Raw genomic sequence first — 72,089 nt, 5'->3', positions numbered from 1 at the left:
TATGTTCTTTCTTCTTAAAGGACTGAATCTCTCCCATATGCCCAAATGAATGTAGCTGTCCCAGAAGTCTAGAACTTTCTAGCACATATCCTTTAAATTATAAAATTTACAGCTTTGAGCAAATGCCTGTAATGAAAGAGCAAATTCCTGTGGAGAAGGTAAGAGTTCTAGAAACAACATCAGATAAAAATGATGAACATGATTACTTGCAACCACTGAAACAATTTCTATGGAAAGGACTCCAAGTGGCTAGAAAATCTGATAGTGCAAAGGAAAAATATGGCAAATTATTTTTAGTAGATATATTAATCATTTAGAGCTTTGAAATCAATGAAACAAGTCTGCAGAGAAAAAACCTAGTTCCACTGAAATTTAAAGCAATATTGCCACTGACTTTAATAAAGTCAGTGGGTGTCTAACATGATTCTGCTGTGTTGGGTTTATTATTTTGTCTAGACAAAAGGCAAGATCGTATCTGTAAGTCACATAACAGTTTTGTATCTGTTAGGGAACAATAGTGCTAAGCAAAAAGATTAGAGATAGATTGCAGCAGAGATTTGGTTTCTTTTGAAGGTACATAACTATGCAAGAAAGATACACATCTATCACCTTGGAGGAGGCTTCCTGTGACTCCATGAACAGAAATATTTCTCATGAGTTACACTTTAGCTGGCTTTAATGAACAACAAAGTTTCATTTTAAGCAGTTGGGAAATTCAGAATTTGCACATTGGATTGCGCTGCCTTTTTAAGCGTTCTAAGCAATCAGAAATTCATTAGCAACTTTCTTTTTCTCTGGGACCCAAAAGTTCTGAGGCAGGTATTAAATATTCCCATTTTCAAGCATTCAAGACAAATTCACAATGTGTTCCATATTTACTAATTCACCAAAGTTTGGTGGTCACTGGAAAGCAGACGTTTACATTACCAGGAAAGCCCTAACATCTGTGTTAGCTATGAATAACTAGAGCTCTTCTAATACAAAAATCATTATGAAGGAATGAATAAAAAAAGACTTCAAAGAACTTAATAAAAATTAACCTGTTCTAAGTAAAGTATTTATACAGAGGTCATCTGAATGCTAATTCTTTCCATGAGATCTAAGGAAGCCTAAGGCTATATTTCCAGACAGTATATACCAGAAGAAAAATAACAGTTACATAAATTGTGTAGATTATTAGTGGTTGCCAAATAGACTCATTTGATATTTTTATGATCCAACTGTTTTCCATTTAGCCAGCAGACACTGATATTTTCATTCTGAAAAAAAAAAACCAACAACCCCAAAAAAACCAAACCCATAACAGACCAAATAAAATATTTTATACAGTAAAGCTGTTCTGCCCTTAAGGTACAGAGCTTTTCCATATTGTTTCCATTTGAAAGTTAATTCAGATTATGAACCCCCTGCTGACACTGATACCTCTAGTCTCTCTCTCCCTTCCCAACGCTTAAGTCAAATAGTTGGGTCACTACTTGTACTTTTACTTTGATTATGTGAAGTCCTTGTGGAAAGATACAGTACATTCTAAAACATCTTTATTTTACGGTCTGCTGTGAGCTTACACATTTGAATGCTTAATTTACAGACATGCTCAGGGAAGTGTTGATGCAAAGAAACCAGCTATTCATACATAACCCAGATCAAAGCGGCACTTCTCAGTAACACGTGCTCTATAGCATCAGTTAAACTGAGAAAAAATCTTCCCCAAAACATCTGTAAGCAATTTAAATTAAATTTTAAAAGTCATGGCTGACTTTTGCATTACTTTGCCTTTCTGCCTCCTGTTTAGTTTGATTTTTGTTACCAAATGACCCCATGCCCTACCCACCGTGCTGACTACCTGAGCGATGGCGCTGATGTACTCAATGCTGCAAGCGGAGGCCAGCAAGCACAGTCTTAGACCTGGGCAGATGCAGCGAAGTCCTGGACATACTTTCAACTGACCAGAAGCCACATATGGTGCCAAATTCAGGCCTCTGTGCCTTGCCTCTCAGCTGTGCTCATTAACATGAGCTTGCCATGCTGTTGGCTGTGCCCACACATCATCAATCAGCTTTTAGCAAAGGCAAAGCAGCTTGCACCTGCCTGCAATACACTGCACAAAGTCTATCCCATTACTGACATGTCCATAACAGAAAATAAATGTGGAGACTCAAGTTAGATGCCTTTATGCAGATGTGATTCACCAGCTGAAATGCCTTTTTGGACCTGGGGGTCAACACAGTTGCAAAGAGGCATCAGCCTCCTCTTTGCGGGAGGAAGAACAAGGGTGCTGGAGCTCAGTGTGAGCAGACAGAGGCACAAGGCTGCAGAAACAGACATCTCATTTCTATTTACGGTATCTGGGCATTAAGATGTTACGCTGCACAGTTCTTGCTCCAGCATGTGAGAAACAACCACCTCTGTGGGCAGCCCTGAACCAGAGCAGAGAATGGATCCAGTATCAAATAACACATTCACCATTTTTTAATTAAAGAGGGGAATATTTTAGCTGGATCCCAGTTCGGTACAATTCACAGTATTGCTCTGGGCAAGAACAAACAGTGGGGATGAAATATTTTAACCTAATATTTCTGCCAAACACTTTTTAATGTTGAAAGACACCCTGAGATATGGTTTTGATTAAGTTAATATTCATATATTGTTAAAAGATGTGCTCAGCACTTTAGAGCTGCTCAGCACGCCAGATTAAGAAATTACTAGCAAAACCAAAGATTTTAGTGAGGCCACTGTTTACCAAGCCAACAGTAAACTCAATAATGATATTTTAGAGTAGTGAGCAACCTAACTCTCTGTGAATCAGGACTGTGCATCATTACAGGACACGGCACAGTCTGCTTAACATGAGCAAGGGCTAGGTAGCAAATCACAACAAATACAATAGAATTTACGAACAAATTTTGAAATGTCAAGACATTCTTTCACTAGCTCTTTGATGGACTGATAAAATGGTTGAAATTTGCTGTGGTTCTAAATGTTCTAGTAACTGCAGTACGTCAGGTGGATTTTCACATTTGCCTTGAAGTAGACTTTGGTTATATGACTGTCCTCAAAATAAGGGAGAGTAAAGTAAAAGCAAAGAAATACAGTTGACACACAGTGATGGAAGCAGAGTTTATGTGAAGCTAATATTGATTTAAGTAGTCTAGCTTCCAGATACTCTATTTCACTGTAGTTTTAAAAACAGAATAAATCCGAATTGTCTTGAATATATATATTTAACCCATACTTTTAATTCTATGTCTCAAATTTTGATCGAAGCTGAAAAGTAGAAATGCAAGAGACCATACAAAGTATGAAACCATCTTGCAAGCTCCCTTCCTCACGAACTGCCACTGACTTCAGTGAAATTATTATTGCTATTGATTGCTAGAAATTACTATTGCCATCTTCTGGTGCAATTGAAAATTGGAAGTTATTCTGATTAGAACATGTGTTGAGATTGCTGATGCTATCTAATGCTGTGAATGGTACTGTTCCTTTTGTAATCGAACATGAAGCGTATAATAGGTGTGGTTTTACTATAAATAAATAGTTGTGTTTCTCCCTGAAGTTTTTTGTAAACTGGGTATGCGTAGAACTCAAGATGGGTCTTGGAAAACAGAAAGAGAGAAACAGTGATGGCAGATCAAGCTCGCTAAACTTCCACACTTTTAATACAATCCTTTGGGGATAATTAAATGGTTTGGTATACTGTGTTTGGCTGAATTTCTAAGAATAATAGACGTTTCTGTATACTATTATTGAGAAAAATTACCATCATCCTCACCTAGATTTTCAAGGATTTGAACTCTGTACCAAAACAAAACCAAACTAGCTTACACCTTAGATGGGCAACAATCAAATGTCTGATGCTGAGAGCAAACATTCATCATTCTAGGTTGAAAAGTAGAGATCTTCAGGCACGTTCAAAATACCCCTATGTAATTTTTACCCTCAGTGTGAAAAAAATAGGCCTGGCCACTAAAGAACAATCTGCTTGTCAAAATGACTGATAAAGATAATAAAACTCACCAATTCAGGAGTTAAATCTTTCCATATAAAAGGCTGCCAGAAGTGTAATACATATTATAGGGTAAAGGATATTGACACATTGTTAAGTATTTTATAAATATTGCAACACTTCATGGCTGCAAAGTGAAATGAACAAGTTTCAGCCTTGAAATAGGTCAATGAATATCTAGTCAGCAAGGACCAAATCACCAGAGAATTTGACATTATTTGGTGGCTTTATATCACCATGTATACACTTCCACATAAGTACAACTTTCACGCACCAATAACTTCGTGAAATTTTATGGCCTCCGTTATATACCCAAGGTGTTTTCAGGTTTTCAAATCTGCACATCTGTAAACTAATTACACAGAAGGGAATGAAAAGCACTCACTTACCTGCTTAAGGTTCAGTAGACTGATTTCAGAGTTTTCAGAGACTTAATTTCTGGACAAAAAATAAACACAGAACTTTTTCAAGAACCCACTGGGAGCTTTTCCACTGACTGCAGTAGCACTAAATGCATTATATATGCTCCTTTGATAATAGGTGCTGCTACTTAAAGTCAATTCTTAAATTACTGGAAATGATTCAGCAATAAAAGGGGTTTCTATTGGCTCTAAGATTAAACACATAATACCCTCAAAGAACACTGGGGGTGGGGGGGAGGAATGAAAGAGGAAATGAAGAAAAAAAAATCACATAGAAATGAAGAAAAAAATTATAAATCCATCCCTTTTTTTCTTTCCATGTCTAATACCGGACTAGAAGATAATACAAAAAAGAGAGTCAATAAAATAGAGTCAATGGAGTCATTATTATGCTTGCCTGTCCACAGTACATAATACCTTAATGTTGCAGATCCTCTACTGACCCAGAACAAAAATGCAATCTTTGTGAATTGTAGGCAGGGATTTATCCAAAACAGCTTCTCAGTAGAAGGAAATCATCAGATAGGCAACGAGGTATCCAACACCGGCTCGTTTGAGTGAGACCCACTCAGCCCAGGTACTTCAGTTCTCCTTGGGACATCACCATGAGCTTTGAATGGGAATTGGCTTCCCTTTGTCCCACTGGCAAACCTAAAGAAGTAGCCAAAGGAGTTGGCTGAGCCAGTCTAAAATCCTTCCAGGTCCCCCAAAGGGCAGCTTTCTAACACTTCATTCTTTTTTCTTCAGCTGAGGATATTGTATTACTAAAAGACAGTGGGTGAAGCTAGGACATTAGGTTGTGCTCCAAAAAAACTGTCTTAGGTAGTCCTGACCCCATCATTCTCCATCCCTTCTCCTTCTCCTTCCTTGGTGTACTCCCACATGGTTGAAACATGTGCCTCGGGGAACTCCAGCCTTTCTTTGAGCAAGAAAGGAAGCAGTAAATTTCTAGAGAAGAAAGCCGAAGTGTGTCTATGCAGAATTACTGGTTGTAAGGCAAGAGCCTTGCAGCTTGAATTCGATTAACTACGACAGATAGATCCTTTACCTTCCATAAATTATGCATTATCAGGCAGCCACTTAACTGATACTCTTGAGTTTTAACCAAACTCCATTAGAACTGAAGAACAGAGCAAAGTTTTTCTGGCCTTCCTTTCTTGAACACTTTCACTCTAAGGCTGCTTCCAAATTTTATCTGCTAGCTGGCTGTGTATACTGCACACTTGCTGTTTAGGTCAAGTCAAAGTAACGGTTAACTCTGATTTTGTCTTGCTTATACTTCATAATTGTAACTTAAAGAAAATATAGACAATAAATTTTATTTTATAAGGTTATTTTAACCTATTCTGTATTTATTTTCAGTTTCAGGAATCAATTTCATTGCCTGAAGTGACAAAAAAACCGCAATTTTTATGTTGCTGATGTAATACTATTTATCTTGTCTTTCTTAATCCACATACATTTGTTATGGCAGGTGCTGCACTGGTCCTTTGTACCATGGATAGAGGAGTTCCCATATGTCATCCCTCACTTCTCAGACACCCTTCCTGTTCTACCTTAAACCTCTAATCAGACTACCTTCTGTATTGACACCCCCGTCACACAATTGTTTGGGGAGCATTCATACAGCAGGAAACAGGTGTACTTAAGAATTTTTTTAAAAGGCATTCATTTTTTATTATTATTGAAGCAAATCAATTACTCTAATTTTAAAGTTTTGCTGGATTGGAGTCAACAATTACTATTGCCTATCATCTGCCAAAGACACATCAAAGAAAAATTTAAAACTCTCATGGATGCCAAATATTTTGGCAGCCACCCACCAGTCTCTAAAAAACTTACTTAGTTTTTCATAGCAGTCAGGGTTTTCTGAATTTAATCTATTAAATACACAATTACTTTCAAATAACAGTAAGCCAGTGACTTGAACCCTTCAAAGCAGCACAGCTGAAGTTGAAGACAGTGTTGCTGGAAGAGGTCTCCATTGCAGCAAGGGCTCCTGTGAGTGGAGCAAGACACCAGTGAGCTGGATGCTTAACACATTCAGAACGGAAGGGAGGCTCCTGTACAGACCTTGAAAAAGTATTTGATTTTCTGTATTGTGAACACTTCATTTTCTATGAAAGACTGATAAAAATTGGCTACTTTCCAATACCATTTCAACATGATTTTTTAATAGAAATATATGTTTCTGAGATGACCTGGTTTGAGTGTCTTCTTGATTCCAATACTGACAATGCAGGTAATTTTAGAAGAGTATTGTTACTTCCCTGCTCCTCAGGTTGCCCATATATAGAAAGGAAAAAATAATGTCTATTTTAAATACCTTGAATTTCTATGGCTGGGAAGTGTTCCTGGTAAGCAGTTATAATTTAGAAACAACAACAGAAAAGTTTAAAAACAAACAAAAAAATAAAAAACACCAAAACTTCAGCACTTCTCAGGAGGATTTTTTTGTTACTATTCACTCACATGCATAACAAGGTATGACAGCAGCAATGGGGAGGTTTGTTTGGGATTTTTCTTCCCGCATTGGTACACTTACCATTGGTTTTTAATTGGTGAGTAATTACATTACCCACTTTCTTCTTTCTACTTAATTTCTACTTAATTTCTTAGAGATTTGTTCTCCTTATATTTTATTTATCATTTTTATTTCTTCCATTTTAATGACCTTTCCCTTGCCATTAACCTTTTCACTGATGTAAAAGAGCATAGACTAAAGTTCTGCATAAAATAAAATTAAACAAAAACTTAGTACATAAAATTGTCTTTGTTACTAACATACAGCATTCTCTAACTAAATTTGTCAGAATCCTACTCCTTTGCCAAGCTCTGGCCTAAAAATCATTTTCCTCCACCCCTCACCAGCACCCTCTTTCACTAGAAAGCATAGGCAGAAACACGGATTTCAAAGATACACCCCTAAGGTCTGTGAAGAAGATGCACATCTTCCTCACGCCCCTTAGAAACCCCAGCTTTCGCATCCATTCACAAAATCAGTGATTTAAAGGAAGGAGAGGGAATTAGCAAGGCTTTAGACATTTGGAGGGTCTAGGCAGGACTTGGCATTTCATTTTACTTCACTCATCTCTTGCACTGAACAGACAAAGGCAGCTAAGGTGAGCAGAGGAAGAAGAGCAAAGAAGTTAACCCTGTGCTGTTTTCCTGTTAAGAAAGGGCCTATGTAGCATTTTGATAGCCTTATGAAGAAAGGTATTTAGGATGCTCAGGGCATGAGGCTGAAAAGAGACAGCAGACTGATGGGGATTTAGGAGAAATTTGCTAGCACACGTACACTGCCTCCTCAACATCTTCCCAAATCTCCCCTGGTGGCCAAATGTAGTTTTCTCCTGGCTTTTCTATTCAGAATAGCTGCTTGAGGACACAACAAATGGAGGACAAAAAAATCATGGTATCATTTGTACTCAAAGGCAAGTGGAATTCCATGTGGGAAAAGGGGAAAAATGCAGGTGTTTGGGACCTGAAAGACAAGAAATAATTTACATACTTGCTGCTGCATGTTGCTGCGCGTTCCTCCCTTCTCTGACTGTGGCTTCTCACACCAATACCTCTTAAACTGTCTATTTAAAGCCTTTTCCTATTAGTGAAAAATAAGTTTTGAGGAAGCATTAAAGTATTTTGCTACTTAGCTCGTTCCAGATTTTTCAAATTGATTGGAGAATATTTCACCATTCTTATCAAGGCAAGCACTACTTTGTGCATGACAATAATAAATGAAAACAAATCCTCTGAAATAAGTTACATTTTTAAATGTTACATAAATATAGCCTGTGTGGTCTTTTTTTTATAAAGAAGATTCACCACAGCTAATTTAAAAGGTGATTTGTTTGTAAAACATCTGGAGGAGTGTGGATTTTTGCTATGCATTCAACGGTTGTTCCTATCACTGTAAAAATAACTTTTTTTCACAAGCTTTTCTGGCTTTATTTTCCTGAAAGTCGTATAATCTTTGTCAAAAGTAATGTTACATTCAAACAAATCCTTAGCAAAAGTGATAAATATTTTCTGTATTATTATATTGCTAAAAAGAAGATACAATGTTCATCAAAGAAAACATGGCACATAGGAAGTCAGCTGCATTTTCAGTAACACCAGTTGCTGTTCTGCACATAGAAGCCTTGTGAGTTTGGTGAGTTGAAGGGGCTGGGTGTGGGGGTAGGTGCAGGTTTTGTTTCTATGAAGAAATGTATGGATTCATGAGAAGTCTCATATTAAATTCTGTGAAAGGAGGGTTGCTTTCCTTTGGGGTATGGTGGTACAGTTGTACTTAGAATGTTACTAACTTGTGGGACTGTAAAATGATATTATTATGTAGAGTAGGCTTATCAAGAGACATGAATCCTTTCTACAGGTAGACTTTGCACAGTAGAAAAAATAATGGGTTTGGTGCAGGGAAAAAAGAAAAAAAGGAACATTTCCTAGCCATATTGTCACTGTTGATGCTATCTCCCATAAAGAAATATATTTTTATCAGGCACTATTTTTTCAGTAAGGCAAACCTTGTAAATAAAATACATTGATAGTTTCAATTTAGAAATAAATATTGACAGCTAATAAGTGCCTGGCATCGTGGGAAGCAGAACTGAAGCAGCAATAATCACATGAAATTGCAGTTAGAAAAAATAAACCACAAGAGAAGACAATGAACACACAGAGTTAATATTCACTATAATAATTAACAAACACATTGCAAAAATGAGAGAGAAAAAGACCTTGTTTCAATATAAAACAAGCACAGATGTTTCAGGACTGACAATATTAAGTGCATCTTCAGTGGCAGTAAGATTTATGTGTGCTTCCTGGTAAATTTCTCATCACTTTCAGTCCAAATTGTTCTCTTGTGGGCCTATTTCCACAACCATAAGATTATTAAGAGTTTGAGTATTTCTCATTAAAAAAAAAAAAAAAAAGATTTCTTGTGATGTGACATAATTCCCGAATCAAAGGAATTCTGTGTTTATGCTATGCCTTTCCACCACAGCTTCAGAAAGAGGGACAACCTGTTTGCTGGCTAGGGAGGAAAAGGAAAAAAAAAATCAAAAAACAACACTAGAAACCAAGAAAAAACTCCAAACTTTTTGTTCTTGTAACAGTTTCCTCATCCCCGATTTCACAGATTTGGATTCTCCTTGGCTGGTTGCCCAAACAGCCAGTAATGCCACGAGCTCTTTGATGTTCTCCGCAGAAAGTATTTTGCATCCTCTGCAAATAATGCAAGCTCTGTTTTACACATCCCTCCTCCTTTCCTCTATCTTTATTTGGGATGCTGTCATGTGCATTGCATTAACCAATTATGGGGATGAGGATGGAAATTTTGGCTGAGATTTATTTTTTATTATTGACTGTTCAGAAAAGTTGGCTGGTTTGGGAATGGTTTTGCCTCCTCCTCACCAAGAATCCAAAAGATCAACTTGGCCAAAAATTTTCTGCTGCAGTGTGGGACCACTGCAGACACCAATTATGTGGCGAGCCCAGGTCCTTCATGTGCTTAGACTGAGAGTCAGAAAGAGAAGTCTTTCGCTTTCCAGTCTTACACGCAAAAGAAGAGCAGTAATAAGAAACAGTGTAAGTGAAACCTAAAGGCAGAAGATCAGGAGTTGCCCTCTGTCAAGGCATTAATATCGCCCAAGTTATCTGCTTGTTGTTAGATGTAGCATTAAATAAAGCTCTAGGTTTTTTGGTTTGTTTGTTGCTTTTTTAAATTTTTTTTTCCCTCATCTGCCATAAATAAGACCATATTGCAGATAAAACCACTCATGCGCCTTTTTTACATACATATATATACACATATATAAACCAGTATTTGTTTTCCCTTGCATTACTCCCATCAAACAAACACCTTTGCATTGACTAAACCAGTTTCTTCCCCTTCTTATGCATAATATTTTCTGAGTTGCATGCAAATCTCCACTAACTCTGATTACTATCAGCAAAGGATAAATCCACAACCATCAGATCCAGGGCTTTGTAGCCTACCATCGCCTTCTACTTCTATGGTTTTAAAACCTACCACCCCTAAAGCACAATTGGAAGTCTAGTTTAATTAATCCTTTACAAAAAGAAGCCATTGGTTTGCTCCAACTTGTTTCATAGAGTACAAAGAATAAAGCCGAGGCCATAATCTCCTGGTTACCACAACATGATAGCGTGCACTTACACCGGGCCATGTGGCTATCATCTAATTGTACCTTGTAAGCATGAATCTAAATGAAATGTTTCTGTTTGTGGACAGCACGCACTGAACAATGAAAGTACCAGATGATCATTCAGCAAACTGATATTACATTAAAACTTTATAATAACAAGCAAACTCATGCTGACAAGCAGTCTAATAACATTCCATCATTCATCATAATTAGGAGCTTGTGATAAATTTGATGTTCTTCTCTTTGTATATATATCCCTTTTAAATGTACTTGCTTTCCTTTTAAGATTTAGCTTTCTTTAGAGATCATTAGTCATTGTGTTCAGACGAGGAAAATAGAGAACATAAACAGCAAAACTTGTTAACTCTTCCATGCAGCTTGCAAATGCAAAGACAACATGTAACAATTAAAGGTAGGCATTTCCCAGAGGAAAAGGAAGATTTCTAAATCCTTTAAAGTTATAAAGGATTGATGTTCTTTTCTTGGTATAGAAGCTAAATAATTTGATAAATCATTCAAATAATTTTCAGAAATATTTGTTGACTATAACAGAGATTCCACCCCATGAGGAGACATCAGACATTTTGATCTACATTCTTTTATACCAAGCCACCTGGGACCCATTCCTTGGAACCAACAGTATTACTTATTTATCAGTTTATTGGGTGCTATGCAGCCTAACCCAGAAACTGTATCATCAGCAGGTCTTAGGATGACTTTTAGGAAGTATAAATTTGTGGTAAGAATAAAGTTGCGGAAAGTATTTTGAGAAGATATTCTCAAGTATCTAATGTAAAAGAAAAAAAAAAAAAGGAGGGAAAGTAAAGGAAAGAAAGAAAAGGAAAGAAAGAAAAGAAACTATAAAAATGTTATATATACACCCAATCTACAAAAGCTGAGGAATCTGGCTTGTGGGGGAGACACAAATCCCTAGTCTGTTGGGATCCAATCTTTGTAGAATCAATTTTCATGCTGGATTAACTCCTGATGATGACTTCAAAAGGACCAGGTTTTCACCTCAAGTGTTCAAAGTGAAACTGAAAAGAAAAAAAGCCCACACAAGACTCCCCAACCTGTTTTTGATGTGGAATGTGCTGCACAGGATGACTGGGACTCACTGAGCAGCCCTGATCCTCTAATCTACATTGTTCAAGGAAAGGACTTTGAAATGCATTTTGTGGTGCAGATGATTATGTAATCTGATATAACCTTTTTTATTATTTAACATATAATCGTCAGATTCTGTACGAGGGAAATATAGCCAAAACGTGTGGGGTAATGTCTTATTTACAGCATCACACAGATTTGCAACGATAGGTCTGATGTGTACTCTATGTGTTATTCAAGTGTGCTCCGTTTTAGGGATAACTTACATACGTTATACTAATATATATTTTTATTCTTAAATACCTCATTCCACAGCTTTTTGTGTACTTCAAGCTTTCTGCATTTTATTTTTCTTGTCATGTTTAAAGCAATATATCAAGCTGAGCTTCATATTTAAGTCCAAATATGGAACAGGTGCATCTTTATGTTTTGACTAGGAAACATCAGGCTCTCTATCAAAAGCTGATGAAAATCTTTTCAAAATGGAGTGCTTGTTACAGGGGAGCAAATTACAACAACAAAGCATCACATTTCCTATCCTTTAGCAAAGCAGAGGCAGTAATGATCCTTCTTATGGTAAGATAATACTTGTCATGTGATGTTGCAATAACTTTGCTTGGAGGTGCTTTTTGTTTTCATTTTTTATCACCTCTTCTGAAAGGCTACACAATGTATAAATTAGGTATTATATAATAGTTTCAGTGAGTGGAGTGCAAACAGTGCTCGAACTCAACGCTGAGTCAGGCAAAAGAGAGTTCATTTCATGTCAGGAGAACATCACCAAAGAGTCCAACCAGAAGTCAAATGGATACCTAAGGATGAAAGGTGATGATAATCTCGAAGACTAAATGAAGAAATGTTTCAGACCACAATTCTAATGAAATGACAAAGTTGTTTCCACTTTGGAAAGTATTTTTGACAAGGCTCTGCATTTGAGGTTAATGTCTGTGTCTAAAGGGCAAGCATGGAATAAGAGAAAAGTTGGTTCAGAAAATTACAGACCAAATGAGAAAAAACAAATGAGTATTAAATGGGTCTGCAGAACAGTAAATAATAATGAATCACAAAAACAAATATTTTTTTCATTTAAATGCTAATATCACCTTTGTCTTCTAGAAATAAAGAAAATTAATAGGAGCAACATTAATGTACTTAGATCAAGCTCAGCAACTTGTAGCTACCAGCAGGATATTTACCACTTTGTAACCAGACGGGACATTTCATAGCTATGTAATTGCACAGCTCTTTGTGCTGAACTAAACAACATCCCACAGTTGTTTCTGTTGCTGGTTTGCTCTACTCCATTACCCCAGGGTGAAGCTGAAACATCCAGGAGTATAAACAGGGAAACAACAGCATTCCTCCTTGCGGGGGTACTTCAGCTCAAACAGCATGTGATTTGGTACAGAGTCAAACACGAAGAGCTCCAAGCCCAGCTGTGTGTCCTCTCTCACCCAACAGGCTCTGCTGTGGATGTTCAGGTGCATCTTCACCAAAACGATGGTGTGGATGGGAAATACATCTCTGTTCAGAACAGATGCGATAAAATAACCTGTTCTGAGCTGACACTCATCATGCTAACGTTTCTGAAATTTTTCCCAGATCTTTGTACCCAAGTTGTTTGGCATCTGCAGTCAACTTAAATGCTGGTAGCTACAGGCAGAGAAATACACCCCCCATCCTCCTTGACTCTGGTCAACACATGCAGATATGCCGCTAAAAGCTGCCTTTTAAATAGCTTCTGTTTAGGTGTGTGAGAGAGGAAGAGTTTGGGGGCTGGGGTAGCTGTAGGAAAGGGAAAAGCAGAACATAAGAAATGGGGTTTCAGGTATCACCATATTGCTAACAAAATGAACTAAAATATGTGTAAAGTTATTGCTGTGATAAATTAGTTTTCACATATTTATCACTAAGTCTCTTTTCAAGCCAGTATAAAGTTTACCAGGCATATGCACTATAAATGAAGCAATTTTCCTGTTTTAGGATTTACAGGAACATACTCTTTACCCACAGGCCCTGACAGAACTAAGTAGACAGACTCATGGCTCCCTTGTGATGCAGGTTATCCCTCAGCAAATGAACTGCAGCAACATTTGATTTCTCACTTACAGGGTCTGGGCTCATCCACAGATACACAGAAGCAAAGGCAGGGACCCTCGGTGCAACCCAGCACTCCCCACCTCCCCTGCTTGCACAGGTGGCTGGGCACCAGTGGGGCCACTCCCAGGCACAGCAAGGAGGTGGCACCGAGAGAGGGGACCTTCCTCATCTGGAAGCTGCTTAGGAAGGGCACAGTCATGTCACACTGCTTGGCGTGAGAGGCTGCCTGACGGGTGAAGATAGGGAATGGCAACGGAGATAAAAAGTGTTCCCCACGTGAAAGCAAAACCCAACACTTCCCCATCTCTGTCAATGTAGGAATACAAAGGTGTGCTATGGAGCTGTGCTTAAAGGAAAAGTGTTTTCAACCAATGCACGCCTGCAAAAGCCCACTGCTACAAGGGCTTGCAGGGATTTAGATGACCAAGGGGTACAGGAGAGGATGAGATAACATCCATATGGACAGGCTCAGTGGTGGCTGTTGCAGGGGTTAGCTCAGGTATAACTTCTGCCAAGGGAGGTCCCTGAACTGCTCTTTGCCAGCACATGGCAGGTGAGAGGCAAGAGACTAGAAAGAAACAGAAAAGGGCGGTTCAAGGGGAAAAAGATCACTTTTTACATGCCCTCTGGTTTTGGGTTGTTTGCTGGTTGTTTTTTTTCTTAATTGCTTGAGCCTATCAACTGATAAACATGAAAATTAGGTTACTTAGGTCTTTCTTCTGACCTGGTACGGGAGCTCTTTATGTATTTCATTACAAAAGTATGATGCTATACCACAAAAAACTCTGTTGTCAGGAAGAGATTAAACTGCAAACCAAAAGCACACACACACTAAAGTTTGAATGTTCTCATACAGTACTTTTCATTAAAAGAATTTTAAGGTAACCATTTATGCAAGAAAACCTATCTATAAACTCAACTAGCATTCAAAGCTTGTTGATAAAAATGTACCAATAGGAAATTAAAACTACAGCCAAAAAATTTTTTAACAGTGGTCCCAAATTCATTGTACACATCTGTGAATCTTACATGTGGACATAGGAGCACGCAGAGTAACAGCATCACATTTCCAGCACATAAGGGATCGAGTCCCAAATTCTTGCTGTGTCTTCTCACTGTGGTGCCTTGGTGTACAGTGTGCATGAGAAAGAGCTCATTATGCCCCCCATGATCCCAAATGCCCAGCACAGATAACAGTCTAAATCATTTGTTCTCTTTAAAATAATTTATTCATAGGTAGGAATATGAAAATGTGCCCTTTATAAAGTTTATCTGTATCTATAGCAAACACAAATTAATTCTTCATCTTCAGGACTGGGAAAGTTTGACTAAGGCATTTGGGATTTTTTATTAACCTCCATTAATTCAGTAGTCTTACCACTTTGATAACAAATAAAAATGGATGGCTAAGAAGTTTCTTCTTATTAAAAGGTGTGAGTGAGTGCAATTAAACATGCCCTACATATCTCAAGATATATTACATATTCTAATATAACTCCAGGGTTAATAAGGAAGTGTGTGAAGTTTATTAGTCTGTTGACTAGCGATCACATACAGCAGGTTATTTCTGTGGTAGGTAGGAGTAACACACAATGACTCTTCTTAATTTCCCTCCCAGTTTTGATTTTATTTTTGGCATTTCCACAGGATCCTGAGATATCCCACTGCAATTTAATTGTAATTAGATCAGTAAATAGGATGATTAAAGTATTTCTCTTTTTTTATGGTATTCAATGAATTGCCTAAAGGTCTACAAATATTACATACTACTATATGAAAAAACATTGAAATCTGTATGTTTTACAAACATCTGCAAAACCCTTGTACTTCTGCTCATTTTCAATTCAGAGAAACCTATTTTTCCTTTAATAGAACTATTTTTAAGCCAGTGTCTCAACTGCTTAGTATCAGTCCTCACTAATCTGAATTAAAACAAAAATTCTCATCCAAATTTTAGTAGTTTTAAGTTCACCTGCTTTCAGGACCCATCAATCCTTAGCACATGAGAAATAAAATAGTCTAGAATCTGAGCGTATAAACCTTTAAAAGTGAGAAAAAATGCATAAAAGAACTGGGGACAAAATGCCAGGCCACACTATTTATCATAACACTATGAAGTAGGGAGAGGGGATACCCCCCCAACCACCCCATGAGACTACATCAGATGATGTAAAGAAAATGGATACAGTATGCTGCTAATATTATGACATTGAAGAAAGCATGCACACAATGTTATGCCATTTAAAAGCTAAGTCAAGATAAGCCTGCTTTATGTGTCATTTAGAATGAATAGACTATATTAATATACTGTCCATATTTTAAAACTACCTCTAAAATAAAATGAATAATGCTTTTGCTCCCTGCACAAACCAAACTCCTTTATCTGCACAGTAAAACCGGAGTACTGAGTCAGTTAAAAAATAAAGCTCCTTAGCTTAGATAAAAATTCAATGAAGAAAAATCATCTCTCATGATGAAATACTGAAAATGAATTATTTTAGTTGCTTTTGCTCCTTGCTAGAATGCTAATTATAAAAGTGTTATTTAATTTTTGGAAAATATTTGTTAAATTTCAAAACTTAATGTGAGTTCATCAAACATGAAGACTCCCAAATGTTTGGTGCTAAATTTAAAGCTCAACCCCTTCTTCTGAACCAGTTTTCTGCAGACATCCAATATATGATAGCTTCTTACCTCACACATATATATGTTTCTGCATATGTTTTAATAAGCCATTGGGGGGGGGGGGTGTGTATTTTTATAATGAAATATGCAACATCACAACAATAATTAAACAGAAGTTAGCTGAATTTGAATGCAATGACCAGGTAATCTGCACTTTCTTACCACCTGCTGTCATTCTCTAAGTGAGCTACCCCAGGTTCGCTGCTCCTGTTACCTATTCAAATGAGACAGATGGACCAAGGACCCTGGTGTTTGCTGGTGGGCATTGCCTTCCTGGTTGTGGATGTTTGCTTTTGTCTGCAAGTCCAAAGTTCTTGGCCAAAGCTAGCAATGACTCAAAGACCTATGACAGAAATAAATAAGCCCATTACTTTGTAACAATCAAAAAGACTGTCATAAATTGCTGCAATAACCCATTCATTCAAATTATCCATGGTCATATTGCAGCTTAGGACTGCTCAAAAAGGTCTACGGACGTATTCATCCCCTCTAAAGCGCAAGCAAGCGAGGAACACCATTGCTTTTACAATAACATTCAACTTACTCTATTTTTTCTAGACAATCTGAACTTATTACCCTTCATGTTCCAAACTGAATATACAAACAGTTCTCAAAAGAAAAATACCACATTTTAAGGTAATTGATGTGGGTTTTCCTCTAGGTTCCCCCCCCCCCCCCCTTGGAAGCCTTTTTCTGCCCTTTTCTTTTTGACATCAGAAAAACAAATGAAAAGAAAATACCTCAAACCCAAATTAGTTAAGACTGCATTTTCTTTAAAAAGTTAATCATATTGTACCTCCAAATCTCTCTCTCAAAAAAGAATAAGAAAGCTCTCATTTAAGCAACTGTAATCAATACTAGTAATAAAAATCATACATTGTTTAAGTATTATTTCCACAAGCAAGTTTTTTCCCTAAATATGTAAAATAAAATGCTACCTATGAAGTAATATAGTAATTTCTAGTATTGATAAGAGTATCTGTCAATAGAGCTATGAGATTACCTTTGATTTACTGAGAGACATTAAGATACTAAGATGATCAGAGAACCGATACTAATGGGCCAGCAGAAAAAACTACAGCTAACAGTAGGTGTGGCACAGCTGGTATTCATGGTCCACCAGAAAAGTGAAAACATCCAAATTACATATTTATATTTACATCTATACATTATTCCACCAGAAGGCTTCATGGGAAGTGCTGGACTTTAATTGAGAGTAATTCGTTGGACCCTACATGTTCTCATTACCTCCTGGCCATCAAAGGACTGCTGTTGTAAACTTTGACTGTTTATATATTCCTCTTATTTTGTGATGACTAGATGGTCTAAAATTTCATTTGAAATCATTACATTTTGGACCCTCAAATTAATCTCATTGCTACACCAATCAATTTTTAATTACATACTTCCATCCTTTCAAGATGGAAAGCATTTTTAAGCAGCTCATTAGACCTGTTTTGTTACATGGCAAAGAATTCAAATACATTCATTAGTGAATCAGTTACATCTCAGATGCACTATAATAAAACCTTTGCTTTCTGATTTTTCTTGACGCTATGACGAACAGCTTGAAACTAAAGATTGTGAAAAAAAATTGCCTTTTATTTTTGTTTTTGATGGAACAAGTGACAGCCCTGATCCATTGCATTTGACAGTTTATATCCCCATAGCCTGAGCTGAAAATCTGGTTAGGATTGAACAGATTTATCTGGATTCCCCAGACTCATCTTTACCTTGGCGATATCAGTCTGTGACAGTAAGTTGAGTTCCTCTTTTGAAACAAAGAACAACCCTGGCGGACACCTTTCCCTTCACTGCTCCTGGGACAAAAGCTCTTTGTTTGATAGCATAAAGCCACCTCCACCAGTAGATGAGGCAAATACATGCCAAGAATCAAAATGGTGCCTCTCCTCAAGGCAGTTGTTGCCCATTCAAGACACCAGCGGTCCTGGGCAGCAGAGGGGCAGCTCAAAAAGTTCTGCCCAAGTTCACAGGGTCATCCCAAACACAACAAGAATATTTCTGCATCAAGTCCCTACACCCTTGCAGCACCACACACCATCATTTTGGACCTCTGCTCCACTGCTGTTACAGTCAAAGGACAGTGATGTATGTCACTATGGCCATTACTATAGGTATTACTAAATCTTCCCTGGTAGGCTCTTCCAGGAGGGACGGAATCAGTGGTGGGCAGGAGGCAACACCGCGTCCTGAGAGTTTTACAAACTATTGACACTCTCAACCCCTTCAGTGAAATCTTGCCATCAGGTGTGTGTGTGCATGTACTTACAGGCACATTTAATTTCCAGTTTACAAAACATCTGGGTAACGGTATTTTATATTATTAATTTTGCCCCCTTAAGATGAAATAGTAAGGTGTAATGCTGGAATAGAAATAAATAAATAATGAAAAGACAGCTATCTGGACACTAAGTCACCCTGGTTGCCATCTGACCTGAGGGAATACGAAAGGGTTTGTGCACTCAAAGTATTTGGAATCTATTTAGTTGTGTAATTCAGAAGAAACAGAGTATATAGAGAATCAAGTGATCAATAGTCCCTAGAGATGAGCAAGTATAGATATCCAAATTCAGATCTAAAAAAAAAGTAGATCAAGTCCCAGAATTGTGGTTTGGGTTGTTTCAGAAAATACAGGCAGTGGCATTTACTAATTTTTCCCCTTAACTTTTGCCATAGCATTTGTGGATAAATGTGCCTGCCTGAGTATGGCATAACTTCTAATAAATATTTCAAATTACGTACGTCTAATGTGTACTATTTTACCTTGAACTTCCATAGTTGTGTGCACTCAACTGTTGCATATTTCTAGATTAGTGAAAATAAAAAAAAAAATTTAAGGCCACCTTAAAGACCTCTGAAAATAAAACAGAAGATAGCTAAGCACTCAAACCTCTTGGACAACTTCGAAAATTGAACCTGAGCGCTTCTAATCCCCCACTCTTCCTTATTGTCAGTGCAAGCATAGAGCTGTTGGGGAAAAAAAAAAAAAAAAACCACAGAGGAAAATAAAAAAGCAACATACTGTTATAATAAACATCACAGCACATTATTTTGAGAGAACCGTGAAATGCAAAGTAGCAAAATGTTATTACTCAGTTTAGGACTTTATTTTGTCATTTTAATGACTGCTATTCTTGTTTAAAGATCCATGGAATCTTAAATAACGCTGAACTGCCAGAACCTCAACTTTCAGTCCCATTCTACGAGATTTCCAGCACCGCAGTGCTCCCTAGAGTTACACTGCTGAACTAGTTCAGCTCTGGCCTGAAGTTTGACCATCACTCCAAGGGGAGTCCCAGGACAACCTTCAAACCAGTCAGCTTTGCTGACTGCTCAGACATCCAGTGCAAAGAGGAGTGTCCAAGGTCCTCCTCCATGGCTTAGATTCCGTGTGGGTGGCTCACTCGTTTAATATTTGCATGTTTCTAGTATCTTGCCCGCTGTGAATACACTGGAGAACTTCCTACCCAGCCCATTCTCCATTTACGTCTTTCTGGCTCTTTGAGGTCTATCACCTTCTGTTTAGAAATAAAGATATTGACGTTTTCCTGCCTTTTCTGAAGCTATGTCAGTTTCCAGCCTATTTCCAGAGATAAACTCTATCAAGTGATTCTTTTGCTGCACACATGGAATATGCATGACTGATGGTAGAGGTTACTATTAAACTTCCCAATTTATGGTAGCAGACCTTTCTTTTTACACCTTTTTGCCAATTTTGTACATGTTAATACAAAATTGTGAAACCACAATTTTTGTTTTATTTTAGCATTTACATCATTTTTATGTAAAAATAACGGGAGAAATACACTCTTTTAAGTATAAATTATTTGTTATATCTATACCTAATATGCAAGTAATCTTTTATGCTGATTTATTCAAACTATTAGAAAACACATCTATCTCTCCATTCGTATTGTTATAAAACTAAAGAACAAATAGTCATTAACATTAATATTAACAAATTGATAAAGTGTCTAACAAATATAGGGCAGCACCAGCTAAAGCACAACTTTAGCAAGTCAATTTATTATGAAACCTCACAGTTAATAAGGATCTTCTCTAACAACAATCATTTTCTTCAAGTTGCAGCATAGCCTTTTTTGCACATCAATGTAAGAGGAAGGAGTTTCATGGTTTTCAAAGAGGCCTAAGGATATCCCACCTGGAACAAAAATCCAAATCAGGCCTAAACCTCTTAACTATCTTTTAAAATCTCACCTTTAATGTGGAATAGTTCTGGAGACTTTGCGTTTTGAATTTCTAAACCCATTTAATGATATTTTTCCATTTAAAAATGTTTTTTTTTTTTTCCTTTGAAAGAGAAGTTCTTTTAACAACAGTTATTTGAAACAGCAACAAAAAATTTATGAGTGATTTTCTGTTGAATCAGCTCTTGTCCCAGATAGACTTTACTGGAAGAAGCAGCCCTGTCTAAACAATCGATAGGGAAATTCACATTATCCTTTTGACAGTAGCTATGTATTCTGACATTCCACTCCTCAGAGTTTTCTACCCTTTTCTCTGCACCAGCCCTCCTAAAATTATTATTGCAAATGCCTTCAGTGTCTACCTTCCTGACTAAAACTGAGCTCCCTTGATAATGGACTCTGATAAGACATTTGAGGTATCAGTTCCTGACTATACATCACCAAACTCTTCAGATGGGTTCTCAGCCCTCTTTGTTCATATTATTTGTTAAGTCTTCCCTTTCTGCACTTTAGACATGCTAGGCAAAGACCAAAAGTGTCACATTCATTCTTTAAAGTGTTGATTTTTGTCTCCAAAGCTTTCTTTTAATAGCATTCATTATCTCTCGCAGCAGACCTTGAAAGTGAGCAGGCAGCAGACTGACTACAAGTATCTGAGACTGGGTACGGCGACTGTTTTTTAAGACTCAGTTCAAAGTGCTTAATCACACATTTAAATCCTATTAAAGTCAAGTGTTTACTTCAGTTTAAGCAGGACCTGAGCAAAGCAGTTTGTTCTGAGGAAAAATAAGGGCACGTTTTGTGTGAGCAGGACACACCTTGATGGGCATCTCCTCCCCACAGTTTACGACAGACCCAAGCCATGAGATTCATATTCACAGCCAGAGCAAAAGAGATTTATATTGTTCTTTCTTCCAGGTTAACATTGATGGTTTTATCTGTAGGAATACTTTGGGCTACTAAGGCCAATAAAGCTGGCATTTGAAAAGCACAGCAGGATTCATTAGCCAAGTCAACTAGAGGATGGAAGAAATACCAACAAGCACAGGACTTTGTTACTGAAGCAGAAACTTTCATTTGCAGTGTTGAACCTGGCAGTCAAATTAAGAAAAATACTGCAACTTCTTTGTCATACACCTTGCATTTGAGGCATAAATTTCAGAAATACAGATAGGGCACCAGACTGACACCACAATTCTCAGAGGATCGATGGTAAAATTATAATAATAAATGCCAAATACACTTAAGTTGTATTATTACCTCAGTTATACTATTTGAATATAAAAACTACCATTGACAAATATTCCATGGCTCGCTTTGTAACTTTGAAAGACTTCAGCGAACTCTGCCTTGTTGAATGCACGCTTTTTTTGCAATTTTGGCAATAGCTGTTCAAATGTTCCAGCAAGTGGAATGCAAGCAGGCAAAATGCTGCTTAATGTGGTTGGCTATGTATATCACAGGATATTTTTTGCCCTCAGTGCCATCCACCATAAAGACATTTCAAGTAAGCCTAATTAATTAGTGGTTTACAAAAGACAATTAGATATAACAAACCACCTCACTTGCTCCAAGATTTAAACAAATTAAACTTAAAAAGGGCACTAGGGCAGTAAGAACTAACTCAAGCAAAAAATAAAAATAAATTATTGCAGATAATTTTTTAATACTTGTCAATACCTTGGGGTTTGTGGTGGCTTTTTTTCCTCTGAATGCATATTCCGTTAATAAATATTTCCTCTTCATTTATACAACATGTATTGTCCATGTTAACAACTATTACAATTATTTATTAATTTCTTTCAAGGGTTCAAAGCGCTTTACAGTGCTCAAGTAAAACAAATTATAGGTTTGCATGCTGTGGAAGATAAGTAGATACACTGTCAAACAGAAAAAACTACATTTTCCTTTACTCTGAAAATTATTCAACCTCCTTCCCTTCCTTTCACGTATTCTGAGTAGCCATCTTTACACTGTCTTATTTTGGTAAATAACTGTTCGGAACAGTGCGATCTTAGTCAAAATGTTCTAGTCAAAATATATCCATGGACAGGGCCTTCGTGTTAGGGTCCTTAGGATATATCAGTTTCTCCTACTCTTTCTTTTAACTTAATCCCCAATCTTTGCTTTACATCCTCTCTTTAGTAAAAATTATGCTGCTGCCATTCATTGGGAGTTTGCTTAATTTTTATACTTCCCTACAACACCAAACGTTGCATAATAGTTAATTTTTCCCTATGATACATTGATTGGATATTCTCACTAGTCCCCTGTATAAAAACAGAATCAATATCCCTTTCTGAGTGTTCCTTAACACATTCATAAATGAAGAGTTATGCCTTCCTCTGACACACATGTACTTAATTTATAGCAGCTTAAGCGTCTGGGAAAAATCATATACTATTACCTAGGCAAGTACAGGGGGGTTGTGCAGAGTTTCTACAGAAGATGGGGGAAAAATCCCATTTGTTAGTTCTCCCTGTAGTAGAATAGTTGCATGGTGAATGCAGCACAGTTGCAGAGATTTGGTAGCCTCCGTAAGACCTTCAGGCTAATAACGTGTGCAGAGAGCTTTATGGCAAGTGCTGGAGGCCACAATGCCTGTGAATCTCTCTACACATGGGATTCAAAGGAAAAAAAAAACCAAACCACACAGATCCAAATAACCAGCGATGCGCTCCCAGGCCTCTTCTGCATTACTGTCAAAAGCAACTGAGATGAACACAGGGCAATGAAGGATAGGCCTGAGTGGATTCTTCAAATTCTGCTCTGTTACCTGAAAAGTCTGTCTCGCTCACTCTTTCCCCCACCCCATGAAGCCACACGTACTGCTTATGAACACCCCACACCAAGCGTGGTAACAGACCAAGGGCATCTCCACAAGACAAAATCACCCGACTTTCCAGTTCAGTCAACTGTGTCATGCAATAAGCAGAATAATTTGCATGAGTACTCTAACAAAACATTTCAAATAAATATTTCACACATATATAATAGTCACCCCTTCCATCCAGAGGGTGTTTTGTTTCTCTGTAGAGCTGGAAGAACTGCACACACACACCCCACCCAAAACAGGACCGTGCATCAACATAAGAATGAACAATTGCTTTTCAAGAAGCAGTTGTAAAAGTAGTAATGTACAAGAATATGAAGGCTGGGAAGTATTTACTACGGAATATAAATCCTCCTTAAGCAACTCCATTGACAGATTGCCTTTGCCATTAGGTTTTTGAATTACACTGTTTCTGCATAATACTGGAGAATAAGCATTAAGTAAATGAACGCGGCTTAAAATTCACTTCCACAGAAGAGCTGAACTAGAAAAATTACTCTGTAAAGTGCTGATTTTGTCCTGATTCTGGATTTCAGGCAGCATCTTGAAACGTGGTTGTTTTTTTTTAATATTTAGAAATTATATGGATTTTTTTGAATATGTTTGTTCCTCCTTTTTCCCTGCTCTTCACCAAACAAATCATCACACCTCATTTCTGAAGCTGAGACTTCCACCAAAAAGCATCAGTGAGTCATACAGAGTACACTTTACTGGTGATGTGATGGTATCATTATTACTGTCTCACTGTCACTCTTGTAAGGCCATTGCATTTGAATGTCTAGGGATGATCTCATTGGTGGTATTTTTTAAAAAGTTGGAGCATTTAAAAATACTTAAAATATAGCTGTTCACAGTAAAATACTTTATTCAAATGTAGTTAACTAAAATCCCAATATAACTTCCTCAAGAAGTCATTTTGGCAATATTTAAAATTTTAATTAAGAACATTATATCAAATATTGGTACAGGATTTTACAGTTTCAAAAACTTGTGTTTATGTGTATGCATAAGGTTTTTATTTTCCTGTACCTCTGTGTCTGAGAACACCAGAAAGCTTTTTATTATCAGTATTAATGGAGGTGATTAACATAATAATATTTAAAGAAAATGACCATGACATTTAAACCAAAATGATCTATAGGTTGTCAAGAATGTATTTTTTATTATATTTTTGCATTGGACAATGTTAAGCCCTAACTACTTAAAGTAAATATAAATGTCATTCATATAAATAAAAATAAGTAGATTGTTTTTCAAACTTGAATAAATATTAGGAAAGGAGATGCAGGCCAAGAGGTTTCAGCTTAATTTATGGTAGAATATTATACAGCAGCTACAAAATGCAGCTCTTTTACAAAGACTAGCTGAATGTAGTTGATTAGCCTATCTGAAGAGCACTTTTAAAAAAGTTCTTAGCCTGTTGTCCCATATTAACAATATGCAACAGACCCCATTAATCCAGTCAAGAATGAACTGAAGCACAGTTAGATACTAAAAAAAAAAATGACTCTCTCTATATGACATAATGAATAAGGTCACAGTACAAATAAAAAGTGTTTGACTACTAACAAAACAATGTAAACCTCAAATATTGTGTTTAAAAAAAATTGGAAAGTCTGGTAAAAACCACTTTCTTCCAGAAGCTGGCCACAGAGCAAAACTGAAAAGGCTCTATACATTTTGGGAACTTCGTTGATCTCTGCTGATAAAACATTATTTAACATTATTCTAAATCTCTATTAAATTAATAAAAGTTAGGGGTGGGGGGACCCTTTAATTCATTTTATGCCACATTAACCATGGGGTTGATGCTGTACAAGTCACAAAGGAATAGTACCGATGCACACAGCAATAGAGTTTGGGCACGAAACCAGGTCTCCAAGTTTGGAAATGCATCTCAACCAGCAGGTTTCTTAAAAATAACTCCCTGCTGCATCCATCAACTCCCCTTATGTAACTTGCACTTCCATACAGGTAATTTACAAAATATAAAGGGGGGGGCGTGTCTTTTCTTTTTCCTAAATCTTGTCGAAGCTGGCGAACACAAACGCTGATGCTGAAACTTTGGCAATCTCCTGACATTAAGTAAAACCATAAATAAGAACAAAGAAATGTAAATGGGCATGTTATTTTCACTTCATTTATTATAACATTTCAGAAGTGTTACAGAGGGGTTTTTTTAACCTGCTTTGAAGTTTCGGCTTTTGTTCTGAAGGTGGTTCCCACCCAGGGATTGTCCTCCCCTCTCCACTTCCCTTCAGACTGATCCACCCCTGCTGTGTCAGCAGCACATGAGCAGTGCACTTCTGAAGCTTCCTGTAATTAAGTTCACCTTGTTGTATTATAGGTAAACATGTTCAGACTTATTTTGTATACATTTGGGAAATAATAGCTTTTTAGAGTCAATGGTGAGAAGCAACTTGTGCTACTAAAATAAACTGTGGCTAGGACTGTATCTTGTAGTACTCTTACAAGCAGCAAATTCCCTTGCTGTTGTGGTATTTTTATCAGAAAATAACAAACATTAATTTCTGTTGTTTTGCATCAGGACTAACATAAGTTTACAATAATCTATGCATTTATACTGTATTGTTTGTGCATGCACATAAGATGGGATTCAGCTAACAAAAGCCAAGTACATCATTTCATTTCAGACATCCTTGGGCACCCTGCCTGGCCTCCATTCCGCTTCCGCAGGGGTTCTGACCCTGCCTCAGGTCCTCTGTCATATTTCCCATCCCCATGAAAACATTTCTGACATCCTAGGGCAACTTAGAGTTACACCAGGTACATATGTTTTGGCAACTGGTTCCTACTCACTCAGAATTATATAAACTATTACAGAGTAATATTCTGGCACAGTTTTATGCACAGAAAACCTGCGAGCCCAATATCCTTCAAGGAACAGAAACCTTGATGTTTCACACCATGACACCATAACTAATTGACTAAGGAAAAAACTATGCATGTGTTTCAACCTTTGGGGTTTTTTTCCACCCCTAATAAGATGCTAATACACGATTCATTGCCAGGTAATAACAAGACTTTGCCTCTTGCCAGCCAGGACACAGACCTCAGCTGCCAGATGTTTCGGTGTCAGAATTTCAGCCTCAACAAAGAGACGGTGAAATACCCATAACAAAACACCAAGCCACCCAACCCTGCAACTCAGTTATCCCATGGTTTGCACCAGGCTGGCACGCTCATGAAGCCCGGGCTGGGGTCCTGCAAGGTGGTCACGGCCAGCCCGCGAAGCAGCGCGGTGCTACATCCCACCCAGTCCCCCACGAGGCCAAGCAGGGATGCACCATCTCTATACACGCAGCTCTGGATCAGTCCCAGCTTCCCCAAAACACACCTTTTATCTTGCTCAGGCAGCAAACACCGCACCAAGGCCTGTCAGCCACACTGCCCCAACAGCAAATACAGCTGAAAGCCTGCCCCGTCCTCCTGCAGCCCCTCCGCTCTCCTCCCACCGCAATGGGAAACACAGATTTTTCAGAGAGTAGGAGAGATTCCGCAGCTCAGCTCAGCACAGCGTAAGCGCACATGTCAGATTGCTTCCCCTATGTCTTCACGCGATGCTAGTTTGAGCTCAGGGCCGATGCCAGTGACAGCAAGCTGCTGGCCATCTTCTGGCACCAAAACCAGTCCCGAAATCTGCTTTTGCCCCCCCTGCAGGGGTTTTGAAGGCATGATCTTTCTCTGCCTCAGGAAAGAGAAAAGAAATTAGCCACAACTGGAAGGAATCCATTGTATCCATCTTCCCTTTCCATGATGGTATGATTATATCAGGTTTTGCTAAATCAGACACTCTCAGAATACTGCTGTTTCACCTCCATTGGCCTGCCTTCTCATTTTGGCAATGTAAATTAGAACTAGTGTGGTTTGTCGCATCATCATATAGTCTCATAACATGTTGTCTTTCTGCTTTGTTAAAAGGACTATCCCACCGCAAGCTGAAAAGAGCCCGAACACATCTCTTTCTGGAAAACATTATTACCTCGGCTGTTTCAACCTATCATTAAGACCAGCTGAAACTATTACTGTAAATGGGCTTCCAACTACAAAGTTTCACAGGGAATGGCTGCATTTCTTGGAGAGGAACAAAAAGGAAAAAAAAAAAAAAAAAAGCAGTTAAAGCCTTTCAGTTCATGGCTACTTTCTTGATTTTTTGAAATGTTAGAAGAAAGCTTTCATATTTCTGTGGAACTTTCTTTCAAAACCTCCGTGAAAGGAACATCTTCATCTTCATTAAAGCCGGCCTTGAAACAGCGACTAATGGGAATGCTCAATATTAAGATCCTCCTTTGAGGGACAGATTTACACTCCAAGGCAAACCACACAGGCATTTAAAAGATTTTCAAAACCAGGGCACAGAAAGCAGTAGAATCTTGGCATCTGTGAAAATCTGACTCCAATTTGTAATGCAGAGATCACTTAAACCCATGGTCTTTATTAAGGGAAGAAAAACAGATTCTGACTCTTTGGTGTTAAACTAGCATTAAAGGGATCTGGAAATCACACAACAGCACTGAAGAAGAGGAAGAAAAGAGATACAAAGGAAATATGTAAGAAGAGAGGAGGGTACTAGGTTTGAAGAAAAAAACCTGATAGGTTTAAACGTAAACACACCATGCAATGTAATTCCTGCTTGTTCTGTTACTTTGTTGGTCTTGTTCTGAGACGTTTTTCTGTAGAGAAGGAATGCATTGAACCTTTTCGATCTATTCAGTTTTAACAGTAAAAGTAATTTTCTCAGGTGGGCACTGAACAGTTGCAATTACAGTTTATTTTGCTGGAGAAATTATTTTAAGACACTAATGATAAGAGACATAAGGTAAGGAATAACAGCACAGCAAGTCTCTAAGCTTGATACCAGCAGCTTTGTGGAAGACCCAGAGACACCAAATAACATTTTTCTTTTGAAATCTCAGGGTGTTTTATTTCAAGTGCACATTAGCTGAGGCTGATGAAAAATAATGAAAATACTCAAATTGTCATCATGCAGCTACAGTTATTCTCATTCACAAGATTCATTTATGATCTAGCACAGTTCTTTTTGGGCTAGCAAAAATATAAGAATCATCTTCTGTGAAAGACCAAAACTTTCACAATCTAGTTTTCGTTCCCATTCACTCCATGGCTACTTTAAAAAAAAAAAATTAAAAAAATTATAAAAAAAAAAACAACAAAGAAAAACCACCAAAAAACCCCCAACCCAATCAAAACACATCATACCTATTAATGAGGTTTTTTCTTGTGAAAGACCACTCTAGAGGTCCCTCTTTCTCTCGACACAAAGACTGTTTAAACATACATGACAGGTGAGTGCTACAGGCAAGAACTAGAAGCAAAAAAATGAACTTTTTTTTTAACAATTGTTTTATTTTAGTCTACTGATGGCAAATCACCTCTTCAGAAAGTTCTGGTGGGTTTGGTTTTTCGTGGGGTTTTTTTGTTTTGTTTTGTTTGTTGGTTTTGTTTTTTTTTTTTGGGGGGGGGGGGGCGCTGGTTTTTATTATTATTATTATTTATCAACTTATTTTAAGAAGCAAAACAAATGTTCAAAACTCCTGGCAGATGTTTTTTCACTGCTGAAAAAGTTCTTCATAAGTTTCTATACTTATTTAGAAGTGGAGTTTGTATTTTTAATTTTACATTTCATTCCACACATCCACTGAAAGGATACTAGAAGCTAGCATCTCAGTATGATAAAATATGGTAAGTGAACTGCATGGAAGACAAGATAAAGTTGTTTGGTTTGGGGGTTGTTTGTCTGGGATTTTTTTAGTGAGCAGATATGAACAAAGGGAGAGTTTAATTCTTGCTATATATGCAGTTTATAGGATGTTATCTCTGTAATATAATTTGGCTTTGGTTTGGTTGAACTTTCCAAGCATCTTTATGATAAAGAAAATAATTTTGCCAGTACTAAAGGCTACTGACCTCACAGCTCAGGGTCTCAGGACTTGCCTGGGTTGTCTTCACTTGAGCTGATTTTAGCCCTAAAAAAAAATAAAAATTGTGATAGCAATTGTCTGGTGGCCAGGTAACTGTTGTCTAAATTTGTTTCAGATTTCCTTTGGTTTGAAGTGATAACGAGGAGTTATTCAGGGCAGATTGAGTTGTCTGTATTTCTAGAATAAAATGAGGCATGGAAGAGAGCATGTGCACAGGATGGTACCAGAAGTTCAGGGGTTCTGACAGAAACCACATCTGTAATTCACAGGTCACTATAGGAGTACAGCCTTTCACTGTACAGATAAAACCAGCTTTAGAACAAAAAGTGAATGGCAGACAAGGACAAGAGCAAGCACATAAGATGTGTTAAGAAAACATAAAAATAGAGCCCAGGCAGATCCAAGACTGTGGAGGAAAGAATTATCAGCATCTATCTTCTCCCAGCAAAGGAAAAGAAGAAACTCCCTGCAACTGGACCACACGCCTCCCAGTGATGACCTCAGGATGCTGACAGCTCATCCTGAGCCCTGCTCCCTTTCTCTTTCAGGAAGGCTGAAGCTACCAGTCTTTGGACCCGGGGGGGCTGAACACACCACCAGAGAAAAAGGGGTTTCCGGGAAGGATTTTTTTATTTCCCTTGAAAAGCAATTTAACTCGTCTATTGAAGTTTTTCTATCTTGACTTGAATTAGAATGTATATTATTATAACTAATAAATGAGACTATTAAAATGTTGAATCATGAACTGGAGTAACAATAATTTTTTAGTTCCGCTTCTGACTGGGGTCCTCTTTGCCAGTACAAGGTTTTGAGTATAGTAAGAATGACAACTCTATACACACAAAAAAAGTAAATAGAACCACGTACTTAAAAGATGTGGCATCACCCTAATTGACAAGAAATATTAGAAAATTATAAGAAATGTGTGATCACCTACAGTTCTTAAACCACAAGGGTATTTACCCAGTCAAAACTTTGCAGAAATATTTTTGCTCATTTCAGTCGTACGGTGGAGGGTATTTTATCCATAAACAAAACACAAAAACAAACAAAAAAAACCCCCAAACACTAGCAATATCATAAAGTCACTACAATATGTCCTAGAAGTACTGAATGTAGTTTCACGATCAAATCTTTTCAACCAGAAAGTGATTTGTTTTGTACAAAGTATTTAACTGAATACAGTGAAACTGTGATGAATTTTCAATGATATGAAATACTGATTTATAGAAGTACATTTCAATAGCTGATTTTGTGTGAACACATATAATCCATCTATGCTTCAGGGAAAGGGAAGCTTTGAAAGGACTTTTTGTGTCCTTTCTTATTAGACTTACTGAGTGATAGTTATGCAAAAAGACTATACAGACACGCTTTTGGGGCATACGAGTCCTCCTTTAGATCTAAAATAAAAACAGTAAACTCAAGGTTGAGACTAATTATGCTAATTATTTAGCCAATTTGAAAGAAAATTATGGTTGTTACCAGCAGAGCAGAGGGTAATGTTAGCAAGTGAAGCAGTAATAAGTTCAGTAGGTCTGGTGAGACAGAGAGGTCAGGCAGAGGTGCCACCTGGAGAAAAAGACTAGATACTAGGAAGTCAGTACCTCAATGATTTTTAATGTCAAGTACCGCTGTGAAAGTTATGAATATACTTTTTTTTTTTTTAGTTATTCCTTAAGGAGCAAGGCTGAAAGATCAGAAATGCAGTCTTCCTTCCTGAGATACTGTTCTTTTGCTAGTAAGTGGACACATTTTACCTTTATAAATTATTTATAGAAGTTCATGCTAGTGGCTATCTGATTTTGTCCACAGTCTCCACAGGGGCTTTTGGTGCAGGATAGGAAACTGATTTTCTGATAGCTCTGTTATGAGCCACATCTAATGCTTGGAAATGTATGCTAGAAGTTTTGCATATTTTTGGCTAGCTCAGACCAGTATCACTTGGTGCACGTTCGCCCCTGAAGGTGAGCTTAAACAAGGTTAGTAAGTCACTATAAGGCCAGAAGAAGGGCTCCTGGGAATAACTGAGATGTGATCTGTCATAAAACTTACAATAGTTTCATGGTTTTCTGCAAAGGTTCCAGCACAGTGAGACAAATGGAGTTTTCGTGGTGTAGAGCTATCTTGTCAAACCAAGTGGTGTATTTGCCAATAGGAGGATCCCTGTGCAGAGGGTAGGGTGGATGTCACAAGTACTTTCAGGGGAAAGAAGAACTAAAATAAAAATAAAGCACCTTTTAATCACCATTTGGCTCCATACCAAGGATTCTTGGTACACTTCAGATAACTGCCAGTTCTGTTAAGGTAAATATAGTGGTCTTACATAAAGTAGATTATGTTCTTTCTGCTTTATGAAACACACCAATACCAGTTTGGAAACTTTCCAGAGACAGATGAATCTGTCAGGTTGTACAGTTACTGAATAGATGCGCTTCAGATAATTCCTCTAAAATTAAAATCACAAATCTATTTCAGAGTCTTATGATTTGGTAAATAATTTTAAAAGGAAATAGGTCCAAAAAACCCACCCCACCCCCCTTCCTAATGTCATGTTAAAGATATTCAAAATAAAAAGCATTCTGAACATAAGATACTTTCCCTTTGAATATTGTTTTAAAAGTCCTATGCGGACAGTGGGTTTATTTATTAAAGCAGAAGACTCAAATCTTACATGTTTTTCATTAGCATTTCCAGCAAAAGCTTTGTCAGAAATTCTCCTAAAAACCCTATCAGTAACATATATGCAATCATCTTCACACTGTAATTAATTGGGACAGGTGCAAGAGTCATAGCTGTTTCCATGAGAGTTTCAAGCTAAATTACATTTTTGATTGAGTTACTTCAGCAGCAAATCTCCTTATTCAGTTAGATATTACATGTTGTGTTATCACTTTCAGAAAAGAAAAAACTGCATTCAGTATTATTATGGCTCTCTATCAAACAGGGGGTTGTATGAATCCACTATGTAGTTTCTATTTGAATATTCCCCCCCCCCCAAAAAAAAAAAAAAAAAAAAAAGGCACCACACACCACAACTCAGTAGTGCCCACTATGTAAAATATTATGGTAACTGTTACTCCTTTTAATAATAGTTTGCTCAACTATACTCCTCTAAGTACTGCACAAATAAATATATTCTTTTTTTTTTTTTAATCCTTACAACAGGACTATCTATCTATGTTAGTTTAGAAGTAAGAATTCTGCTGAAATGAGAAGAAAGAAGATTGGGTTACAAGTCCTGTTCCAAAAGAGCCAAATGTGTATATATGGAAAATGTGTTAAAAAGCTAAACTTTATATTAAAGTAAGCAGTATCAGTACATTTACCATAAAAATATACTCCTAAATCCATTCTTGGTGAATGGTTACAGACTGAAAAAGATCCATATCAAGTTAATGAACTCCACTCTGCTGACTTACAGAAAAGAATATAAAATAGAAGAATCTACATATATTATTTCCAACTGCTTATTAGATAGACTTATCTATAATATATATATTAGCCACAAATTACATTAAAATAACATTTACAGAATTGCAAAGGAAAAGTTTCACAACTTAGAAAACAGGGCAGAATCATCAAGGTTGCCTGCGTAACCTCAACTCACCCCTTCTGCTTCGACCCTATTGTGTGATCTTCAGTTCAATCATCTCATGACAGCAGCTGTGGGAAGCCAATGCAGAGTAGCAGTGCTAGGAAGCTGGGAGAAACGGAGCCAGGGCAGACTGCTGACATTCACCCGCAAGCAGGTACAAGCACGATGCCATAGCACAGTCCTGAAACAAGCAGAAAATACTGCTGCTTCATTAAATCCCAGACCCAACAATCCACAAGAGGAATTTGCGGTTTGTAATTCCCAAAGTACAATATAATTACGTTCAATCTAATCTGCTTAACGTCATATACGGTTCATTGCCACAGTCTAGGTTGACTAAAAACCAAAACTCCCAGCACTGTGGCAATAAATCAGTGTCTAAAAGGTAGGGGGCTTAGAAACACAAAGCAGAGGCTTCAAAGAGTTGAGCAATTCCTTTTGAGGAGCATGGCCACCAATCTGCTGAGAGGAAAAGCTAACTGCTTAGCTAACTGCTAAGGGACTGGGCAACAGGGCCTTAAATTAGCAAGAAAGTATAAGGTGTTCAGCGAGGAGACAGGAAGAAACAGAAAGAAAAGCAGCTAGTATACAAGAAAATCAGCAAGAAAGATGTACCAATAGAAAGAAGAATAGAGGGCACCAAACCGGGATTTAGCAGGCAGGTAATTTAGGGTGTTACTAGAGAACAGCAAGGGAGATAAAAGCAAAACTGAGCTAAACGAAATAAAAAGTAGTACACACTAGGCCATATGATATCTCCCTTCCAGTCAACTGAGATGTTCTGTTTGGGAAAGTAACACAAAAACCCAGAAAAAATCTTACTGTGTGATAAAAATAAGTAATTGAAATGTCAGTGGAGAAAAGTATGGCTCATGGCACAGACAAAGAGGAGTGACTGCTACATGCTGCTCAGGAAGCATCCCTGACTCCAAGGTAGCCATGGAAGTAGGAAGGAAAATTATTTCCTTACATCTCTGGGTGAAAATAAAAGCAGACAAAGAAAGTCAGTTTTCCATGAAGATTACCAGCAAAACATATATGAGATGAAGTCCTAAAGTAGAGAGCACATACTGAAATTGGTTGAAGAATCATTAAAAGCTATACTAACCACGATAGAGAAATTATCTTTGAAATAGAAATACACTGTAGAATCAATTATTCTCACATTCCTTCAGCAGGTATGTTTCCTATACATGGTGCAGGTAAAGTCAGGATCCTAGAAAAGAGATTCATAAAGCAAACTGTGATAAAGAAGGATCTCATGAGAAGACTCAATAGGAAAACTCAAGGAAAAATGCTTTTAAAGGCTCTCCATTTACAGGTCTCTCTCACTAGTGACCAGGACAATGTCAGCCTAGTCATGCTTTACAGCTAGAATTAAAAACTAAGATGCTTCTTTTTTTTCTCTTCATTTTTTAAAGTTATTTTTAAGCACCAGAATTACAAGAAAAGGAGGAAGTCTCTTTTCACTTGTATCACTCTCACCTCATGTTTGCCGAGCAGGTGCCCATCTTCTGTGAGTGCCCTGCAGAGAGGGGTGAAGCACATCAGAGAACCAACAGGAATCCTAAATCACTTTCTTCTGGGGGAGTTTCCCCTCTGTGAGACAGGGGAAACAGTGTTTCTGACTAATTTAATAATAGATGTTCACCTGTAGATGATAAAACTGCTTTAAAAGAAAGCTTTCTGAGAATCCGATATAGTGATTAAAACCCAAAAGTAAGAACAAAAGCCCTGAGCTGAGGGAATCTTTAGCTTTTTCTTGACCTGGAGGCGTAAGGAATTCAAACCAGGCAGGATCTCCAGTTAACTCAGTCAGGTTGCTTTCTGGGTTTTGAACTGCCACTCTGATTCCCTACATAGGAAATGTAGACACGTAGCTCTGAGGTTTGGAGGATTCCTTTCTGGAGACTAGATAGTGAAAATCATCCATTCCAGCGCTGACTTCTTAAATATCAAAATTCTGTGGTTTTCTAAGTCTATCCCAGCTGCGGCTTCAGCAGCAGATGATTTCCCTAAGACAGGCGTGCATTCAATGAAAATCTCAAGGTATTGCAGAAGCTTCGGAGGACAGGAACCAAAACCTAAAAATCTTTCTTCAAAGACATAGAATATGTAAATCCACCAAACTTCCCACTGAAACTACTGGAATTAAGTAAGGCAGCTTCTACACAACGTGAATAAAATAGAACAGACTATATCAGTTGGCAGGGTCCTACAGCAATCATCCAGTCCAGCTGCCTGACCAGCGCAGGGCTGGCCACAAGTTGCAGCATGTTGTTAAGGGCAGTGTACAAACACCTCTTCAATACTTGTAGGCCCGGGGCATGGACCACCTCCCTAGGGAGCCTGTTCCAGTGCTTGACCACCCTCTCAGTGAAACAAATGCTTCCTAATGTCTGGTCTACACCTCCACTGGTGCGGCTTTGAACCGTTCCCACAATCCTATCACTGGATAATGGTGAGGAGATCAGCCCCTCACTCTCCCATTCCCCTCCTCAGGAAGCTGCAGAGAGCAATGAGGCCGCCCCTCATCCTCCTCCTCTCCAAACCAGAAAATCCCAAAGTCCTCAGCCACTCCTCATAGGACATGCCTTCCAGCCTTTTCTCCAGCCCTTGTTGCTCTCCTCTGGATGTATTCAAGGACCTCCACATCCTTCTTAACACTGCGGAGCCCAGAACAGCACACTGTTCAAGGCGAGGCCGCACCAACGCTGAATACAGCAGGGTAATCACTTCTTTTGACCGGCTAGTCATGCTATGTTTGATGCCCCCCAGGGTGTGGGTTGCCCTCTCGGCTGCCAGGGCACACTGCTGACTGATGCTGAGCCTGCTGTCAACCAGCACCCCCCAGGTCCTGTCCTGCAGGGCTGCTCTCCAGCCATTCCTCTCCCAATTTATACTTGTGCCTGGTATTACTCCATCCTAGGTGCAGAATCTGGCATTTCAACTTGTTAAATTTCATCCTATTACTCATAGCCCCATGCTCCAATCTATCTAGATCCCTCTAACAGGCCTCCTGTCCCTCAAAAGAGTCAACAGCACCTCCCAGTTTGGTATCATCAGCAAACTTGCTAATAGTGCATTCAACTTCTGCATCCAAATTGTTGATAAACACATTGAACAGAACTGGCCCTAAAATTGAACCCCTAGGAATATCACTGGTGGCTGGTTGCCAGCCAGGTGTAGCCCCATTCACTACAACCCCCTGAGCATTGCCCTTCAGCCAGTTCATCCAGAGTGCCACGAACCTGCTCATCCCACAATTGGACAACTTGTCCAGAAGGATGCTGTGAGGGACATCTCAAAAACCTTACTAGAATCCAGAAAAACTACATCCACTGCCTTCCCTTCATTCACTAGGCGGGAGCTGTTGCACAGCACCATTGGTAAGGAACTGTTGGAGTGATCAGAACAGGGCAACTGCAGCACACATTGCTGAGAAACAGCAACTGATTTGATGACTTTTTTTGACATCTTTTAATGTGCTCCTCAGCCAACAAATTCTTTATCTTATATATAACCACAGAGATTTCCTGAAGACCATCTTACGAAAAATACATTCTAAGAAAAAAAAAAAATCTTTAAATAGAGAGTGGTTGTATCAAAAATACCCTCAATAGCTATCAAAACACTGCTGACATGGATCAGCAGATCAAATAACATCTACTGGCATAGCAAACTGAATGCCTGCTTCCAAACCAGAAAGGCACTTTGACCAATTGACTGATTGCAAGTTTACCATACGTTTCCAGGAAGATTTTTATTTCAAGAGAAAACATTGCAAGAAAAGGAGATAAGCATATCAGGGACTATTTTTGGAAGCACATGTTATCTTAACGGCTATTTTTTTACATTGCATCTATAAGATATCAGAGTCAATCAGCTTAAAAAAACAAGTGTTTGATACTTCCAAGTTCTAACAAGAATCTGTGTCATTGCAACATTTTTTATGTTTGAATAAAGAGATATCCAGAAAGAGGGGTCTTCTTGCAGAAATAAGAAGTTAATTTTGGTTTTCTTTCCCCCTTACTGGCTAAGTTTTTGAAGTTTTACTCAATTTAGAAGCTGAGGGCCAACACACACTGAATCCACAAAATGTTTTAACAATGCTTTGATGTAGGGGTAGATAATCGCTTCCTCGTATCCGTAATTGGTGTAAGAACCAATGCACAGAACTTACAGTTCAAGTATGTTCTGGAGTAGAAAAAACTTCTTTAAATAGATTTGTACAGTCCTGCCACGTGCAAAATCTGTAGGTGAAATTCTAGTTCATAGGCCCACAAATACCTCCTGATCTCATAAAAATCCGCCCTTCCATAAAGGCAAATTTCTCTTGAAGGATCAAATTCTTATTTTGTTTTGTTCCCAAATCTACACAACTTCATACAGCCAGAACATTTCCCACCTAGAAGCATTTCCCAACAGAAATTCATCTTTATTCCTCTGAAAATACATATTTATTCCAGGCTATGAAGCCCTTCTAAAACCATATTGCAGTCTGAGATTTCCTTGACCATTTGCACTGTACTCACTTTTCTCTGCGATCAGACATATTCTTCATTTTCAAGTTAATAGCATCAATTAATAGTTTTGCATTACATCTCATTTTTGTGACAAAATTCCCCTTTAAAATGCCCCTGAAAAGTGACCCAATCACAGCCATATGTGAACTCAGGAAATGCTGTGACCTCTGCAGTTCTCCCTTATTGTGACCTCTTTAATTACATATATTAGGAGACACCACTGAGTCAATAGCCATCAATCTCTTTATACCATTCAACTTTTAAAGTCTTATTTCAGAGCACACAAGACACCAGTTCAGAGAGTTCATTTGAACTCCTAGATCAATGACACTTAAATATATTAAATATTTTCAAAAACACAGGGCAGTCTGACATCCGATCAAACTGACCATGAAAAATATTATTGTGTGTTACCTTTTGCATGTAATGTCTGTGTAGGACAACTGACAGACTGTATATATTTTTGATGTATGAACCTCAGAAAACCCATTAATAAAAGATGATCAATAATGTTCTCACTGTTTGGGGGTCACACTCTGATAATATTTCTGATCAAATTAGAAAAAAGAAAAATAGATGATCTGCAGGTTGCTCCTCTGGATACATGGTTCTAACTCAACCAGCATTTTGACCAAAATCCAAGCACTGGCAGACTGTATTTCATCTGTTCCTACTCTATCAGTTCTCCTTATTGCTGCCTATTTCCTTGCATATTTATTAGACTGAGCTTTCTCAAGAACAGACTGTAATAGAGCAGAATATTTACAAAGTGTACTGTTTTTTAAAATCCCTCCTGTGTGGAGAATCACATACCAGAAAACTAGAAATTGGTGGAAATTACCTTATACAAAACAGTCTAATGTTTAGCTAACTGTTCTGGAGCAGCAATGTCTCCAGAAGATCAGCAACTTACCTGGCAAGCTCTAATTTTATTTTGGTTTTCTTTTAGGGAAGCGAGGTGTTGCATCTATATAGGGATTCAATACTTATTTCTTCTTACCAGGCCTGAAGTTCTGCTACTTACTACGTCATGTCTTCCTGAAATTTTTTATGGAACTGCAGAATTCATACTGTTTCTTGAGTTGCAAAACCAAGAAAAAAGAAGAAGAAAAAACTCAGGATTTTCTGGTTTGTTTTGATGGGGTTTTTTTGCAGAGGAGTTGCCTATTTAAATCGGGATATATTTCTTGGCTTGTGAAGCTCCAGTATTGATGTGTGGCTTTATAAAAATGGTAGCGACTCAGTTCCCAGAACCCCTCATTGTATTATACCATATATAATTTCCTTAACTAATAATCCATGACCATTTCTTATATGCATAAATATATTATAAGCATATGTAAACGTTGAACTCCACAAGACTTTCTTGTTATGTGTTTTTTCAACAAGATTTCCCATCTAATCTGTTGTATTTCCTTGATTTGGACTGAGAACATGCCTGGTTACAATGAAGAATACTTTGGTTTACACTGCCTTTTTTTATTAGGAAGATATGGCAGAAACAAGTATTCCACCCTTTTCAGTAACTTTTATTTGAAGTTGTTGAGTTTTTCCTCTCCTTTTTGACTACAGCACTATTAATCTAAAGGCTAAGTATACCTGTTAGCATTAGCAAAGTCCAAATTTATGCTTGATATTTTCAAGTGGGAAGTAATAAGAATTATTCTATGCCTACCACAGACTTCAACAGAAGCTGACAACTGTAAAAACACGTCTTACCATAAAGAGCCTAACCCTTATCCTGTAGCTTCTACAAACTCCAGCTGCAGCACAGATTCAAGGAATGCAATGAAATCCTAAAAACACTGAAAACCTTATGGAAGTCCCCTTTACAAGTTGTGCTCAAAGTCACAGCACGGACACAATTATTCCAGTGTCCATTTTGAAGCAAAAGGCTCATCAATTTTGCCAGGACTTCAGTCCTGGTATCCCATTTGTTATTAGCAAAGGAGGGCTTAAGAATTTCAAAAAAGACATGTAGCATAAGACATCATGTCTGATTCTAATGATTTCACTGCAGTTTGCAGGCAAAATATCTCAGATTTAACGGTAAAGAATTAATTGCTAAAAAAGCATAATTAATGACCAAGATGAAGCTGAACTCACTGGTGACTCTAGCCCTCCAAACTACTGTGCTTATCTTCTAGACTAAAGGCATTTAGTTTCCAAGTAAAAGAAGAGGAGACCTTGGCTGTTTTTATATATTTCATTCATGCATACTTGAGCTCTTTAGTAACATGTATATTTTTAATGAGCATCTTTTCAAGAACATCAACAATACAAATTTTAAAAATGAGGAAAAAAATTGTTAGAATCCTGTAATGTTACAAACCCTGAAAATACTAGTTTTTACATAGCATCCTTTTCCAGCAAAAACTTGGAGTCTAAAAGGAACCCTATTACGCATTTTGCATTTTTTATGGTGCCCAGGCTGCAAAGAGGAATTTTAATGCCAAATAATAGAAAATGAAGATATGAAGCTTTTTCTACTCACATACTTCATATGTTGAGTCTTTATTTTCAAGCCCAGAGCTTTTATTTAACCCTAAATCTTATAGTAGATTTTTAACATACCAGGGAGTATAGCTTAAGAAATTCCTTTGGATGAACAATGTAAGTTATAGCTCAACAATATTAGTATAAAATTCATTAAGATTGAACAAAAACTCAAAAAACAATCTTAATCTTGCAGAGACGATATTCATTTCTCTAACACAGAGTTGGATAACTTCATATTAATATCCACAACTCTTTGCCTTACATAAATTAATGTGTAACTGTCAATACTATGCAATCACTTGATGCTTGTTAAAAAAAAGTTATAGTAGTAGTAGTAAGAAAAGGACTTTCTTCTGGGACATAAACTTTGAACATCCAGCTGTTCCTACCTGTAGATTCAGTTTCAATCTCTTCTTCTAGGAAACAAGAAAAATTTGGATTTTTGATCTCTGATTAGCAGAATTTAGCTCAGTATATATGGGGGTTTGCATATATTTTCAGTCTTTCAAGGAAAGCCATGAAAGAGGCGATTTAAGCAAAACTGCCCTGCATTTCACATTGCTTAGGTACAATCAGCTTCCACCTCCCCTCTCTTCCAAGCATGTGTTGGGAGTCGCATGGTATATTACTTGTATAATTATTTCATGTCATAAAAACAGTAATGTCAAATTTTTTAAAGTCAATTGATAAAAATGCTCCTTTTCCTTTAATCCTTATTTCTTTCAAAACAGTTCTGCAAACTAAATACTTGATATCAGTTTTCTATGCAGAGAAATTTCATAAGAAGCTGTTGGGTGATCTTTTTAACACCGAACAAATATTATGGTCTTTTTTAAAGATTCAGTTCACTTATGCATTGAGTCCACTGCAGCTTAATTTATCCTTAGATAATTTAAGTCTATATTTTGTAAATAGGAAACAGGCAGTAAAGTGCCTTGATGGAAAAATTTAGGACAAATGCAGACTGAGTCAAATTCTTCTCTATCCCAGAGTCGAGAACTATTCTTCCTTCTTATATTATCCTACATGCACTCTGTGAAAGCAAAAGAGCATGGAGGTCCTATCTCACCAGGTAAAACCACAGTACTTTTGCCCACAGGCAGATTTCAGACATACTTTCTAGCTAGCTATCCACCTGTAAAACTACTTCACAGGCTCAAATTCCATTCTCCCGTGAGCAAAAGGACATGTGACCCTGAAATATTAACGTACGTTGAGAAATATTTCAGTGCTCACTAGGAAGTCACGCACAAACTCCATTCATGGTGAATATAGGTGTTCGCAAGAGTGGTAACAAAGGGGCTGTTGTCACTCAGCTGTTCATCCCTGCTCCGTGGTTCTGCTCTTGATCTCTAAGATGGAACTCAGTGACTGGCGGTGGTCCTAGTATGTTCCCATGCAAAACAAACAGGTTTAGACAAGTGATTGTCTTGTCTCTTCGGACCACTATTGCATCGTCCAGCTGCTCTGGACACAGCTTGGCTGTACTGCGATAACTGAAGTAGACAACTTGTGGATCTATACTGGAGAAAGCTTTTTTATAACTGTAATAGGTGGCAATGAGAACCATGAGATAGATGACTTGCTCATCTCTTAACAAAAGATTTATGTTCTCAGCCACAACCATGAGCAATATATTTTGAGTGATCTGTTAGAAGCATAAAGATTACAGCACCTGACTAATTAAAACAAGAAGTACAACCCTGAAAGTGGTCCAATAGTCTCCATTAACATATATCCAGCATACAACTGCAGGTAGCCACAGGGATCGTGAGGCCAGCCAAAACAAGCACATAAAGACAGAGCCATGTGCAGGAAAAGGAAAACATTTCCCACCTCTGCACAGCTTGCACCGGAGTGCAAGCATCTTTATGAGCCAAGCATAAAAGCACCACTCTGATCAAGGGGTGCAGCACAGAAGACCTCCCTAAACAGCACTATTAGCATCTTGTTACCCAGTTCTTCTCCCATCAGAGGGCAAAGTACCACGAGGTGCTGATAGCTTGTATTGTTTATCTACCTATCATCAAGTTTGGTTTCACTTCATAACGAGCTTGTTCATAAATTGCATTATTACAACGTATCCATACGAGGTACTACTACAAAGGTATTATCTCCCTGATATGACTCAGAATGCTTAAGTAGATAATTTCTTCACGACAGAACCCTAACGCAGAGGTTACCCTCACAAACCATGGCATGCCAAATCCTGCTGTTAACTGTATTAACTGGCCACAGATCATGCTACACTGCAACAGGAACTGCGAACATCTTTACAGTCAGTTATGTTTCAGTTAAAGGACACAGAAACAGTAGCTAGCAGATGAAAACATGCAATCCATATGTCGCAAAGTTCAAGTCACACAGAACAATTATTATTTCACCAAAATTGTCAAATTGCTTTAAATTCTGTCACCTAAAATTTGTCTTATCACAGGCTTACCTGCGTAAGAAATGACTGTTCAGATGTTCCTTCAGTTGCATGGACCTGCAACTCACCTTTAAATATTTAGCACAGGTGTCTATCAATAGAGATTCATAAAACTCAGGCCTAAAATAGCAATGCTGATAAGCCTTAAAAAACATAATAATTTTTTTGATCATGTTTGCCTTTCCAAACAAAGTCTGTGAAGGCGTATGTTTGTTCTTTATAAATAATTTAGAAGACTGAAGCACCAGGAAGAAGAAATACTTTTGAAGTCAGAAAAATCACCTTGGGGGGGTTAAAAAAACAACTGGGACAACTGACCATAAGAGGAATGTGTCTGACTTCTGCAGCAGTGAAGTTCCTAGATGGGACTGAATAATAATCAGAGGATCTTTGATCTGTTTCTGAAAAGGACAGGGCAATACAGCTGTCTGAGACAGCAGAACAGAGAGCTTGATGATCCCCTGCAGTTCTGTGCAGCTGGTGTTAACATAAACCAACAAAAATAAAAACCATTACACAGATTACTCTTTTAAAAGTACCACAAGTAAAGTATCAAGTAAAGCAAATTGTTCACGAGTTTACACAAACTATTGTACAAAGATGTAGTTCAAGTACTGTACAATTCAGGATGAGCTAGCACTTTGCTTATGAAATCTCCGTGCTCTGCTTTAGAACAAAAACCTACAGCACATGTTATGTCAGACATGGAAAACCTTTTTTTTTTTTTTTTTTTTCCCCCACTGCTTGAAACACTGGCCCTCACTTTTTGGGGGATATGTGGGTACTGTATTTTCCACGCTTTAGTCTGATTTACGTTCAAACCACCAAGTAACTACCCTTCAGATAAAATTTCGTCATCGGCTGTCATTCATGAAGAAGTATCTTCATCTGCTAGGAAATATCAAATTCATACACCTGACATCCAGTAAGGTTGCTTGATGTGTCTGCCATGACGATTCCTCTTTTGACACCGATTACATCATCTCAGTGTTCTACGTATTAGTTGCAAGCAGCAGGTCCCTTGGAAACTAGCTGAAAGGAATGTTAATTTATTTAGTTGGGTCTTTTCACAGTGCATTACTCATGGGTGTTGTAGCGGGTGTGATGCTTAAAAATACATATATCTGTATGTATATATCAAGTGCTGACTAATCTTTAACACTTTTTCAGCCCAAAGTTTATGCCAACAGTTAACTGGGATAACAATCATGTGCTCAGACACATCTTCCTAAATATATTACATTTGTCAGCAAAATCTAAGGAAGTAACAAAGTACCTAAAAGTCGTCATGTTCCCTTTCATTGGTTTCTAAATACTGTCTACAACTGAATTTTCTGCTACGCATTCCCTTCTCTCCTTCTGCTTCTCAGTCTCTGGAAATAAATTATGGAAAACCTAGCTTCTGAACTGCAAATTCCTTTCTTTTGAGCTTCTCCAATTCATCCATGAGCCATGCGAATGCTCAGTTGGACGCTAAATATCAGCCTACATATAGGGAACTCCTCACATTAAGTAAAAGGTTGCTTAAAGTCAACAAGGTGTGGTTCAGATACCTCTTGGAATAACAAAGGTTCAGCTTATTTAAGTGAAATGTGGACTTTTTTGGATGGCTGAAAATAGTGATCAGCATTGCAGAATTAGTCACTGATGCCTACCTTGGAAAGCACAATTCTTGTTCCTCCAGAGAATTCATGGCTTGTTGTGCATGAGAGTCAGTCTCATTGAAGAGTGATCTCATTTTGAGGCATTTTTTGAAAATAGTACTCACAATATTTGCAATAATCTTCAGAAAAGTCCCTGCTTAATTGAGTTCTCTCATATCTGGGCCCACCAGCCCCCATTAGGTAATATTTTAAAGCAGTGATGTATTGAAGAAAAGGTTCACTAAGTCATTTCCTTGGTAACATAATTTCTAATGAATCCTTTCATACAATCATGCATATCTTTATAAATATATCCTGAGCAATAAACCATGATTTAAATTAAGTAAAATACACTCTTAAGGTTGATTTAATCTCTTTTACTGAATAACCATTAAAATGAAAATTCTCTCACAGGATGCTCAAGTCAAAATGAAGAACATGGTAATAAACATTGGGTAATAAAAATAAATTAAAAATCAAAGCTTTATGATGTATTTTCCTATCAAAATGGAAGTGTCAAATTGAAAACAATAATGATGCTCTTCCACAGTTAGAGTTCGAACAGAACATCTCAGAATTTGATTTACAATTACTGGCATCTTGAAAATGAGCCATCATTTTACATTTTAAACTGCTACCACTCAATCCATCAAGTATTAAAATCTTGATGTTGATTAATGGCATTCTCTCACACTGTTTCTCTCGATGAGGCTTGACAGAAACCAAAGCAATATTATTTAGTATGAAACTAGCACGCTATAAGGTTGCACACCTTCTCCATGCCCAGTTCAGTCACTGCCACCATGTTCATAAGCAGCGGGTACTTGATGGTTTGAGAAATTTTAGTAATTTCACCAGGATACAAGTATACGACACATACTTCAGTGGCTTTCAGCGTTACATTGGCGTGGGTCTCCAAGCACCTGGTGCAAGCGGGCTGAACACAAACACCAACTGCAAGAAGCAGCTTTCCACCTGCGGTGCTCCTGCCCAACAAGCTGCAGTGCCTGAGCAATGCCATTTGGCTTGCCTATGGAAACGTCCTCATCAATAAAGGGCTCGGGGACTACTAAGACTCATTGGAGGTTGTGCCCCCTTCTGCAAGGTGAAGTTGTAAGGCCCAGTAGCGTACCAGCTGATCTAAGGAATTTCCCTAGTGGCATCACAGCTTTATTCCTACTGCTCAGCTTGTCTTAGGTTCTGAGCTACTCCATCCAAACTGCTCTTATGATGGCTGATAATAAACCTGCATACTTTTTGTTTGCACTGATGTTCAGTCCTACTTGCTCCCTTTTTATCCCTTTATCATCCCTTCTTGTGAACAAACTTTATGGAAAGGCAGAAAAAGCAAATTAGGCTCATCCAATTTCACTCATTCTGTTGCAGAGCCTCCATCTGGATTTGCAGAACAGTAATGAGAAACCAGAAAACAGAGAGGACAGAATAAGGAGATGCTAAAAATTGTACCTGTTACATCAGTTCAGACTATAAGTAATGCAGTTTCCGTTAATTTGCAGGAAAAGAGTTAACAGTAAACACCCTTTTTTACTGCTCTTTCTTTTAAATGTGGCTATGACTGAGAACATTTGCACGTTGTGCATTTCAAAGAAAATCCAGTGTAGTAACTAAACTTATACTTGTGTGATAACCAAGGCTAAAAACTTTCTTCTATTAAAATCTTAATGAATCTTTAGTACGTAAGAGCAACTAGGCATAGATGCTCCAATTTAAATGGTAAAAATTAAAAAGAAAAAAAAGAAAAAGAAAAAAGCATTTATAAAATACCACCATAGTTGAAAGCTATTTTATAACTTTAATGCTTAATGTCTTGGTGCAATTCTCTCCTTAGAAATACACAGTTATTTAAACTGGACCAAATGCATGATTTTTGCTATATGTAATATTATGTAAAAACAAGCTTGAAATAGAGAACTTAATTTAAGATTTTTATTTTAATAAATCTTTTTAAATGCATTCAACAATAGGTATGCCATTCCATCCTAAGTATTATTTACTCATTTGAAGAGCTTTCCCAGGCTATAAGAAATAATTAAAGCACAGAACCAAATTACAGTAAATATTAGCCAAGCTCTTATACAATCTGAAAAATTGATTTTGTGTTATATTGTGAATGGATCAACTAGTGTAAAACAAACAACGAAACAGTCTACTAACAGCCTGGAAAAAAGCGCTCTTTTTTTTTTTTTTTTTTTTTTTTTTTTTTCCCCCCAGACTGCTCCTACTCCTCAAGGAGCTTGGACCTCAAATTCAGTGGACAGGTGATGAGATCTTTAGCACTTTGAAAATGGCTCTTGTAAAAACTTCTTCAAAAGAACAACGCAGTTTTTAAAATTGTTATATGGAATAGCTGTGACTAAACATGCAAGAAAATATCTTCAGAGTTTCTATCAGCTACCCTTTTGTTTGAAGTGACAAGGCCTATCATTAAGCAGAAAAATTTTGCTTCTCCAGCATAACAGACACACCAGCATCACGTTCTCACATTTTCTTTCTTACCGTTATTACCTTTTCACATATAATTGGTTTCACACCTTTTTGAGGAGTCTAAGCTGAAAGCCATTTGTTTTCTCCGTAACACACCCAACCCTGCACCATCACAAAAACTTTAAAAATATTCCAGCATTTTCATGTTCACTTTATTAATATATTCCACATCCCCAACTACTACCACACTTTACCTCTGTAGCAAGTTTTTCCTTTGACATGATGCTTCCTATCGAAAACCATCCTTTATACTGTTTCTAGATACAAGACAGGACTCCAGTGTTGTCATATACCATTTCCCTCCTCTAATCACCATTTCTTAATCTTTTTGAAAGCAACTAAAAGGAAAATGTTAATTGCCAAAAGAAAGTATAATTTCCACATATATATTACACAGACTGCACATTGGTCTTTTGCCTAATTCCTTTCAGAAAACAAGAAACTTCACAGGAAAAGCGGTGAAGAGAGAAGAGGGATAAGAGGAAAAGCAGAGGAGGAACCTAAGAGAAAAAGCAGTCTTTATTTCTAATAATCCATAGTACAAGAATGCAATAAAATAAAAAAAGGTGAGGAGAGAAATCAGAAAGTAGTTTCAGAGATTAGATAAAAATGGAAAGAAAACACAGGAAACGAAATCCTCCAAAAAGAACAAATACGCAAGCAGAGCTGCATGGGAGAAGAGACAACCCCCTGGAAGATGATGGCAGTGCAGGGAGGACAGAACAACACGAGGCAGCGTGTTTACCTCAGCAAGGAACCAAAACACTCTGATGAAGTGTTGGTCACAGCCTCAAACCCAAGTGAGATAGCCTCACCAGAGGACAAAAACCCCCAAGCTCCAACAGTATCTAGTACTAAGCTTTCCCTTTATTCAGAGCATCTATAGATGTACCATTAGGGTTAAACCCATTAGTAGGATAATATCTGATATCAGCAGTAATGCATGCAGTATCAGATACCATGCATGTTCAGGATATGCACGGTATTTCTATCATTCATGATATAGCATATACTCATTACTTATATATATATTATTAATGTATATACAGCCCTCAGGGGATCAATTGACATCAGATTTCTTTAATGCCTGCCTTATTTGGAGTCTAATTAAACAGAAAAATCTTCAACGTAATTTAGTAAACTTCAGACGGGGATAGTACTATTGTTTGGTACTCAATAGTAGATGGGCATGCCACATGCTCCACCTGAAGAGGGAAGGCACAAGCACTACTAAAGACCCTGGCCAACAGAGCTGGGAGGAGACACGCAGAGCGGGCAAGTCAGGGAGCAAAGAAGATAGCTACTTTCCTGCCGTTCCTCATCCCTGCAACCAACGCCGGTCCCCTTCATTCAAAATACAGTAATCAAATTGATGCTGGTATTCCCTAAATGTATGTTCCCGTGTGCATACAGAAACTCGCAGCGCTGGGTGCAGGATGATGCTGTTGCACTGCGAGTCCCAGAACAAGACAGTCAGCTAGCTGCCAGCCGTGAAGCAAGGGAGAAAAGGCGAGTCCAACATGAAGAACACAGGACCCACCTTCGTGCTCAATCACTGTCAATATAAACAAGAGTGAGGCAGCTGATTACCCCCTCCAAGGGAGCAGAAAGCAGCAAGGAATGTGACAAAACCACAAGACACAAGGAAGAAAAGCCAAGGCTGTCAAGGATATGACAGAGCCTACGACTGGACAGAGAAAGCTCCACAGCAATTACGAGCCAAAACAAAATAAATAAATACGTAAAGATCTGAACAGTAACAATGGGAAAGCCCAGAAGAAAACAGAAGGAAGGTGCTGGCCAAAGAACACAAGTATTCAGATCACACTGCAGAAACACGTACAATTTAGTCAGTCTTGCTTAACTATATTTTATTGATTAACTTGCTAATCTGAGAAGTTGTGTGGCAGTGTTTAAAAAACATATAGACAACCCCCTTCATGCTTTAACTTTTGGTCAGACCTGAAGTGGTCAAGCAGCTGGACTAGACGATTATTGCAGGTGCCTTCCAACTGAAATATTCTACGCAAAAATCTTAGACTTTGGTAAGAAACACAGTGTAGTTAGTTACCTGTGCTGTCTATCACTCCATTTCCATTTTAGAGTCCGGTGACAATCTAAAAGAGCTTTTTTGCCCTTGTGAGGATGATTCCCTTTATGGAAAACAGTGCATGAATCTGAAGCCAGCTGGAGTGGGGGCAAACAGTGGCGGTGCTCCCCCAGCCACTGTCCTTATGCAAGGTTGCTTAGAAAATTTTACTGCAGGAGCAAATGGAAAAGTCACCTCTGTCATGTCCCTTAGCTGCCATATGGCACACCAGCTTGCAAAGGTAAGTGTTATCATCTGAACAACCTCAGCAGAGAACAAAATCAGGATATGAGCAAGCAAGAAGATGCAGGATTGATTTTTTTCTGTCTGCAAAAGGTGTAAATCTCAGTATTTTCACTTGCAGGTAGACAGCCCAACATATACAAGTGCTTAGTGAATAATTATCCCAGAAGTCCAGATTCATAGTGGGGGTTATCATCTCAGTAACAGCACCCTATTCATGTGGTAACATGGTTTCTCAGAACCTCAGAAGAAACCTCATGGCTTCTGAGAACACTCATTTGATTAGAGATACTCTAAAATTACACAGCCAACAAAGCAAGGAGGCATTTCCAAATGCTTCCAAAATGCAGATGAGACTAAGAACTCCCCAAGCAGCAGCAGGTGCTTTTACACATCAGCATTAAAAAAATCTGAATTAATACTGTCAGTATAGTTGATGAAAGAAAAATATAGTGTTGATGTGAAGCCTTATGACTTTAACTCTGTGAAACTAGCACTCCTTCTCATACATCCCTCTAAGTCAAAAAAATATTCTCTAAAATGTATACTGATGACACCAGGAACTAAAGCCACCTAACCATCCTTATGTTCTGCTGTCACAAGCTGAAAGAGGTCCTATACAGCATACACATACAGGCATATATTCAAGATATCAAACACTTTATTAAAGTAGAAAATCAAAAATAAATTAAATGCCATTTTCTAATTAAGAAGTTAGTGTTTCTGTTTTTCTACCCATTTCTCAATGTTGAGTTCCACGTATTCTTTTCCTCTCTAGCATCTCTTTTGTTTCATTGCTCTTGCTAGCTGCTTAATTTCACTGAAAATCAGGATTTTTCCCCTCTTAAGAAAAACAAAACAAAAAAAATGGCAAGCAACCATTTACCACTCATTACATTTCCTTAAACCTCGTCATTCTTTTCCCTGTGTCAACCATTTTGCCACCAAAATTACTTCCTCTTTTACTCTTCCTTTACAAGTAATAGGTTAAATCTGATGATCTTTTGGAAAACATTACATCTCATAATGGCATGTATGAGCTCATTACTTTATCTCTCCCAGTTATATTATCCCATCACAAGAAACACGGTGACTTTTGAACTTCAAAACCTTCGCAGCCCTACAGGAGCTGATGAGCAGGGGATTTTTGCTTTGTCTTTCTTTGCACTGAATCAGAATAGATTTAGCATCAGCTTGACCTGGAGATTGAATTGAATCATTAGGTAAAATTGAATGCTTGTGGAAAAAATGTAAAATAGTGTAGTGATATAATGTAATGGAATCCTTCAAAAGCTCTTCCATACAACTCTGCAGATGTTAAGGAAGTTATTTATTTTGTCTCAGACTTCCATTCTCTTTGTTCTTTATGAAAGCTTCCAGATAAATTCATACAAATTCTAGGGAGACTTTTTTTTTTTTGAACAAAATTCTTTGTAGCATTGCCAATGACAGTGCAGCATACTTAAGGAAAAAAAAAAAGGTTCATTTTCTTTCTTTCTGAAATCCATTGATTTCTACAAATTATTCTTTACCTCAGTTAATCTCTATAAAAGTATACCTTCACCATAAATATGTATGTACTTCTATAGATTTCTGAAATACAGCTTTAAAATATTACTAGGAAAAAAGCAAAAAGTATGTTGCATTGTGTGTAAGATACCAATTTACCTGTCTGACCTATGATTAAGTATTTGATGAGTGTCTCAATCCTAGCAGAAACCGTTCTTGGGATATACCACATATGATTTATTTCAGGACAAGAAATCCAAGTTAAAACAATTTTCACATCCCCTAATGACTTGCCATAGTAGAGAATCTTCCTCAGATCACCTGATGGTAGACATAGTTCTCCGATTATTCAGTGGTGGGATATTACTGTATTTATACTGATTTATTAAGAATACTGATGTATTTATTTTTTAATTTGTGCAGGCAGTTTTGATAGGGCAATGTACTTTCCACAGCTTTATAATCAATATGAGTTTCGGAGAAGATGTGACAGAGAGGCCTTACGCAACTTCTTTTCCCCGCTAAGTCACTAGCTTTGATTTTGGATGTCTTCAGTGGTGACTTGGAGCTGAGTGAGAGGAAACCACAGCACATTTGCTGCTGTGTTCAGTCCGCCCTGGGTTTTGCTTTCAGGGAACATTGGGGATTCTTCAAGCAGTATTTCCTCTGCATACTTTCAGAACAGCAGCCATGCAAAATATCTCTGCATTTTTTACAGTAAGGGTGAGACTAATTGTATTAAACACCATTGCCATAGTTCTGGGTTTAATTTTTTAAGAGTTTCCTTTCCACCAAGCTTTTACTTTCAGTCTTGCCTATTACACTTCATTACAACATCTTCCATCATCTTTACTTTGGTTTACAATGCCTTCTTCATAAAGCCTTTATGACACCTGTCTTTTGAAAGCTTTCCTGTCTGAGAATTCCTTTTTCTTTCCCAGATTTCCTTTCTGGGTGCTGCTTTGATGAGCCATCAGCCTACCTTCAGCAAACAGCTTGTGTTTAGGTTCTTCCAATCAAGTACCATCTCACCTGTTGTGGTACTTGTCACATCCTGTGGGAAAGCTAAACTCCTCCAGACTTTGGCTGAACTTTTTAGTCTGAAATAGGTCATGTAGCATGAAAAAAAGACTGTAATATTACTTCCAAACTCTAAGGAACAGCATACTGCTTTTTAGAAGGATATTAATTTATCCAGCTGTCAGCAACTGTCCTAAACGCATAGGAAGATAGACAAGGAAGATTGTTTACTTAGCTGCATTACATTATTCAGCTGAAAGTTATTAATTCTTCCTTAAAGGAGGGCTTCTGTCAGGCTCTGCTCCTTGACAACAGTTCACAGTCTTCTCAAACCAGGAGGGCTAGAAGATGCTTCTTGTCCTAATCACGAGCATCACCAACCTGAACTGCCAGTTCTTGGGAAACTTGTACAAAGTTAGTTTCTGTTCAAATTGCACCAATGAAACTGAGGCATAGGGGACTGGAAAACCTGTTCCTGGTTATGAGGACACATCATTTTAACTAAAGTCTCTTGCTTTTAGTTACATTGTCACCTGTGGGTCTTCATGTCTTCAAAGCCAACTGGGTTTTCTGTGAGGCATGAAAAGGTTTTTCCCCTTAACTAAAATAAAGGACAGGTCCTTTGGCTTGAAAGAGAGTGTTAGCTTTCCATGTCCCGATACCAGTCAGAATAAATTGTGCAATTAATTCACTCTGAGCTATTAAAGCCCTTCCAGTGAAGTGTGAGTCTTGCATCCTGTTTCCTATCTCCTCCTCTCAGTAAAAAACAACTTGGCTCTTCACCTTAGCACATCTGAGACTCCCCTTCCACAAGGATCTTTTATTCGCCACATCTACTGATATTAAAAAGAATAGGCAAATACTAGCAAAAACATCTGAAAAAACTTAAAATAACGTTTGTAACAAAGACAAGTAAAAATGGTATAACAAAGCAAGCCTGTTGTATTTACTAGATGCTAAATAACTGGAAATATCTACAAAATAACCATTTTCCAGGTTATGTTTTTATGTGTCCTATAGGATATTGCTTAACTGAGGCTGGTATTTTTACAAAGCTTTCCGCCATTTTTAATTGCAGCCACTCTTTCCATGTCTATTTGCATGTTCTAAATCAAACCAAGACCAGAAGGTGTATTCAAGAGATCTGTTTCCAGCTGTTTGAAATTACTACTCTGAGCTAAAAAAAAATAAAAATAAAAAAATCAATGTTCTATCAACAACCTGTTTTTTAAAAGTAATTTTAGAAAGTAATTTCAGCTGTTAACTTCAGGCTGCCCTCATATTCTTTCCCTATGCCCTCTTCTTTCCTTAACTCCACCACCCATCCTATCTCAAAAGCTGAGAATTAACTGAGACATTATTGCTTAAATGCAATGGTTATTAGATTGTTTAGATTTAGCAGTGATTACCTATTGCCTTTGTACAAATAGGACTGGAGTTTGTTTCTTGTCAATGCTTGCTGTCTTTCTGAAAACCTGCATTTCCAACTGTGAAATAACAAATAACTAATCCTCACCCCTTCTCTACCTCCTGTATTTCCCAGAACTTTCAGATGTGAAAATTAAATATCTTAGCTGTGTCTGCAAGCTCTCATCTTATTAAGTCTTTTGATTTTTTTAGTAAATAGTTGTGGAGAGCTGTAATGTCAAATATAAATATGGAGGGGAGAGGAAGGGAGTAGATAAAGCGTGGAAAAAGATCAGCTAAGGACTAATACTCAATAATCTTCTATCTTTACAGGTAAAATTCAAACCTTCAATAACTACATCAATATAAACCACCTCTGACTAGCTTGGAAAATATATTGATGTCATTTTTTTCCACATCCTTACCCGGTTTCTCATATTGGTTTGGAGTTGCTAGTCAAAGATGTCTGCTGCAATTGCTGGAGGAATTTCACTACATCACCTGTAAGGACTTCAGCTACTCCATATCCTCCGACATACTGTCCTCACATCCATCTCTCACAACACGTACAGGTGCACAAGTGGAAAAATGAACTGCTTTTTCTGTATGTCCAGCATAAGCAGACCTCCACTAAGGTAAAGAAACTGTATACATGCTGTCTACCCCTACAGAGCTAGCTGCAGAACTGAAATACATATCAGTTGAGTGTAAAGATGGTTTTCATCCCATTTAAGATTACAGATTCTAAATACATTTAAAAAATCCATGAGAGTGTTTAGCTGTGAAAGCAGATCCATTTTAACATGTGAAAAAACAGAGTGAGATACTGTATCTAAAGGCAGACAATGATGTGCCTGTACCTATCTTTCAGAAAAACAAGTCCTCTCAGCACCCAGCTTAGAAACATAACAAATCTTGTGATACTTAGGAAATAGTGAAAAAATAAAATCATTGGGCAGTTTTAAAGCCAAAGTGTACAACAGCTAGCTGGCAAACTGACTGCTGGACTGAGGAAAAAGTGCTTTCATGAGATGATCCTCAAATAGTTAAAATTCTGGGCTAAAGGGTCTTGTCCTATCCCTGAATTTACACAAAAAAAGATGCCCACATACTATTTTTTAGCACTATTTTTTAGCTTATTTTAGGTACTTTTATTAGCAGGTAAAACTGCCTACAGAGTAAGCAAGGTCCCTGTAAATTTTCATCATTCCTCATTTTAGCTGTTCCTTACCGGTGTCTTTGAAGAATTAGCAGAAACTGCTCTCAGTGAGAGAAACCAGTAGCTTGCATAAATAAACTTCAGTTTTACTTTCAAAGGGCTGAAATTGAGAATAAAACCTGTTTAAACAAATTATTTTTTATGCTGCTAAGATGCAACCTCTGCCTGAGTCACCATTGTGAGTCCTGTGATGTCCAAGGAGTTAATCAGCTTTCAGCTTTTCAGCTAGAAGCAGCATGTTGCAGCCCTGACACTATCAACAAGTGACAGCATTGCCTGATGATGTAATCCTTCTAACTTTGTCTCACGTTATATTACATCAGAGCTCCCTGCCTTTGTCACCAGTTGTCGGTACATAAACATCCTCCAACTCCTGTTTTGCATTTTGAATGCAATATTTCTTATTTGACTGCAATAGTTATTAGCATGGTAACTTATCTGAAATCAGTACATATTTTCACACGCATAAAGATCAAGATATAGTATTTACTCATACTTTTAGTGCTGTTTGAGAAAAATGTGTCATTTTTCTTTACCATTTTACTTACTTCACATCTTCTTTCACACATAAAGTTAAATTTAAATGAAGTCTCAAGAAACATTAACTTAAATACCAAGCATGCAAAAAATCTTCTATGCAGAAGAAAAATTCAGAAAAATTATGACTTGAGCAGGACTTGGCGGGAGGGGTGGGGGGGTGGTGTCACAGGGGCTGTTGTTTTGATAACTACAGAACATGCATAAGGCTCTAAAGATAATAAGGATTACAACAATTCTCTTTTTCCCCACCACTTCAAAAGTCTGCAAATAAAAACAAGGATAAGATATTTACTGTTAGGAACCTGGAATTCAAATAGACCAGAATAGGCACCAGTAATGTGTCATTTACATTATTTCTTGTGCAGAAGCTACAATTTTGGGTTGTTTTTTAAATGGGAGAAGCCTCCAGGCAGATATTACAAAGAATTCCAAAACCAGAAGTACAATTAGGCCCAGGGCCAACAGCCTGAAGCATGACTTAGTCAAGGGATATCAGATCATAGATCAATATTTCTGATAAAAAGAACAAAGGTAGAATTAAGCAGGCTACACACAGGCAAAGTAGCAACGAATAGCAGTATTTTCCTAGCCTGAGCGTGAAGAGGACAATAAATTGAGAAGCATGACACAATAGTCATGTTGATATAATTGCTATATTCTCCTGGGACAAAATTCCTTTAAAAATCAAGCTAGGGATGTGCTGTGTAATGCCTCTCTATTAACTGTGAACCTTAGTGATTTAATGGCTTCAGACCCTGTAACTACAGGCCCATATACGTAACTTTACCCACGTGGATAGTTCCAAAGATTTCAACAGGATAATGCATACACCAAATACACAGCCAATGTTTATCTGAAAGGAGTAAGTACACTGTAACATGAATAAATAACGCTTAATGAAAGACCGGGTTTGAGACAACTTTATTTAAAAAAAAAATCACTAGGTCATTTGTAAGACAAGCGTGTCCAAATGTGAATGGGCACGATCCGCTGGGGTAATTTCTTTTTGCTTCCAGCGCCTGCTCCGAGGGAAGGGAAGCTGCTGAATCCCCCTCCCCAGGTCCCAGCTATTGAGTGTGAAGGACCACCTGCCACCCAGACAGCATCCTTCACCCATGGCAAGTCCTCTCAAGCTACAAGACCACAGCAGCAGGAGGCACTGCGAAGCCAAGAGAATTTTTGAAGGAGGTAAGTTTCTTTTTTTTTCCCCTCTATAGAACCATGACAGTATTCCACATTAAGTGTTGTGGTTATAAGTCTCCTTTGGTTTTGAACTCTTCTTAAGCGGCTATTAGAGTATTATTTCCTTTTTTGACAATTTGCTGGCATCCTGCTAGCATGGGTGAAGTCACAAATAAATTCCCTTCTCAGGACTCACTCTAAACCTGATGGGAAAGTAAACATCTTTGCACAATGATTTTTTGCTCATGTGTTCCTCTAGTTGCTTTTGCAACACAAGCAGCTTTGCTCAGCAGCAAATCCTATTCAAGCAGTTATTGTGATTGCCTGCACTAACATGAGACACTCATTTAAAAAGATTACAAAATAATGATGAAATTGCAGCATTACAGCATTGTAAATCTCATCAGCAAGGACAGAGAGGAGCTCTCAGAAAGTAACAGATTGCTATTTCAAGTTTCTCTGTTTCCATTATCAGACTCCTCTGAACATAAGGAAACTAAAGAATTTGGTGTTTTAAACTTAATTAAATACTTCAGGGGTAGCTGTGTACAATGCCTATTGCATAGTTTAGAAGTTCAGTTTCACCCCAGAGTTAACAAATGAATAGCAGGTGATTAGAATACTATTTATTGTACTAGTAAGTTGTCTCAGACATGTATGTCGGCACTTTACATTGCCTTGCAAAAGCTAGCCCACATCAGCTCGTGCATTAGACTTTTTTGCCTATATCAGGTATTTGGATTGGAAGCACTTAGGAAGTGTCAATCTGCTGAAAGACCCAGCCAGGACTTTGAAGGTATATATTATTAGCAAATATTCAGCAAAACAAAGTCATGAACTTAGATTAACTTTACTATACCCAGATTGGGGAGGCACCAAAACTATGGGATTTAAGTGTTGGTTCTTACTGCTCAGGCCGAGACAAAACTTGGACTACTGAAATTATCCAATACTCCAGCCCCACCATAAAAGCAAACCTGGTGTTCTTGCTGCAGGACACCTCAGTCTCTGTAGATACCTCAAAGTATTTCCCTTTTCTTCCCCCTAATTCTGCACCTGGAAGGGTTTGTGCCTTTCTGTGCTGTCCCGTAGTTACATGCACTGCTATGAAAATAGGTAAGCTGGCTTCCCCCAGTACAGTGCGGTACATGGTTAAAAAAAAAAAAAAAAAGAGTAGTAGTTCTCAGCTTGGATGTACTGGCACTATTTACATTTCTAGCATCCTAACAGTGCTGTGGAGTTACTGAGAGTATTCAGTGCTCTCGTTTGCCCCAGACAACTTTTCTGAAGCAGTTTATATAATCAACAGCAACTTATGCCCATATTCACAAGTGGTGCATCCATTCAAGGCTCCTAAAGTCTTATAAAACACATTACCATATGTACAAGGCTTTACGTACAGATACTATACACACATTCCTACACAGAAGTGTTTTAATTTAACACTTTCTGAAAAGGACAAATCTGAGCAAGTGAAATCCTTCTCCTGTTGAGGTCGATAGTAAGTAACCTCAAAAGCCAAGACTGGGACATAATGAGAAAGATTTCTGGACTTTTTTCACTATTAAGCCTAGGTGAGGGGCTTTTTGAGGGTGATATTTCTGCTGAAGCTAGTGGAAAAAAAATAGCAACTGATGACAGAAAGCTATAGTCCACCACCTTTCCCTCTGCACTGGCTCTCAGAGCAAGGCAGGTACTCCATGGGCAGGGGTCTGCTAGAAAAACTGTGTGTCAAATGCAGACAGATGGAGCTCTATTCATGGCCAGAGTATTCATAATAATTGAAAAAGGATAACTAGACTTTAAGACTTTTTTTCTCCTGAGTTAACTTACCTAAACAGATATCTTTAAAGTATTTTTATATTACACAATTAGCAGAGAGCTCGGTTGCAGCTCTCTTGCAGGTAAGGCAGCTGGCAGGAGCACACAGTCCCTGCACTTCCAGTAGGCTGCAGGTCTCTGCTGCCCCAAGACCCTCCACCCTGGGCCTGCAAAATATACCAATATTATTCACAAACTCTTGGTTCGACTTACTGAACATTTTCAGGAAGGTGGTGGCAGAGTGTGAATTTTTATAGTCCTCACAGCAGCTCCCATGGACAACACTTGCCCATTTAAATTTTATCTTATTTCCAACCAGAAAGGAGTTGTATCCCATAGTTAAAAGGAGCATTTCACCTAAATGTGAGTGTTTCACATCTGCAAACAAAGTTAAGCAAAATATTATTCTGCTTTGAGATTTCAAATGAGTTTTGGCAGACAACTTATGTTCCCCAAAAAACACACTTTGGGGACTTGAGCCTTGACAGAAGGGAAGCACTAAAAGGACAAGCAACCAAGTGATGTATCCCATCTCTTGCTTTCAGTAATGCCATCTTTTGTAGCGTTTATAACACCACCAACAAAAAAAATGATCATTCACAAAGCAACAGCTGTCCTTCTCTGCAGACTACTCTTAAAACTCATCTCTGTCATGACATTTACAGAAGTTTGACAGTGGTTAAGCAGATGATGCTCTGCAATTGCCACCTATTCTAAAGATGAGAATTATTTCATCCCTAACTAGTGTTTCTATCTCCTTTTTATATTTGCCTTTGTGAATAGGGACTACATTTTGCTATACATTCCAAACATGTTGGTAGTAATGACAGAGACTCAAGACACCAAGTGTTAAAGAAACAGGAAATAAAATCATGTGCTTTAATGTAAAAACAAACAAGTTCTCAGTTATAGAGAACTGAGCAAATGATAGCAAATGGCTCCTAGGTAATAATTTACTCCAGTAAGTTATGAAATTACATCTAATTGTTTCTCTTCGGTAACCATCATATTGAATAATCTCTTGTGTGAAATCAGATTTGAGTGCCAAGTTGAAGGAAATCCGCCAAACAGGTCGCTCCAGGTATCATAGGAATGCCAACATTAGACATTAGACTTCAGATAGGAACATGATTAACATGGGGGGGGGAGGGACAGACATTTCCAGCATAACTCATAACTCCAGCAATCATTTTTGGGATACATCACAAGAGAATTTCTGACAAATAACAAACCTTTGATATTGCTGAACCTCAGCAATATACCCAAGCAGCTAGTTTTCATCAGCTGCCTTAAAACCCCTTACCTATCGCTGTTTCCACCACAAGTCATATAAAAACACACTTGATTTCCAGACTAGTATGTTTACAGCTCCAGGGGTAGAGGCAGCAAGGTTCATCTGTCACCTTGTCTCCACCTAGTACAGATCTATCTGATAGGTGTTCTCAAAATATCTTATCACACAAACCGTGAGGAAGTGTGGAGGTGAGGAAAGCTGTCCAAAAACGCCAGTGCTTCAAGAACCCTTTTGAATACTGGAGAATCAGCTATGAAATTCTGCTGAAGTTCCAAATGCCTCTCTGGGACACAGATTTCTGACTCCCAAGACAACAGCTCAATCCTCAGGCCATGGGCAAGCTCTGACACAGCTGGATTTATCCACCTCTGAATTTTTGTGAACGGGGAAAAAGGGAGAAGAAATGGAAATACATTCTTCATCCATCCAAAAACAACAAGATCAAATTTTTTATTCATATCAGTGAAGCGTTAGAGAACTATATAGAATACTCTAAAGATAAAAATCTCCTCTGAATATGTATATAAGAGCTTGAACGAAATTTTTTCTTTTTTTTAGTACTTCAACTTCAGTAGTAACCCATGAAGCGCTGGGCTGAAATTGTTCAAATGGTAGCTAATATTCAAATAACCCATTGAAACTGTATCTGCAACAGACTGGCATCATGAAGAGAATTTTGGATAAAGGGGAACAGATGAAGAGAAATAGCAAAGAGAACTCAGAGGAGCTGTCAAAGTCCCCCAGGACAGTTTTAGACAGAATCAGGACACCATTTGCAGGCAAAGTTGTTGTTATGGACACTGAAGGCTCAGCCCCAGCTTTACATAAAGGAAGCAGTCAGAGGAACCTGGCTGTTCGGCTCCAATTGGAATTAAGTTTACATTTAATTTTCCCATTAACTGCTGGTTCCAAATTCTAAATTAGAGGTCCAGCCTCAGACTGGAATTTAATCTCTGCTACATGTCCAGGTGAGCGAGAAAAACCTTGGGGAGCACTCTCCCGAGCAAATCTGAACAAACTTGGGATATGGAGGCACATACAGGACGTGGATCTATGCTTCAGCCACACAAAAGTTAAAGAACAACGCTCCATGTCAAATACTGACAGATAGCATTGGGTAGGTGCCAGGACAGGTAGGAAGACACCACCGGGGAAGGGTAAGTAATATTCTGGCAAAGTACATCCCCTCCACAAAGAGATGATGGCACATGGCAGGTTCACAGCCTTCGCATGGTGTTTCAGAGCTTATCTCTGCATCCCTGCTGAGGAATCCCAACTATAAATCACAGCACTGACTTGTACCTCATTTTCCCGTGTCTTTGGTGAGTGCTGTAGGCACTTTCTCTTCCTTCTCTCCTCCACAGTCTTCATGGCCCAAGGCTTGGCATAATTAATCTTTGAATAGAGATTAAAAATAGCTTTAGAAGAAGTAATCAAGGCAGATGGTTCCCAGAATACCACAGACTGTGGGATTGGGTGTTGGGATATTCTTAGCAAAAGCAAAAAAACTTTTAAATTCTGCACCAAAAACAGAAATCTTTATAAATCCCAGTGGGACTTCAAACTGTGGATTAAGACTATTCTTTTTGCAGTGAAAAGGGGGATAACCTGGCATGAAGTCCAACAGGCACATTGTTGCAGCACAGCTGGACACAGTACATAGAGAAGCTGGACACTGACTTCTCACTCCAGCATTTCCCAATGGTTAACTTCAGGCATTTTCTTAGCCTGCTATTACCTCTGTATCACACTCTTACACACCTTCCAGCCCAGAGCGTAAGGTTACTCAGCAACTTTGGTATCCCCATTTCAATCGACAATGCAGTGTCCAAGAGTCGGGGGACACAGCAGCCTTAGTAGCTTGAGCTCTTTGCTGGTACTCAGTCACCAGTTTATTCTGTATCACACTGTGGTGATACAACAAGTATTTTGAACCATCTGCAGAGTAGGTATTATTGGCTAAACAGTCAATTTAATAAATTACTATATTTCAAGATTGTGGATTCAATATACCCAGGCTTTCTGACAGAGTGGGAGTAGGAGGAGAGTAAATATTCCCCTTAGTATGTACAAAGAGAAATAATTACAAATGCTCATGGAAATACAGAACACTAAAAACTAGAAATCAGTTAAAGCCCTTGTATCTCTGTTTACCTCCACCTCAATTCTTACCATATAAAACCCTTGAATAAGAAAGACCACTCTAAAGGCAGTAAGTGCAGTTTGATGTAGATAACTGATTAAAAAGTCTCCAAAAGGCACCCAGGGCTCTCAGAAGTAAGAATATAATTTCCACATTGATAATCTACCTCCGAGTGCTTCAGCCAGACAACTCCCTGCATTGCTCTAGGTGATCTAGAGATACTGGCAGCAAGATAGTCACCCTAGTCCAGACCTCCACAAAATTCTGCCTGCCTTCCTTCTGAAGATGGGAGTCTTGCAACAGTACGGAGCCGTACAAAGACACTTGGCCTTTCAGGAGTAGCCAATATGTCAGGACAGTCAGCCAAGAGCACTCAAATGAATTCCATAAAATGAAGCGATGGTGTAAATCCTTCCACCAAAAGAAAGAACTTCAGTAATTTAGGCCAGTGCTCGCTATATTAATTTTTAACAGAGGCTTGCTGGCTAAAGGCCAGGTAGATACCTACAGCAACCACAGGTACTAAACTTATGTGTACCAAAATGCTTTGCTACTTCAAATCTGGCTCCAAAATTACAGCACAATAAAACAAGACACAATAATGTGTCAAACTGCAACAATAATTTCCCTAAAACCAGAGCTAGCAATACATCCCACGTTACTGGCTTGCATAAACACCTCTTCTTCAGATGGTTGAATGCACCATTCAACAAGTCATTGCAGGCCACTAAGAATTTGTGTGAATTTCAGGCAGCGTCTGTTAGGAAGCCACACAGGTCTGCGTGTAAATCACACAGCTGCAGACTTCATGGGAGAAATTAACAGAGGTCAGACCACGATAATCCTTGTATGAGAGGAAGGAAAGGAAATGTAAAGCTAGGAACTATGCTTTGTTAAAGAAAATGTGCTAAGAATTACTTTAACAGAGTAGTTAAAGTTCACAGACCAGCTTCAGTTAAAGAAACTGACTGGAAATAGTGGTGTCACAGTTGTTTTTTTTTTCCAACATGCAGCCTCAGGGCAGGGTAAAATTCTTTATTCAAAACTATATTTTTAATTAAGACAAAGGGGAAGAGAGTTTTATGTATAAATAAAAGATGTTAAAGACAGCAACACACCTGTCTGATTCAAATTCCAATTAGACTGGGCTGAGTTTGAATTTGAGAGCTGGGTTCAGGTTAAAGCACAAAGGTTTAAAAACACTTTCAAACTCATGCAAATTTAGTCACCTCAAGGAACAAGTTTTACCTGTTCTCTGAAGCCTTCTGGCTTTCTGGATAAAAATCTGAACTTGGCCATGCTGAAAAAAAGAAGCGTGCTATGGAATTGAGACAAAAATCTCAGTGCTAAGTTCAGGCATTTAAACGTTTAAAAGCTGACATGCTATGCAAAGCTGGCCATGAAATTCTGGCACCCTTTATCTATCTGCTAGTTCACAGCAATAAAAAAAAATTACAGATATGAGTTTTGCGGAACAAACAGTTTAAGTACTATGAAAACTGATGAGCCAGAATGCTCTTGAAAGAGAAGGATATGTGTTTCAGAGAATTTGTGTATGCAAAAACTTCTAAACTGGCACTTACAGATTTCAAATGGATTTCCATGAAAGTAAAGTTTTTACAGAGATTAAAACATCTCTGCTGTCCTGTTGCCTCTCCCTCTGTGATACTGCCTGTATCTTCCGAGCACAACACCTAGACCTTGTCTTAGTTTAGCTTTAATGAACATTTAAATAAGGAGCCAAAATAGTGTTTCAGATTGAAACAAACTTGCTAAAACTGCTGGATTCAGCTGCATTCATCCACCTTTAATTAAGATTGTTGCAAGTATAGGTATTCCCAAACTGTCCAAAACATGACCTGCTGAGGAAATCAAGTAGCCAGGGTCGGAGACTCTAATCAGAAATTATTCTGTTCGTTAGGAAGATAGGAGAGAAGATAAACGTGGCAGAGAGATGGCTCAGAGAAAAGCAGTACCCAGGGAAACTCCAGCAGGACAGCTAATGAATGGGAGAGCACCAAAGGTTAACCTGGTGTCACAACACAACACATGATGCCTTGACTGCTGCCTGCCTCTGCAGGTTGGGGGGCTAATGAGGAAGAGGCTGTCAAAAGCCTGGGCACTTTCAGTTATTCATATCTCCTTCTCTAAGTATATACATGTACTGAAAAATGCAAATACATTTTTAGTCATCTTCACACCGCATGCACGTACATATATAAAAATACGCACAGACACACATGATGTCTCTTTGGAAGCCATAAAAACAGATAAGCCATTCTTAGCGTGGCTCCAGAGCCTTCTGGAATTACATCGATCCTACACACATGCACTTTGAGAAGATGCCGTCGTGGCAGAGACCAGTCTACTTGGAGCACGCCACCAGCCAAGCAGGGGGCAGGCAGAAAAAAAAAAACCTGGGTCCTCGCTCCAGAGTGCCTTTAAAGGATGCAAAGAACTAAAGGAAAATGAAAGCTTCAAATACTGGGAGGGGGACACAAACATGGGCACGGAGGGTGGGACACAGACAACACACGAAAGCAAACAGGTGTCCTGTTCCAAAACTCCTACTTTTAATCTATAAAATAGAAACTTTTGATGGACACCAGATTGTGCGTCCCTGGAATGAAATATGGATCTATAGCTTTTATGAAAGTAAAGCATTTCAAAGAGGGCATGACAGAGAAAAGACATTTTAAATATAATACCTCTCTCAGAAGGAATCTCTCCCTGTGTCAGTTCATGACACTGCAGACTTTGATGCTGCTCTGACAAATATTTTCTCTAAGGTGAACTATAAGTTACTGTAGTTTTACCTTTTTTTCCCCCCTACTTTTAGTTTATGTAGGAATTGCACTGAAATGACAACCTCTACTCCTTCCAACAACTAAGATATCAGAGAATAAAGACCATTTACTTTTATTAACCTGCTACCATTTCTTCTTAAGGTTATCCAGGCCGTTATCTCATAACAAAATATCTTGTTCAATTTAATTTTAATTTTTGGTCTTTCTTGCAGGTAGAAATAAGTAAAATACAACTAACACTTGAAAAGGCAGTGAATTTCTTCACTTCTTTAAGGAAGAAAACCAAAACACAGCAGTTATTTATCATTTGACAAACTAATGAAAGATGCTCTGATATTTTTTCTTTATTCTTCCAATTTTGGAATGGTCTGCAATTTTCAAGATGTTGTTTTAAAATTTTGTCTCAAATTCTTGGCTTAAGTTTTTTTGTGAAAAGAAATCTATCTTCATTCCACATTGCTTTGCAGTCTCAAAATAGTCATCTAACAAAAACAGTCAGAAGTGCCAAGATAACAGCAAGAAAATCCATCCTCTACTTTTACCTTGTTGCTAAGATGCATAGTACACCATTTCTAAATATTTTGTTTTAAACTGGATATTTAAAATCTAGACTGAGAAAGTGATAAAACAAGTGATAGTAGCTGTGCCACCTGAAAAACCTCCTGGCCCACTGCCACAGGTAGGTGGGGTTTTTTTTTTCCCCCTCTCTCCTTTAATGCATTAGGTTATGAGGAGAAATGATTTCCCTGCTCAGCCAACTCAATCACTCAGTTTTCACTTCACGCACAATTCTTATGGTCTGCCATCTCTATCTCCTACAATTTCCTCCTTCCATTCAACTGCTGTCATCCCTTGAAGCATAATGTAACAGCAACTTGCACACTGGTATCAGAGAATGCTTTGTTTCTTTGCTCTTGCTCCGTTTAACGAGGAATACTTCTTGTCTTTTTCTGTGCATACGTTGGGCCTTTTCTGTAAAAGGATTGCAGCTCTTCAAGTCTCCATTTGACCCGTGAAATTTTCTCCAGAATTCCCCCAAAAACCTGAATGTGCCATTGTACCTTGTACTATTTCAAGGCTTTCCAAGACCTGAAAGCACGTGCTTTCAGTTTTAATGGAAAACTTAAATCTGTTTTTCCCCAATTATATAAGGCTCATTTCTGGTCCCTGTATCTCAGGAAATTACAATCATGAAGTTTTACCTACAGGAAAAGTTGTCAGTGGTCAAGGCTGAAATTTACTCATTTACACCTCAAGCAGCAGCTGAAACGTAGGAAGGAAAGATTCCCCCAGTTCTGGACTCAAAATGCTTTTAGCATTTTTAGGGAACTGGTGTAGAGCAGAAAAAAGATGAAATAGTTCCAGTAAGACAAACTAAAAACAACCTTTGAGACTGTTCTCCAGACTAGTGTATTTGATGTGTTCTGATTTATCATAACCTGGTATAAGTGGAGATTAGTATCTTTTTAAGTTCACAAAGAAAGGTGAAAAACCAAGCACAGTTAAGAAGGTCAAAAAGTAAATCCAAACCACATCACTTCCAGTATCATAGAAGGAAGTATTTGATTCAGAATAGCAGTATTCCACAAAAAGGCTTTTGCAGATTCATTTCTTTGCCAAACCTCTGCTTGGCACACATGACTGCTGGGAAGAATTTTCAGCTCCAGCCTCGTTTCCTCAGACTTGCAATTTGTATATTCAATTTGAGGGCCAAGAATTCAGTATGCACCAATTCTCCAATACTGTAAAGAAACTGATATAACAATGCTAACAAAAATGTCTAAAGCAAACCCTACCTACGTCCTCCCCCATGCAGCATCAGTCTTCACAGAAAGATTGGTCAAAGAGCTGTTAAAATGAAGGCCACCAGATCAGGGACAGTTTCTCCAAGTGTTATTCTTTCTGCAGTGTTCCTCCAAGACCATTACACAGCTCTGCATCCCACCCATACACAGAAAACTTGACTGCACAGATATCAGTGTATCAAACCAGGTGGTATTAATGAGACAGTAAATGACGATAACCTGTGTTGTGATGTTTAAATAACCGCCAACTAGGCAGCCATATAATTAAGGATGCTGAGGACAAAACTGATATCCCAGACAACCGGTGGAGCAGTTAACACTCCAGTTAAGTAGTTAAGTAATAGGGCTTAAAATAAATGATCAAATCCTAGTTTCACTCTTTTGTTACAGAAGATGGATGAAGGTTGTAATAGTTACAAATAATATATTGTCGTAAACATGATTAAGTGTTTAAAGTTAAATAAGTAGAACTAGCTTATTCAATGAAATGTGCTATTTCAATGCAATTATGATCACGCAGTCTTCTTGGCATGTAAAGCTTACCAGAGAGGCTTCATTCGAGGAAAGAAGTAGAGACAGGGGGATCAGTAGTGGAGCTGGTTGGCAAATCTTTGACGACTTTCTCAGGACAATATCTATTCACCGAAAAAAGCTCCTAAAATGAGAAAATAATAAACCAACTTCAATGCTATTGCCAGTGTAACTAGGGCAGGGAAGCGAAGTTAACAAGAACATTTGAACATTTTCAAATCAAAATTCCAAATCCTGTATTTCAAACAATAAAGGACTTCTTAGCTAATAACAAGACAGTCAAAGTTAAAGGCTGCAAGGAAGAAAAATATTTGTTTCCTACATGGGAATACACTGGACTACAGGTCTCAGATCAGGCTGTTGGTTTTTTTTCTTATTATTCCTCCTTCCCTAAATCGGGAAAAATACTGTGCTAGGAAAGTAATGATTATCCTTCACAGGTCTGCTGAAGTGAACAGTATTGTATTCATGTAATAAACAGTGCTGACAAACGAGAGCCAAGTCTCTTATTCACTCAGCAGTTCAGCTGGGAGATGGATTTCCCAGCAGAACTTGTTTAGACTGCCTATCTCCACACGATTAAATAGGAGGCTGCTGGTGGTAAGTTTAAATATTCCAGTATATTTAAAAGAAGAAAAGACTAGAAGGAGAGAGGCAGCATCCACCAGAGGATGGTGGTTCACAGTATTCAATGATACTGTAATTCTAATGCCTGGACATGCCCAGGGATCTGCTCAGTTGCCATACACACTGCTAAGCACAGACCATAACTCACACCTTATCCCTTGGTTGTAAGCTCTTCTCACCCAGTTCACTGCCCTACTCACACCCCCCAGTTCAGTAAACAGCATTGTATGACATACTATAGATTTCCCTTTCTGTCGCCTTACTAAAAGCGAGGAACAAGGGATCAGTGATTGATATTTTAGGAGGATGTATGAGGAGGTGTGACAAGAGTTGGTCTTTCATATTCCTGTGAAATAATGATTTCAATGAGCACCTAAACAGCCATTTTTATTTACTGTTATCTTTGTGACATTACCCCAAATATTTCTGATACATTTCTTATGCTCTGACCCTGTTGTGCCTCAGAGTGCTGGTTTTAAATGGGAAAGCAGAGAAAAAGTTCAGGCTTTATTCTTGCCAGGGCTTTTGGACTCCGCTCAGTTTGAGCCAGCAAAAAACTTCCACACACGTTACTCCTGCATGCTCTATGTCATACTTCAGTACAAAAGTAAAAGTTTTAACCCTACCATATTTAGGCTTCTACTTAAGCCACTTTAAAAACAGAAACTTTTTTTTTTTAGATCTATTACTGAAGTGAATAACACTCATTTTTAAACCACTATTACTCAACCCTTGAATTTTGAATGACTTTTGCATGACTCCTGACCTCAAGTTACTATCTGTGTTCCTCTTGAATCACAAGTTTTAAGCACTGCATTCCCCAAGCCTTGCCCTTTCTGTTCCAAGCAATATTTTATCATTGCGTTGCTTTGAAGTCAAATTCATAACATTTATGAAGTAGGAAAGACATTGAAAATATATTGAAACAGAAGAATATTTTTAAACTAACTACAACTATTTTTAAGATTTCAACTAATGGTAGCACGGTTTCTTTATATGTTGCTTAAAAGTAATTTTATTTGGGACACATAAGCTTTCAGATCATCAAAGCCTAGAATGAATGATTCACTCGCAGGCATAAAGTAGCCTGTCACAGACAGTTATGAACTTTTATGCACAGCATTTTATACCTGTGGTGAAACTAGATCCAAATCACTATCCTAAGCCGATACCCTACCCAGGGAGGATAGAGGACAGGCTTAGTTACTTCAAAAACATACCAGACTTTCCTTACATTGGTACCTTTTTTTTTTTTTAACCACACAGGCAGGTTTTGAAAAGCAGAACCTTAAATCTCCTTTAAAATAACTAACAATATTAATGCAATCATAAAGTAATTGATAATCAAAACATACCCCAAAATGCTCACAAAGCACTTTTTTCATTCTAATGGACAGCTAGAGGATTTTTCTTTAAAATACTCAAAACTTTAGACAAAGGCAAAAGACGTTTTCCCCTCAAGAAGATTAGTTAAGGGCGTATCAAGTCTTTATATGCTGCAAAAGATAATAATTGCTACCAGAGAACAACTACTGTTATTCATTGGCATAAAAAAAATATGCTGGCCTGACATCTCTGAAAACTGAAACCATCAGCTTATCCATAAGAGATTCACAACAGGGGCAGGAGCAATATAAAAAATTCAAATTTCTTCACAATCATTATGTCTAATTCCAATGAAGGAGGATTATCTCGTGCTTACATTTGTAGCAATCTGTGATATGCAAATTTTCACCAAAACAAACCCTAAAATATAAATATTGCACTTACAGCTGTTCACGTTAAATATGTCTAACTATCAATTTATTTAGGAGTGGGAACATGGTATAGATACACCCGCTTCCGTGCATATAAGCAAAGATACATAATGACTAACGCCAACTTCATTTGTTCTTTGAAAAACTCACTGAAACTTTACATACAGTTTCTCCCTTTGCAATTGCATATTTTTGCAGTTATTGGCATACAGAAGAGTCTATTAGTTTTTCAAGTGCATGAGTTCTTAAAGAATTTGAGTGCACACAAATATAGCCATTTGGGAAAGGAGGGGTAGAAGAGAAGAAAAAAAAAAAAAATGGTTTACGATGGTGCTTCTCACTAAGGACTTCTGCATTTAAATTTATTATGCATTTTTCCATGTAAATTTAATTTTTTTAGCAATTTTATTTTAATTTAAATCAAATTAAATTTAATAAGATTTCACTCATGTTATCATTTAAATTTTAAATTACATTTATTTTTTATAAGAAGGGCAGGATGGTAAAGAGGGGCACTTAAACATCAATATGCAGCTTCCTCTTTCTCCCTACACTCAAGATCATACCCAGCTACATTTTCATGTAAGGAGGGATATATTCAGAGTTCCCTAGGAAGACTCTAGAAATAAACAGTTGCTCATGTGCCTTCCATCAATGTACAAGTCAAATCACTGCCAAGTCCTCCCCTTTCCCGTCACGGATTAATGGCCTCTGGGCAGCTGCCTGGGGAAGTACAAAGGAGATGCCCGTGTCGCTGCTTGAAGCGTTTCGTAGTAATTCCACACCACTGCACTGGTATCTACCAGTGACAACAGAGGACACCAATAGCTGCTGGCTCTGTTGCCGCAGCGGGCCCAGCACTGCAGCCAAAAAGCCAATATTGTCGAGATCAGAGATGAGTATATTAAGCAAATGCATTAGCTTAGCTTCTGGAGTTGCTTTTGCTCACTCTTTGTAAAAGCTGGCCTGAGAACAGTAGATCACCACTGAGAAGTCTCTCGTCATACAAACTGTAGAGTACACTGAGCCATGAAAAAAAAAAAAAAAAAATCCACTTGTAAAGGTTGCAGTGACCCTTTGATACTGAAGTTTCATTGCATATGAATGGAAACTTTTCTCACCTTCCTCCACCCGCCATCTTACCCCATCCATTTCTCTAATGAAATCTCCTCTTTTTCATCTCTTCTCAGTTCAGTGGCATTTGACATCATAAAAGTTAGATGTAGAAACCTGCAGAAGAACACACTAACCTTTTGTGCTGATAGAGGAGATCTTTTAAAGGTTTGGCTGCAGCCTACAGACTCTACTAATAGAGATTTGCGCAATCATCTTTACAGCTAGATAACAAATTTCAAGTATCCAAACATCTATACTGAACAAATCTTGCTTTGTTGTCAAAAGGGACACCAGGGGACCTCCTCTAACTCCAATTACAGAAATAGTCCCATCTGAAGAACTTACGAAGTTCTACAGAAACCATATTTAATTATGGAACCAAGCCTTTTTTTAAAAAAAAAATAATATTGGAGCAGTGCCACAGGCAAACTGCAAGTTCTTCAAGACACAAGACTCCCCTTCTGACACATCCAGTCGCTTCAAGAAAACCGTGTCTCAGACCTCATTTCATGTATTTTGCATTACTTCCACCACCTTAATGTCATGCACTCAGGTCATTGAGGTACTCCCAATTTCTTTCCTGTTCTACTTCATTTGTAGCACCTCCTCAGCCCTGCAGGCTTTTGTGGCATGCAACTCAAACATCTCAAAAGTTGGTCAGTAGGCTTTTACATTGAAATTGGCAAGGAAGTGGTAGGTTTTATTGTTTTTACATTACTGCTATACAAACACGCTTCTGCATCATGGGCTATTGAATTGAATTTCAATGTTTATCCAAGCAGCATCACTCCAAAGTTAATATGCTAGCTTATGAAAGTAGAATTATTCAGAGTTTGATAGGTCTCAGAACAAAACTGGTGAGAAAAATCACATGGTATCACAACTTGCAAGGCAGCCGGTGTGCTTAAGTTTCACTTTTGCATAAAAAAAGGAGCAAATGCCAATTGTGAACTTCAAAGGATTGGCACTGCAGACAAACAGTTGAAGAGTTCATCATCACTTTTCAAATATTATGCATGCACAGGAGAAGAGATTTATTTGTAAAAAAATATGGGATAGTATAACACACATGCAGTTGGAGAAGGAATTTTTAGAGATTAGATCAAAGACACTGATCTACATCTTGTTTATGACAGCATAAAAAAAGCCCTATTTGTGCTTCCATCAGTTACATACCACCAATTTAAATTTCCTATAATCATCAGGGCTATATTCATCTGATATTGAGCATTTCAGTGTCAATACTAGAACTCGACATTTCCAGTGTTTTAACTGAAAGACACAAGTCTATCAAATATCTTTCAAATTGAAAAAAAAGTTCTATAACTGCATGGGTAGGTTTTATAGTTCTGTCTATTCTTGTTGTCTCTTGATTTTGTACAAGAATTTAATAGTTTCTCATCATCCCTCCCGACTAACAAGAATCTCTTGCTATAATTACAGGTTTATTGTGTCCTTAAAGAGTGAAACAACCTAAGCAGAATTAGATATTGCATAATGATTATCAGCCTTATTTCAAACAAAATCCAAGCAGGCAGTAAACACAACGTTTATGAAATCAAGAATGTGTCAGAGAAATATGTGCCATTAAATGAGACTGTTTGGTATCACTTAATCTTTGTATTGCTTGGGAACATCACACATGAAGCACAAAGTTGAGCACCATCCCTCTGCTGCAAATTGCCTCTGATTGCGGTGGGAAAGAAATGGAAGTAGCAGCATCTACAAGAACGTGCCTCTGCCACTTTTATCCTTGAATCACTGATTCCTTCCTTCAGTTCAACTACCCAAGTTGAGCAGAATAATTTTGTAGTTTGTGAAATACTGAAAAGCTTCTCTCTCTCATTTGCATGTCTTTTGGCCAGTTTTTTCAGCTCATGAAGTCAGAACATTATCATAGTTTTGAGCTTCTCAGCAGTAAGGAGAAAAAAAACACCATAATATGATCTCTGTTGGGAGAGCAAGGATGTAGAGGGAACAGATGCAGCAGCAAAATGTAAAATAGTTGCTTTAGGGCTATATCTTTCTGGCTTCACTATGAAAAGACCTCATACAAATAAAGTCATTAGCTCACACTATAGAGCCTTCATAAAAAAACAGAATGTCTCTAGCAACAGCTCACTTGAGGAAGGGTTGCTTTTGGAGACACTCATTGTTCATACATCAGAGTCTTCTACAAGTAGGAAAAGCAACAAAAGTACATGCAACTGCTCATTGCCCTTTCTCAGGTGCATGCCAAAAAACCAAGCTAACAGGTTGCGC

The sequence above is a fragment of the Falco rusticolus genome, chromosome 1, assembly GCF_015220075.1.
Source record: "Falco rusticolus isolate bFalRus1 chromosome 1, bFalRus1.pri, whole genome shotgun sequence".
Lineage (NCBI taxonomy): Eukaryota > Metazoa > Chordata > Aves > Falconiformes > Falconidae > Falco > Falco rusticolus.
The sequence above is the reverse complement of the archived record's forward strand: the minus strand, read 5'-3'. Positions refer to the sequence as shown.